General features: G+C 53.8%; 3 protein-coding genes and 1 pseudogene across 3 annotated transcripts; all 4 read right to left on the bottom strand.

Annotated features, from left to right (window-relative positions):
• Positions 1–2,828: 2,828 nt before the first annotated feature.
• On the bottom strand, positions 2,829–5,037 carry LOC129082592 (HLA class I histocompatibility antigen, B alpha chain-like). The gene is made up of 5 exons (XM_054588304.1): positions 4,957–5,037; positions 4,418–4,702; positions 3,925–4,200; positions 3,108–3,383; positions 2,829–3,010 (listed from the first exon to the last, which is right to left on the bottom strand). Exons 1-5 carry the CDS (start codon positions 5,018–5,020, stop codon positions 2,829–2,831), a joined length of 1,083 nt encoding a protein of 360 aa, XP_054444279.1. The 5' UTR covers positions 5,021–5,037.
• A 6,119-nt stretch (positions 5,038–11,156) lies between these two features.
• Positions 11,157–18,040, bottom strand: LOC129082449 (patr class I histocompatibility antigen, A-126 alpha chain-like; annotated as a pseudogene).
• Positions 18,041–25,792: 7,752 nt separating this feature from the next.
• On the bottom strand, positions 25,793–28,432 carry LOC129082591 (patr class I histocompatibility antigen, A-126 alpha chain-like). The gene is made up of 6 exons (XM_054588303.1): positions 28,360–28,432; positions 27,847–28,146; positions 27,293–27,568; positions 26,520–26,795; positions 26,318–26,422; positions 25,793–25,887 (listed from the first exon to the last, which is right to left on the bottom strand). Exons 1-6 carry the CDS (start codon positions 28,430–28,432, stop codon positions 25,793–25,795), a joined length of 1,125 nt encoding a protein of 374 aa, XP_054444278.1.
• A 6,799-nt stretch (positions 28,433–35,231) lies between these two features.
• Positions 35,232–50,138, bottom strand: NLRP9 (NLR family pyrin domain containing 9). Its single transcript, XM_054588186.1, is given in 9 exon segments — positions 35,232–35,364; positions 36,192–36,362; positions 36,828–36,998; positions 38,443–38,619; positions 39,881–40,051; positions 43,010–43,177; positions 43,916–44,094; positions 45,508–47,069; positions 49,843–50,138. Coding segments are annotated over 9 exon segments (3,012 nt in total). The 5' UTR covers positions 50,123–50,138.
• Between the last annotated feature and the right edge of the window lie 10,589 nt (positions 50,139–60,727).

Genomic DNA, 60,727 nt, shown 5'->3' with positions numbered 1-60,727 from the left:
TGTGACTCACTAAAAACACAGATAGTTATCTTTTAACAATATAATGAAGGTACATATATTAATTTTTAGACATAACACTGTTAGCACTTAATAGACTATTGTACAGTGTAAGCCTAGCTTTCATATGCACGGGAAACAAAAAAGTTTGTATGACTCACTTTAGTGCAATATTTGCTTAATGCAGTGGGCTGAACCCAAATACGAAATATCTCCAAGAATTATCTGTATTCCAGGTGTAAAAACAATGTGTCATTGCTCAAGAAACATTGGTTGAATGACTCATCATTGTGGACCCCTCCCTATTCTAGTGACAGTGTCTCTTTTGATGTGGCGTCAGCCCCCAGCGGTGCCGGGGCAGGACAGCACAGGGGCCCTCACGCGGCCACCGATGCGCCCGCACCCCCACGGGGCTGCGCCCGAGACCCACAGCGCCCCCGCCCCCTGAGACCCGCGTCAGCGGCAGAGCCCGCAGCGGAGCCCGCACCGGAGCGGAGGCCGGGGAGACGGTGTCCGAGCAGAGCAGGGTTCCTGCAGGAAGGGACATACTTAACTTGAGATACTATGGCACCCCTGCTCCCCGCTAATTGCAGAATCTAGTTCCTATGAGAAGGTGGGAAGAAGACGGACCGAACCATCCAGCCTTAGCGAGGCAAGAGCTGTGTCAGACTCAGCGTTCATCCCTCGATGCCGGACGTTCCTGTTCGCAGGGGCCACCCTGGGCCTTGTGGGCACAATGACAGGGAAAGTGGCTCCTGCCGCTGCCCCATGGGGCACCCCCAGTGGTGAGTGAGACGAACACTCACACCAAAAACTACTCAGCCATAGGAAAGACAAAACACCGCCTTTGGCAACAACATGGACGGACCTGGAGAATATCATGCAGGGCAAAGTCGGTCGGGAAAAGCTAAGAGCCGCACGATTTCCCTCACACGTGGGACATAAAACTGAGACTCGTGGACGCGGACGGCATGGGGCGGCTCGGACGCGGAAGGCGGTGAGAGTTGGGGGTGGAAGGGGCCGGGCACACGGTGACCGAAGGCGGCTTGACTCTGGGTGGCGGACGCACAGAGCAGCACCCAGATCCTGTGTGCTAGGCATGCACGCCTGACACCTCTATGGTCCTATCAACCGAGGCCACCTCAATACATTTAATAAGACACACCCCAATAATTTTATTTTTAAAAAGCAAGAATAGGTACAGGATCTGCAAAAACAAAGAAACAGCAAACACTCACAAAACAGGGGCTGCGGGCCAGGTCGGCCTGAGCCCAGGCGGACGCGCAGCCGGAAGCGGGTCCTGCTGCCCGCGGCCCAGAGAGCCAACGCCAGAGGCAGCTGCCGAGGCAAAAGAAAGCGGTTCCTGTTCAGCTGCCCGCCGTCTGGAAGGTGCGGGACTCACATCTCAAAGGCCCTCCTCACCCCTCGGTGGAGGCGGGGGTTTTTACAAGGAAGGAGAGGGAAATAGAACAAACAGATCAGGGAAACAGGTTGGGCCCTGGCGGGCATGGCTCCGTGCATCGCCCAGTAGCCTGCACACCACAGGGTGGCTGGTTCGGTTCCGGGTCAGAGCACTTCCCTGGGCTGTGGGCCAGGTCCCAGGAAGGGGGCCCGCAGGAGGGCACCCGTAGATGCTTTTCTTACACATCAGTGTTTCTCCCTCTCCCTTTCCCTTTCCCCTCCCGGCTATCTGAAAGTAAGTACCTAAAGTCTTGTAAAAGGGAAAGGGAGGGGGTGGGAAAGTTCTCCGTCATTTATCTCCTCTCTTGATTGTAGGAATCCGCTTCTTTCAACCCACTGACCGTTTAGGGCAAGAATTTGAGAAACGAATTCATGCCCAGATTGTGGTTTCTCACAGGGAATCAGGACACTTCCCCTCAGTGGAAGAGAAAGGCACAACCGTGACGGGGACGGGCTCACTGCCCTCGGCTGGGACAGGACAGGCCCCCGAGGACAGGATGCAGGACCCGTGGGGAGGGCGGTCTGGGGACCAGCTCCTCACTGACGCTGACAAGGACGCAGACACGCTCAGGTGCCGGGTGCAGAGAGAGCCGTCGGGGACCCTTAAAGGCCCGGGGGAGGCTGCAATACGTATTTCAGCACAAAGTGCCGTAGAAAGCAGCTCGGTCACGCTGGGAAAGAGAGCGGCAATGAACAATTCAGATCAGACTCAGAAGTGTCACAGTCCCCCACAGACACCGCACGCTCAGCATGTCCCACTCTGAGACACCCCAAAACCCAGCGGTGCCCCTTGGGCCCAGTGCCCCCACGACCTGCCCTCAGGGTCTCACCGTCAGCAGCTGTGAGAGACACATCAGAGCCCTGGGCACTGTCGCCGCCTGGGGAAGGACACAGCAGCAGAGTCACGGGGTGGGGAGCCCCCTCCTAGACTCCAGCCCACACGCTCCCCAGGGTCCCAGAATCCTCTCCCAACACCCAGACTTACAGGCAGCCTGGGGTTTCTTCTGCCTGCCTCTGCCTGTGGGAGGAAAACGCTCTGTGAGGAGTCGCGGGGGAGGCTGGGTCCCGTGACCCTAAAGGAGCCCCACACTCCTGAAGCCCAGGGAAGGTTCCAGAACTGTGACTCACACCCAGGGTAGGGTCAGGGAATACAGGGCAGTACACGTGCAGGGACCGGATCAAGCATCTGTCTGTACATCTGTCCTCAGCAGGGACCTTCCCCTCTGACCTGTGACAGCTGGGACTCAGTCCCCATCGCTAGAGTCATCAGGTGAGAAATTTGTCCCTCACTTTCGCATGGGCCTCACTGAAGGGTCAGTGTTGGCAAACAGGCCCCCGACGGGCAGCACCCGTGTGGGTACGATGCCCACTCATGAGGCGGAGCACACGGCCACCTGGGCCTGACCCCCAGGGGGACAGGGACCTCGGCCCCACCCCTGCCCACCTGAGCGCTTCCTCCTCCACGTCACAGCCACAGCGACCGCAGCAACAAGGAGACCCAGGGCAGCAGCAGCGATGCCCACGATGGGAACGGTGGTCCGAGGAGGGGGGTCTGCGAGGGGAAGGCGAGAGGCCACCCTCAGGCCCGAGTCCTGACCCCGCTCAGGGACGCCCTGAGGAGAGGCTCTGTGCCCTCGCCCCCCCCTCACCCCATCGCAGGGTCAGGGGCTCGGGCAGCCCCGCGTGCTCCACGCGGCACGTGTAGCTCTGCTCCTGTCCAGGGGGCACGGCCACGGCCGCCCACGTCTGGAAGGTCCCGTCCCCCGCAGGCCTGGTCTCCACAAGCTCCATGTCCTGGGTCAGATCCTCCCCGTCACGCTGCCAGGTCAGGGTGATGTCCGCGGGGTAGAAGCCCCGGGCCCAGCACCTCAGGGTCACCTCACGGTCAGAGATGGGGTGGCGGGTCACGTTTGTCTCTGGAGGGTCTGAGGGGAGGGTGAGAACATTCAGCAACTTTGCATGGTCAGGGGACACTCCAGCAGCGCTCATGTGTCGCCCTGAGAGTGGACAGGACAGTGGGGGTGGGGAAGGGAGATCACAACCCAGACATCAGCCTGGGCAGAACCATCTATTTCCTTGAAATTTCCAGAATCCAAGCAGGAACCTAGGGTAGGAGTATCCAGGTCTCTAAGGAGACACACAGACTCAGTCGGAGGCTGATGCCTCAGAGGAGCCGCAGTCAGGCCTCCAGAGACGGGCTCAGCCCGGGAACCAGGGAGCGCGCCCTGGGCACCAGGTGGCTACAGGGTGTGAGGGAGCCGCTTTGGGTTGTTCAGGAAGAGGTCCGGATTCTTATTGTCCTTTAGAGAAAGCTGGGCCCGCAGGGGAGTCACAGAAGAAGGAAACCTGGGGGCCCTTCCCTCTCCCAAGCAGGTGGCGGATTCCAACACTGACCACCTCCCTCCTCTCCCTGTAGGAGATGCCCCAGCGCACACACCCCGCCCCAGGGAGGCCCGCGCCCGGTACCTGCTCGGAGCAGCCTCTCCTTCCCCTTCTCCAAGTGTTTGTGGAGCCAATGCACGCACTCATCCTTCAGGAATTCCCTCCTGCTCTCCACATCAGGGACCCGCTCCAAGTCGCCCCAGGTGACCTGGGCTGCCCTGTCGGCCGCGGTCCAGGAGCGCAAGTCCTCGTTCAGGGCGACGTAGTCGGTGCCGTCGTAGGCGAACTGATTGAACCCGCGGAGGAAGCGCCCATCCGGTCCAACGATGCAGCCCCTCATTTCCTGGAAGGTGTGAGACCCTGACCCCGCCCCTGGGTAAGCCCCGCTCAGCTGGCCCCGCCCCGGCTCCCACCTGCCCAGGCCCGACCCGCGGTCATTTAACCTAAACTGAAAATCTAACCGGATCAAAATACCCACGGGCTCCTCCCGGGTTGGGGGTAGGGCTGGTTTTGCAGCCTCGCGGTGACGCTCCACCCCGGCCCGTCTGTGAGGATGCGGATCGCGCGCGCGGCTCACCGTCCTCGCTCTGGTTGTAGTAGCCGCGCAGGTTGTCCAGGTTCCCTGTGTACATCTGTGAGCGTTGCACGCAAACTCCTGTCCAATGATTCCAATAGCCTGGCATCTCCTGCTCCACCCACGGCTGCTTCATCCACGGCACCCGCGGCTCCAACCTCGCGTTCGGGGCGTCGCTGTCGAACCCCTCGACCTGAGTGTCGTCCACGTAGATGACGCTGATGTACCGGGACTTTCCTCGGCCCGGTCCGGAAATGGTGGTGCTCATAATTCTCAGGGTGTGGGGACCTGGGGCGGAGAGGACGCGCATCCTGGGTCTGCGGTCGGGCCGGTAGGGGCAGGGGCCCGGGGACAGAAAAGGGGGCGGTGGTGGTGGGAGTGGGGGTGCAGGGAGAGGGACGGGGCAGAGGCTGGAGGCGGGGTCTGGGGTCGGGGCCGGGGCTGTTGGAGACGCGCCTTCCCCGCGTCCAGCGCCCCCGCCGGGCCCCCCGCCCCCGCGCTCCTGCCCCGCTGACACCGCTCCCTCCCGACCGCGCACGCACCGGCCCAGGTCGCGGGCAGGGCCAGGGCCCCCGAGAGCAGCAGGAGCAGGGCTCGGAGTCCCATGATCCAGACCCCGAGCTTCCGGGGAGAACGCGTTCTGGGGCCGCGGAGGGGTTTAGACCAAGGACGCGGCGACGCTGATTGGCTGCTCCGGAGTCTGACACCCAATGGGGAGTGAGAACTGCGGCGGCGGCGGCGTCCCCGTTAGGAAGGCGGAAGGACTCACTCGGGGGAGGTGCGGGGAACCCCCGAGGCAGACGGCGGACCCGGTCGCCGGGAGCCCCCGCCCCAGATAACGCGCTGGGCTGAGAGCTTCCGGCCAGGCCTGGGGACCCGGGACTCTGCCCCGACTCCTCCGCTTGCGCGCCGAGCTCTGTCCCGCTGTCCCCCTGCGTCCCGGCCCCCGGGCTGCTTCGTTCGGCGGCTCCAACGCTTCGGTTGCAGAACATCTATCTGTACAGTGTTACAAAGTAGGAGAACCTGGAACGTGATTTTGTAGGTGCATGTTGGATCTAGCACTATGTACCATACAGGGAATAGAGGAGTTTAACATTTTTACACATTTAGACTAATATTAACAACCTATGTTAACGGAAGTGTTTTTATTAAAAATACTTATTTCTCAAATACACGAGGCGGTGAGAAGAGCGGATCTGCTTACAGTTTACATTTTGCAGGTCTCAGGTCTTGCCTGTATCATTAGGAGACCGCTGGGTTTTCATTTTTGCTTCTGCATTTAATCTTTTTTTTTTGCTGTGGGTTATGAAAATATATACAGCCTCACACAGATATGGAGGAGGAGACTTTTAAAAACCTTCTCATATAAGTGGAGATATTAATTTTTGATTGGACACTACAGCAAGGAATTGGTGGTTCCTGAAAATCTCTTTGCAAAGGGGAACCCGAAACAATGCCATAGAGTATTTCCTATTCGGCTACGTTGCTTCAGTGGCTCCTGCACTGATGCAGGATCATTTTAAAGTAATGCCATAGAGATCATCCAATGTTGATGCATTAATTACTCATCATCAAAACATCACATTTGTTAGCTTCCCCGCAGGCCCCACCGGAAACGTCTGTCAGCTCGGGGAAGATGTCTGCCTTCCGTGGTGAGACCCAAGTTTGCCAAAATCCTGGTTTTCCCCTGAGAGCTTCCGTTCTATCCAGACAAGTGCTGTCAGTTGTCAACTGCCAGTTGACTTTTCCTGAGGAAGAAGCTCACATCCATTTCTGAGAAAGTGTTTGCCAAGTCACCAACCCTCAGTCACCACAGTTCCGGTGTCACTCACTCTCTTAAGTGGACACGCTGCTCCATGAAACAGAGGCTGGCTCAGCCCACGCGGGCCATTTTCCTGGGCCATGCCACTGGGGAACGCAGCAGCAGTGTGTTGGTGCATTTTCCCGGTCATCATGGGCGATATTTTATTTTTTAATTTTCCGTTTTCATTAAAGCACAGTTAAGAAATTAATCCATTTGTATAAGGAATTCAAGACATCTCTTCTCTCTATAATATTTCTCATTTTTCAATTACAGTTTATGTACCATATCATATTAGTTTCAGGTGTCCAACTCTGTGATTAGACATTTCTATAACTTACAAAGTGACCACCCTGATAAATCTAGTGCCCATCTTACACCCTATGTAGTTACTACAATATGACTGACTATATTCCTTGTGATGTACTTTACATCCCAGTGACTCTTCTGTAACTACCACTTGTACTTCTTAATTCTGCACCTTGTTCACCCAGTCGCCCTAACCCCTCTCCCATCTGGCAACCGTCAGTCTGTTCCCTCTGTCTGGGAGTCTGTTTCTGTTCTGCTTGATGACTTTATTCTTTAGATTCCACGTATAAGTGCCATCAGCTGGCACTTGTCTCTCTCTGTCTGACTGACTTCACTCAGCGCAACACCTCCATCCATGCTGTTGCCAAGGGCAAGATTTCATTCTCTTTTTTGTGTGGCTCAGTCATATTTGGTTGTACATAGGCACCACTTCTTTATCTCGTCATCCACTGATGGACACTCAGGCTGCTCCCGTGTCTTGGCTTTTATAAATAATGTTGCAATGAACATATGGATCTGACTGTCTTGTCTTTTTTTGATTTAGCATTAGGATGTCTTCAGATAAACACCCACAAGTGGAACTGCTGGGTCCTTCTTTGTCTCTTGTTACGTAGCCTTTGTTTTAAAGTCTGTTTTGTCGGGGATAAGTATTGTTACCCCAGCTTTTTCTGTTCCTCTGTTTCCATCTTCATGAAATGCCTTTCCTCGCCCCTCTGCGTTGGTCTGCGTGTGTCTTTCCCTGTGACCTGGGTCTGAGTCTCCTGTAGGTGGCACATGCAAGGGCCTTGTTTCCGAAGCATTTAGCAACCGCATGTCTTTTGATTGGAGCAATTAATTCATTTTCATTTAAAGTGATGTTTTATAGACATGCACTTATTGCCCTTTTATTACTTTTGTTTCTTCTTATTCTTTTTTTCAATGAGTCACTTTTTATTTTATTTATTTATTTTTAGAGAGAGTGGAAGAAAGGGAGGAAGAGAGGGAGAGAAACACCCATGTGTGGTTGCCTCTCACATGCCCAAAACTGGGGACCTGGCCCACAACTTACAACCCATCCATGTACCCTGACTGGGAACGGAACCTGTGGCCCTTTGGTTCACAGGCCCTCACTCAATCCACTGAGCCACACCAGCCAGCGTTTTTCTTCTTCTTCTTCAAGGACACCCTTTAACCTTTCCTGTAATAGCGGTTTGGAGAGGATAGCTCTAGCTTTTTCTTGTATGGGCAGCTCTTTGTCTGAACTTTGATTCTCAATGATAGTGTTGGGGTGGAGTAATCTAGGTGTAGATCCTTGCTTTTCATTACTTTGAATATTACTTTCCGATCTCCTTTGTCCTGAAAAATTTACCTTGAGAAATCAGCTGACAGTCTTATGGGAGCTCCGTTGTAGGGAACTAACTGGTGTTATCTAGGTGCTTTTAAAAAGCTCTCCTTTTCTTTGGCATTTTAATTATGACGTTAGCTGCAGAGCAATGAAGAGAAGGATGACTCCCTGCCTTCCTGGAACCTGAGCAAGAAGGGGGCGGTGTGAAATATTTCAAATGCAGCCAGAACCACCCCGCCCGCCTCGCGCCCGCCCCCGGGAGACCCCTCCTTTAAACGTGAGGAAGCAAAGGCCTCGCTGAGGGGACCTGTGTCCGGTCGACCTGCCTCGCAAGACACATTCAAATCAGCTCATTGAGAGAAAAGTGATCAGAAACGGGGTCTGCAGAGAGAGCAGCGCGCGACAGTAAAGTAGTTTTGTTTTTCTTAATATTAGCCGTGTGTTCAAAGTAACAGCGGTGTGTCTGTGTGCATGTGATTTGTGTGCGCGCGTATACGTGTCCCCCTCCACCCGGGAGCGACCCCACGGCCGTCGCTCCCGGCGGCGCCTCTGGCGCCCCGCACCTACCCGCCGCGTCCGACACTCTAACCGCACAGGTCACTGACTCCCTGTCTCCTGCCGGGCAGCTCCCCGCGCGGCTCCGTGTGGGATGTGGGCCTCTGGCCCCGTGGACCCCGCAGCCCGCGCACCTCCTTCACAGCCCCCGCGCGCTCCGATCGCACGCCCCGGGGACGCCGGCGCGCAGGTCCCGCAGCCCCTTCACGGCCCCGCCCCCAGGCGCGGCCCAGGCGCCTCCCCGGGGCGGGGGGCGCAGAGTCCAGGGCGGCGGGCGGGGCGGCCACAGCGGCTGCGGCACCTTCTGTGGGCGCGGAGGCCGACTCGCAGGGGAGGGGCCTCCCGAACACCCGCCCGCACGGACGGTGGTCCGCAGCCCCGCGCGCGCGCGGTCCCAGTCGTGGACAGGGCCACAGCCTGAGTCGGAACCGCCAGCCACAGATTCTGTCGACACATAGACCTCAAATAGCTATTTCCAATGACGGAAAATACTTTATGTATTGCAGTATAATACGGACATCAAAGCTCTCTTTCTCCTCCCCTCTCCCCCGCGCCCCCCCCCCCCGCCCCGCTTCGCGCGCCGTCCGGGCAGTAGGACGCGGGGACACCTCGCAGGGGCCCGACCGCAGCTCGCCGGGCAGCGCCCCCAGCGGCGGGAGCGCGGAGAAGCGGACCCTGCGCGGGGCGCCGCCTCCCTCCGACCCTCGTTCCGGGCGCAGACGCGCCTCTAAGGGGACCCTGCGGATGGGCCGGTGCAGCCTCAGAAATTAACCTTCCCGAACGAAGACCCGTCGCTCCCCTTATTCCTGTTTTCTTTCTTATGTCTTTTTTTAATTTCAATTTTACTTTTTATATCGTCACCCGAGGATATGTTTCTAATGATTTTAGAGAGGAAGGCAGGTGGAGGGAGGGAGGGACACGGCGCTCAGGTGCCTCTCGCGCGCCCCCTGGCGGGGGTGGAACCTGCGACCTTTCGGTCCCCACGACCCGCTCCAAGCAACCGAGCCACCCGGCCAGGGCCGTAAATATCCTGGAAGATTATTTGAATGACCTCCGTAGGGAGGTGAGGGGAGGTGACAAAATTTATAGCCAGGAGCTTAACAGTATCCCCCCTTGGGAGAACAAACGCCCCGCTGCGGAGGCCGCCCTGTGCCCAGGGCCGCGGACGCGGGAGGCGCCCCCGGATGGAGGGGCAGCGTCGGGGCGGCCGCCGCGGAAGGACTTTGGTTTCCCTGCGGCCGCTCAGCCTTCCCTCCGGGCGGCCTCCGAGGACCCCCGGACGTGGCCCTCAGGTCCCTTCCAGTACAGGCCTGTCGTCGTCCCTTCGGGTCGCTGTAACAGAATCCCACCGAGCAGGGGCTGGGAGACAAAGCCGCGTGCGGCTCGCGGTGCTGGGGCCGTGAGTCGCAACACGCACTCACGTGGCCACCGATGCGTCCACCCCCACGGGGCTGTCCCCGAGACCCACTGCGGCCGCCCCTCCGTGGGTCCCCGCGTTCGCTCCGGGGCCCGCACGGGAGCCAAGGGCGGGGAGACGGGCCGAGCGGAGCAGGGTTCCCGCGGGAGCGGGTCTGAGCGGAGCCGGCAGGGGCCTGCTCTCTGCTAATTCCAGGGCCCGCGGCTCTGCGGGCTGGGAAGGGGGGAGGGACAGTCCACCCCGCGAGGCAGGAGCTGGGGGAGTCTGAGACTCGTCCTGTCGATTCCACAGATTCCTGGGCGCAGGAACCTCCCTGGGTCTTGTGGGGACAGTGACAGGCAGAATGGCTCCTGTTGCTGTCAGAGGGGGGACACCCAGAGGAGAAGGAGAAAAAAACCCAAACACAAAAACTCGGGCATACAGAAGACTGCCCTTGGCAACAAGGATGGGCCTTCAGAATATTATGCTAAGGACAACGATTGGGTCAGAAAAAGCTAAGAGCATATGATGGCACGCATGCGTGGGATGTGAAACTGAAGCCCTGGAGGAAGACAGCAGGGCGGGGGTAGCAGAAGACGGGGGTCGGGGGGCGGGGAGAAGCCTAATATGTGGTGACGGCCGCCGGCTTCACTTGGGGGGGCGCACAGTGCGACATGCAGATCTGGTGTCGTCGACACGCACGCCTGACACCTGTGTGATCCTATTGGCCAACGCCCCCGCAGCAAATTTAATAGGAACACACATCTATAATTTAAGAAACACACCCCCATAATTTTATTTTAAAAAGCAAGAATAAGTACAATATCTACAAACAGAAAGAAACAAAAACAATAGCCCAAAACTCAGGGGCCGCGGGCCAGACCCAGGTCCGAGCTCAGGCTGACGCGGCCCCATGAAGCCCTCAGTGCGCACAGCGCCGGGGCCACGACAAGGCCCGGGTGACGCTCCAGTCCCTGGGAGGACAGGCCCTGGTGGGACAAGGTTCCCCTGAGGAGACAAGCACAAAGAAGCTACAAAGATGGTCCAGCTGAGGAACGACCAGGATGGGCACAGCCTTACCCCGACTCTGCGAGGACAGGCAGGGCGGTCCCCAGGGGAGAGGCCGCGGGACCCTGTGGGGAGGGTGGCCTGGGGACTGGCTCCTCACTGACGCTGAGAAAACACAGGCTTGTTCTGATGCGGGGGCAGAGCCAGGAGTCAGGGATCCTTACAGCCCACGGAGTATTTTAGCACCAAAGGCCCTAGGAGGCAGCTGTGTCACGCTGGGAAGATGGTTGTCATGAACAAATTCAGCTCCGTCTCAGAAGTGTCACAGTCCCCCACAGCCACCGCAGGCTCAGCACGTCCCACTCTAAGGATCCCCAAAACCCAGCTGTGCCCCTCGGGCCCAGTGCCCCCACTTCCTGCCCTCAGGGTCTCACCGTCAGCAGCTGTGAGAGACACATCAGAGCCCTGGGCACTGTCACCGCCTGGGGAAGGACACAGCAGCAGAGTCACGGGGTGGGGAGCCCCCTCCTAGACTCCCACCCACACGCTCCCCAGGGTCCCAGGCGTCCCCTCCCGACACCCAGACTGACAGGCAGCCTGAGCGCGGCTCTCCCCGCCTCTGCCTGTGGGAAGCAAACGCTCTGTGAGGGGTCGGGGGGAGGCTGGGTCCCGTGACCCTAAAGGACCCCCATACTCCTGAAGGACAGGGAAGTTTCCAGAATTGTAACTGAGCACCCAGGGTAGGATTAGGAAACACAGGGACAGTACATGTGCGGGGACTGGATCAACCGCCCACCAGGACGTGCGGTCCTCACAGGAACCGTTGACGGGCTACGCTGCCCCACAGAGCCCCCCCACCCCCCGCCGGAATGGTGGGGAAATAAGTCGTTCCAGCCACTCTTGGTCTGCCAGGAAAGGGGGTGATTCCCTCTAGCGGAGAATGCCCCAGCCCTTCTCCTGAAGTGGCTTTTATTGAGAACGATATGCGCGCAGGGGTAGACAGCGTGCACACAAAGCCTATCGATCTCCACCAAAAGGTTATAGACAATACATTGAAGGAATGCAGAGGTTAGTCTTAAATCAAGGTCTGTCAGACAGGTTGGCACCAGATGGTGGTTAAGGCCCAGTTTTCGGGGCTCAGGAATGATCTCCTTGTGGTGAAGCAAGACATCTGCTTTTTCCTTATCAGGGCAGTGCAGAGCGGAGCAAGCTTCAGTGGATGCAATGCATTCCTTCGTGGGGCTACGGTTGCCAATACACAAAGTGGTCCCCAACATCTCCCCTTGTTTCTTTATTAAAGCAGATGCAGTGTAAGCCCGGTGAAGCCTGCTACCTGCTTTTTCACGTACACGATGTTTGGAAAACAATTTGCAAATATACCTCAAGGTACAGAAAACTACAGTGATCAGGAGGCATTTAATTACAGTTGGGGCAGTTACCCGAAGTTACTTATGGGCTGCTTCTTTGGGTAACCCTCTCCCACATTCCAGGCCTTGGGACGAAAGCGCAGTTCGAAGACCTTCTTTCCCAGATGGTGGGAACGCTACATAGGACTCGAAGGGCTCCGGCCTTGTGTGCTAACACAGTGTTTGCAGTGGAGTTGGACACCTGGCAGTGTTATCGGACCAGGCCCAGGACAGCTGAGTCTGCGGGTGAGACGCGGCTCCCTCCTCCCCGCTTGGGTGTGCTGTTCCTTCCACCTAAGTGACACAAGGCGTTTCCTGGCAACCATGATGGGGGCGCCGGCCAGTAACAACAGCGCAGTCTCAGAGCCCTTCCTAGGCTGCTCCTGTCTCCTGTCTCCCTGAGAGACATGGTTCTCAAAAACTCCTTTCTGGGTTGCGGAGGCGAGAAGGTCCGTCTTCTGTAGCTGCTTCAGGCTTGGACAGGGCGGTAGACCCTCCCTACTGAGAACCACGAAACGCTTGTCCAGGCCTGAGGCCCCAGGCGCAGGTAGTGACGGCTGCCTCCTAGAGGCGACCAATTTGCCAAGAAGATGAGTAGAGTGGAGGACTTGGGATCTTATCTAATAAGGGTTAAATCCAACAGAGACAGAGAAAGAAATGCCTTTGTGGAGAGGAGGCTGAGGCACCGACAGGCAGGTAGAGAGAGCGCTGGAAACAGGAGAAAGATGATTATACTAAGGTTGTTATTACGTTGCTTATCCGTAACAGGTTTTTGTTTCTTGAAGAGGAGTTTGAGGTCTCTGATGGGTTCAAATAGCAATAGCACCAGTATAATTCATAATGGTGCTGCGCGGTGGATTTGGGGCTTGGTTCCCGTCAGCTTTAGGGAAGAATAAGTTGTCACAGGGACAGTCGCTGTTCGGCCAGCTGCTGTTCAGGGTCTGGAGTCTTCTAGGCCTTTAGCAAGGCTTGGTCCCCTGTCTGGGCGGATGCAGGGGCTACCCAGCTGGATAGACCCACCTGCAATGAGTGAACTCGTGCAAAAGGGTTAATGTACACAACCACCTACAAGCCAGTCTGTGAGTCCGCGCAACTGTGTTTTGGGCCTTTGTGGGCACGACATTTAAGTGGCGATCGACAGATTCTTCTCGCCTGTAAATCGAGCCTTTTTGAGGATGTGACAAACCCAAATCGACTTCCAAATGAAAACCGACTTTGAAGACAGTGAGCTGCACGGGCCGAATGTCTACCCCCGAGGATTGTGATTTTCCTTGAGTCCCGATTTTTCTTCCTAAGATCAGCCCTACGGGCATGAAAGGGGCTGCGAGAAGTCCGGTTTTGATTTTGCCCGCGTGTTTGCATAAACACAACGAGAGCTGCACCTGACCCCGTATGACCTTTACGTCCGTTTTGCTGGAACTCACAGAGGGAACTTTTCGATGGGCTCTTCAGCCCGCCCCTCAGGGCCCAGAAGCTGAGCCACGCACCCGCTTCCCGCAAGTCCCCGGGGTTTCCGTTGTGCCTTACGGTTCCTCGTCGCCACCTTCCAGGAAAGCAGCCTTCCTTCCTTTGGTCCGTGGAAAGACCGCCAGGAACCTCAGAAGCAGTCAAGCTGCGAGGCTTTTCCCAGGCGGCTTCTACGAGCTTTCACAGCCAATCTTCGTTCCTCGATTCTTTCTAGTGACCAGAGAGCTCGGGCGCGCCTCCCTCAGGCAGGACGCTCCAGGCAAAGTCAAGGCTGACGGAAGTGCCGTCAGCCACCGGTCTTAACTGGTTTTCTGCATAGAGACCTTCTGTCCTCGCGCACTTCTTCAGGTGCCAAATGCCGGGGGCATCAGGTAGGGAGAAAAATGTAAAGCGTGAAGGGAAGTCCTTGTCCTTAGAAACACGAGGAAGAAGTGGGCTGGGGAGCAGGCAAGGCTCACAGGCCCAGGCCTCAGGCGCAGCTGAAAGAACGCCTGTGCGTTTCAAGGTGTCACTGTATTCCCTACAGCTTTGGAGAGGCAGGCGCCCTGCTGACTGGATTAGCGAGTTAATTACCCTGTTGTTCTCAGAACTTAGTAGCTCCTACGTCTAAGATTTTCCAGCGTTGCAAAGACTTACCTGCTTACTTTTCCTTCATTCACTTTCTACTTCTGATGTCCTTTCTTCCCACGCCACGCACCGAGGTGGCCTCTCTCTCTTTCCTTTCCTCCTTTTTCCCCTTCCCAGCCCGTTCACCGTCTTAATCCCTTCTTTCTCCGTCCTTCCCCCCACACAATCCTCCTTCCACTTGCACCGACCATCTACGCCTTGAACCTCCTGCAACACACATGCCCAACATTCCAGAATGAATATAATAAGTCTCATAAAACGTAAGCCTAATCAGGTTGCCAAACATGTTACCGAAGAAGCATATTATGAAATGAAGAGGAGGAAACTTATAAATGAAGCAAATGTGAGTGAGGAGAAGGCAGAGTTACGAGAGAAAAACCTGGACACACCAACACGTGCCACTCCCAGCTAAAATTTTGCTTCCTTCCCTGATCAAAGGTTTGGTTTCAGGGGATTGGATGGCTCATCGGCTGGAACACAAACGCCATTACTTTGTACAGCAGATAGACCCGGGAGTGGGAGATGTAAATGGAGCAGTCAGAAAAGGGGAAAAAAGACTTAGGAGCGAGGCAAATTTGAACTAAAAGGCACAGTCAGGCAAAGGGGTATTTGGATGCAAATTGAGCTGCTGGAGCCCCCTGAGGCGGAGAGAAGCAGGGCAGAAAATGAACGGGCGCCAGAAGGGGCCCTAAAACAAGTCTCTCTTTCCCTTCATCTTCGCACACCCGAGGCCTGACCAACAAGCGCTGGTGTCGCGGGACCCCACACCGGGGACGTTAGGCGCCGAAACTGCCGTCTGGTCCCATAGGCGTGCCTCCCGCGGCGATGGCTCCGGGCCTCAAGTCTTTGTCTGGGCGGGAGTTAAGGGAGGACTTGGTCCCGCAGAGTCCTCACAGGTCGCCTCAGAAGTGGAAATAATTCGTTCCGGACACTCTCGGTCTGCCAGGAAAGGGGGTGATTCCCTCTAGCGGAGAATGCCCTGAGCCCTTCTCTCGAAGTGGCGTTTATTGAGAACTATATGCCCACAGGGGTATAGAGCATGCATGCAAAACCTATCGATCTCCACCAAAAGGTTATAGACAATACATTGAAGAAATACAGAGGTTTGTCTTAAATCAAGGTCTGTCAGACAAGGTGGTGCCAGATGCTCATGAAGGCACAGTATTCGGGGCTCAGGAATACATCCTTGTAGTGAAGGAAAACACTTTGTTTTTTCCTTATCAGGGCAGTGCAGAGCGGAGCAAGCTTCAGCGAATACAATGCATCCCTTTGTGGGCTACAGCTCCCAATACGCACAGTGGTCCCAGCAGGTAACCCTCCCCTCTGACTCTGACGGCTGGGAATCACTCCCCATTGGCTACAATCAGCAGGTGAGAAATTTGTCCCTCATTATCCCACGGGCCTCACTGAAGGGTCAGTGTTGGCAAACAGGCCCCCGACGGGCAGCACCCGTGTGGGTACGATGCCCACTCACGAGGCGGAGCACACGGCCACCTGGGCCTGACCCCCAGGGGGACAGGGACCTCGGCCCCACCCCTGCCCACCTGAGCGCTTCCTCCTCCACGTCACAGCCACAGCGACCGCAGCAACAAGGAGACCCAGGGCAGCAGTGATGTCCACGAAGGGGACGGTGGTCCCAGGAGGGGGGTCTGCGAGGGGAGGTGAGAGGCCACCCTCAGGCCCGAGTCCTGACCCCGCGCAGGGACGCCCTGAGGAGAGGCTCTGTGCCCACGCCCCCCCTCACCCCATCGCAGGGTCAGGGGCTCGGGCAGCCCCGCGTGTTCCACGCGGCACGTGTAGCTCTGCTCCTGTCCAGGGGGCACGGCCACGGCCGCCCACGTCTGGAAGGTCCCGTCCCCCGCAGGCCTGGTGTCCACAGTCTCCGTGTCCTGGGGCAGGTCCTCCCCGTCACGCTGCCAGGTCAGGGTGATGTCCGCGGGGTAGAAGCCCTGGGCCCAGCACCTCAGGGTGACCTCACGGTCAGAGGTGGGGTGACGGGTCAAACGCATCTTGGGAGAGACTGAGGGGAGGGTGAGAACATTCAGGGACTTCGCATGGTCAGGGGACACTCCAGCAGCGCTCACGTGCCACCCTGAGATTGGAGGGGACAGGGGGGGTGGGGAAGGGGGTGCAGCACCCAGGCACCAGGCTGGACTGAGGCATCTGGGATAATCTCCTATTTTTTGGAAAGTTCCAGAATGAGGGTGAGAACCTAGGGTAGGAGTGTCCAGGTCTCTAAGGGGAGACACAGACTCAGGCGGAGGCTGAAGACTCAGAAAAGCCGCAGTCAGGCCTCCAGAGTCGGGCTCAGCCCGGGAACCAGGGAGCGCGTCCTGGGCACCAGGTGGCTGCAGGGTGTGAGGGAGCCGCTGTGGGTTGTTTCAGGGAGAGGCTGGGGCCCTCAATTTCCTTCAGAGAAAGCTGGGCCCGCGGGGAGTCACAGAAGAAGGAAACCTGGGGGCTCCTCCGTCTCCGGAGCAGGAGGCGGATTCCGACACTGACCACCTCCCTCCTCTCCCTGTAGGAGCCGCCCCAGCCCGCAGACCCCTCCCCGGGGAGGCCCGCGCCCCGGTACCGGCTCGGAGCAGCGTCTCCTTCCCTTTCTCCAGGATCAGGCGCAGCCAGCGCACGCACTTTTCCTCCAAGTAGGCCCTCCGTCGCTCCACATCAGGGACCTGCACTAAGTCGCGCCAGTTGATCCCCGCGTCCGCCGCGGTCCAGGAGCGCAGGTCCTCGTTCAGGGCGACGTAGTCGGTGCCGTCGTAGGCGAACTGACTGTATCCGCGGAGGAAGCGCCCGTCCGACCCCACGACGCAGCCGGTCATTTCCTGGAAGGTGTGAGACCCTGACCCCGCCCCACCGTGGTCAGCCCCGCCCACTTCGCCCCGGGCAGAGGACCGGTGTGCCCCCTGCTCCACGGGTCCGGGCCGACCCCTGTTGATTAAACCTAATGTGATAACGAAACCGGGTTCAATTTCCCATAAGCTCTTCCCGCTATGGGGTCCGGGCCGGTCCAGTAGCCTCGGGGGGACACTCGGACACGGAGACCCCCGGTATCGCCGGCCTGCCCGTGCGGATGCGGGTCGTGCCCGGACCCGGGCGCGCGTGGCTCACCGTCCTCGCCTTGGCTGTAGTGGGCGCGCAGCTTGTTCAGGTTCGCTCTGCTCATCTGCTCGTAAAACTCGATTTTCCGCATGTAGTCGTCCCAGAACTGCCGATGCTCCTTCTCCGCCCGTTCCCACTCCAACAACAGCTTCTCCAGCCCCTGGACCACCAGTTTCAGCCTCGGACCCGTCGCGCTGGTGTCGAAACGCATGATCTCCCTGTCGTCCACGTAGCCGACCCCGAAGTACCGGTACGTCCAGGGGCCCGGCCCGGACACGGCGGCGGTGAAAATTCTCAGCGTGTGGGAGCCTGGGGGCGGGGAGGACGCGCGTCCTGCGTCCGCGGTCGCGCCGCTAGAGGTAGGGGGCCCTGGGGACGAAAAAGAGGCGGTGGTGGAGACCTGGGGGCGGGGGGAATGGTGCGGCCGAAGCGGGGGTCTTGGGTCTGCCCTGGGGGGCGCTGCAGACGCGCAGTCCCCGGGTCGTGCGCCCCCGCCGGGTACCCGCCGCCCCCCCCCCCGCCCGCTCCTGCCCCGCAGGGCCGCTTCCCTCCCGACCGCGCACTCACCGGCCCGGGTCGTGGTGAGGGCCAGGGCCCCCGAGAGCAGCAGGAGGGTTCTGGGCCCCATGACCCACCCTAAACATCTTGGGGGTTTGGGTTCCGGTGGGCTGTGAGGCCTTTACCACCCCCCCCCCCCCCGAACCACAATGAAGCTTATTGGCATCTCTTGAGTTCAGACGCCCAATGGGAGTGAGAACTGGCGAAGCGTCATGAGTATCCAGGATGTGGGAGCAGATCTAGGCTGTGAGAGGGAAAGGGGAACTGACTCCCAAACAGGAGCATCTCCACGCCAGACTCCGTCTTCTAGGTCTCAGGCTGAGACCCTGAGAGCCAGGCCTGGGGACCCGGGACTCTGCCCCGAGCCCGCCTCCTGCGCGGAGAACTGCCTGCCCCGCCGTCTCCCTGAGTCCCGGCCCACGGGCTGTTTACACATTGTGGTTTCAGGTTGTCCATGCAGCCTTACAAACTAGGGAGGGCGGCCACAGTAATTTTGTTTGTGTGGGTTCTTGCTATCAATATTTACCATTCAATGAAGAAAACAGTTTGAAAAAGTTATTAATTCATTTAGAATAATTTGAATAACCCAGGACATGTTAACAGAAATAATGTTTTTATGAAAAAGAACTATTCCCCAAAGAAACAAGGGAGTGAGAAGAATGGATCTGCTTACACTTTACATCTTTGCAGGTCTCAGTTCCTGTCTGTTTCATTAGAAGTCCGCTGGATTCTCATATGTGCTTCTGCGTTTAATCTGTTATTTTGCTTGCAGTAGATGAAGAAATATACAGCCTCATGCAAATATGTAGGAACAGCATTTTTAACAATCTTTTCAGATAAGTGTGGCTATTCATCTTCGATCGCACACTAAAGCTACCCAGGTGGTAGTTCATGAAAAGCTCTTTGCAAAGGGGAACCTGAAATTATAACGTGGAGTATCTCCTATTCTGTTACATTTCTTGAGCGGCTCTTGTACTGATGTAGGATTGTTTAGAAGTAATGCCTTGTCTCCCTAAGTGATAGGGATCTCCCAGTGTTGATGCATTAATTACACATCATCAAAACATCACATTTGTTAAAGGCTCCGCAGGCCCCACCGGAAACGTCTGTCAGCTCGGGGAAGCTGTCTGTCTTCCGTGGTGAGACCCAAGTTTTCCAAAATCCTGGTTTTCCCCTGAGAGCTTCTGTTCTATCCAGACAACAAGGGCTGTCAGCTGTCCGCCGCCCGGCGGCCTTCCTTGAGGGAGAGGCGCACGTTCATTTCTGAGAAAGTGTTCGCCAGGCCACCCACCCTCAGTCCTCACAGTTCCTGCGTCACTCACTCTCTTATGTGGACACGCTGCTCCATAAATGAGAGGCTGGCTCGGCCCACGCGGGCCGTTTTCCTGGGCTCATGACCCGGGGGAACGGTAGAAGTGTGTTTATGTACTTCCCAGTGCATCATAGGAGATAATTTATTTTTTATTCTCCATGTTCATTAAGGACAGTTAAGAAATTGATCCATTTGTGTAATGAATCCAGATATTGTTATCTTCTTTTTTCCACTGTTTTTTGTTTTCTGATGACAGTTCGTGTACAATATTAGGTTTAGGTGGACAACTCCGCGGTTAGACATGTATATACCTTACAGCGTGATCACCCCACAACCCCAGTGCCCGTCTGACCCCGTATGCGGTCACCACAGCGTCACTGACTCCCATCCCTGTGCTGCACGGCGCACCCCCGTGTCGATAACGCCGCTACCGACCTGTGCGTCTCGATCCCCTCAGCGTTTTCGCCCAGCCCCGGAATCTCCCTCCCCTCGGGTGACCATCAGTCTGTCCCCTGTATGGACTAGTCTGTTTCTGTTCAGCTTGATGACGTCATCGTCACCCTCTACATGTCGTGCAATCACCTGGCATTTGCTTTTCTCTGTCCAGCTTATTTCACTCAGTGCAATACCCTCCATCCATGTTGTTGCCAAGGGCACGATTTCGTTCTTTTCTGTGACTGGGCCGTACTCCCTTGTACACGTGCAGCTCCTCCTCTGTGCGCATCCATCTATTAATGGACGCCTAGGTTGCTTCCGAATCTTGGCTTTGTGAATAATGCTTCAATGAACATATGGACATATATGTCTTTTTGTAGTGTTTGGGTTTCTTTAGCTAAATACCCAGACGTGGCATGGCTGGGCCCTTCTCTGAATCTTGTTCTATAGCATTTGTTTTAAGTCTGTTTTGTCTGGTGTAACTATCGCTACCCTGGCTCTTTGTGTTTGCTTGTTTCCACTTTCATGAAACATAAATGTGTTTCCAGTCTGTGTTTCCAGTCTGTTTTTCGATCTGAATTGACTCTCTCATGTACAGCATATATAAGGGTGTTTTATTTTTTAAGATTTTATTTATTTGATTTTAGAGAGATGGGAAGGGAGGGAGAGAGGGAGAGAAACATCCACATGTGGTTGCCTTTCGTGAGCCCCCTCCTGGGGACCTGTTCCGCAACCCAGGCCTGTGCCCTGACTGGGAATTGAACTGGTGACCATGTGATTTGCAGGCCGGCACACAATCCACTGAGCCATACTAGCCAAGGCTCAAACATTTTTATATTAATGCAGTTCCATTCAAAAGTTTTAGTCGGCACCCCAGCTTTATTTTCCTCTGTCTCCGCAGTTGGCGGTGGAGACCGCGTCATGAATGAGTAGGTCCCGCGACCCCAGGTGCACTGTCCACCCTGCTGGGTTTCACGAGCGCCTCACTGCCCACGCGGCCGCTGCGCGCTCCGCCCGCGGTGCCCACTTACTCTCCGGGGGGTCTCAGAGCCCCGGGACTGGGGCCCGCAGGCGGCCGCCGTCCCCGTCAGCGACCGAGGGGCCGTCGGCGAACCAGCCGTCGCTCCGAGTCAGGCCGGGAGGGGCCGCGTCGCCCTGCGGGGGTGGATTTGCTCCTCCCCGGGGACTGTGCCCGCAAGCCGGGCTCTGCCTGGACAACGTCCCCTGTGGGGGCACGTGGCTGTCCCTGAGCCGCCCCCTCCCCACGCTGGATGTGCGCTTCCTGTCAGCGCCTGCGGGCTCGGGCCGCTCCTGCCACGTCCTCGGGACCGTTTCTGCCCGCGACGCCCTGGTGTCTGAGACCCCGCGGCGACCGCAGGGTTAACGGCGGGAGGCTCGGCGGCTTCAGGTTCTTCAGGAAGAAGCCACGCCCCGCTCTCTGTTTCTGGGGACACAGTCCGGGGGCGGCAGGGTCTCCTCTCCTCCCCCTGCCCGTTGCTTCCCGGGGGCGGAGCGAAGCTTTACGGTGCAAATGGGCCTGTGCACTGCGCCCGGGCGTGAAAGGAGAGTCTGGGTTGGGCATTTAATTCTGATGATAATTTGAAGTTGCTCAGCTTGTGCTCAGCCGTCCTGGCCTGAGCCGGAGCCTGCACCCCGGGCATCTCTGAGGCACGTGGCGCTGCCCCAAGGGTCGCCTTTTTCTTGCCAGGTGTCTGCTGATGGTCGCCTGGTTCACATCGGCCGCGTCCTGCGATCTCCACGTGCTGCCGCGTCAACGGCAGGGGGCGCTGCTCTCCGTGCAACAGCGGCCGGCGGCGTGGGGTCCTCTCCGCCTGAGCTCCGGCAGCGCGGCACTGACTGCGCTCTGTCCTGGGGGCCCTGAAATGGGGCTCCTTCCCCTTCCTGGGAGCCCTGCGGCGGCAGCTGCTCTATCCCAGGCCACGGCAGCCCGTCCCCGTCGGTCGCGTCCTGTTGTTGGGAATCTGCTCTGGCACCTTGCGATTCCTGCCTGGTGTGTTCTCTTCCTCCCTCTGAGTGCTGTGGGGTCTGCGGCCCGGGCCGAGGACCTACCACTTGCCTTCTTAGCCCTGCGGGGACAGCGACACACACTTGTCCCCATGGGTCCTCTAGGTGAAGATTTTTAGGTTTAAGAGCATCATCAAAAGTAACCTTAAGCCTTGGCTGGTGTGGATCAGTGGACTGAGTGTTGACCTGTGAACCGAAGAGTCACCGGTTTGATTCTCAGGCAGGGTATATGCCTGGGCTGTGCACAAGAGACAACCACAAATTGATGTTTCTCTTCCTCTCATACCCCCTTCCCCTCTTTCTAATTATAAATAAATAAAATCTAGTTTAAAAAAAAAAGTAACCTCGACATTGTCAGTGACTAACTTCCCGGCGTACTTCCCCGCGCTGAATTCCTGTCTTTGTGCCTGTGGGCACCTGCCTGGGACAATGTCCTCAGAGGCAGCGCGGCACCGCTCTGCCATCGGCTCTGGGAACGAGCGGTTGTTCCAAGTCCCTGGGACACTGAGGACAACCTGCTCCCCTCCGTGGTTTGTGCAGGGAGCGCTTACGAGCTGGAACCTCAGTTTCATGCCTGGGGTTTTCCACTGGCAGGACGGCGTTTTGCCTTCTTTTCAAAGCAAGGCCTTTAAGTCTCTCTCCCAGCTCACACTTCATACTGTTCTAGTGGCCACGAGACATGATTTCTTTACACGATACGATTCAATCTGCCAGTTTAGCCAGCAGCACCCACAAATGGTTTCCACTGAGGCTGCTCCGTTCTTTAAGCCTGGAACGAGCCTGTCTCTCCAGCACCCGCAGAGGTGCGGCTCTCAGCCAGCAGTGAGCGGTGAGCAAAACAGCCCTCCACCGCGGTGCTTCTGCAGATGCCGTTTCAGTTGTTTTTCCAAGTCTCAGAGCTAAAGAAGGTTAAGAGTTCAACTCTGAATATGAGTCCAATCTGCCTTTGAATGAGAGCGCCTGACTCAGCTGGCGGTGGGGGCTGAAAGGGTTAAAAAGCTGCAACCGGTGCGGCACCGCGCAGCTCCCGCGTGGGGCCCAAGGGCAGGGCGCCCGCGGCGGCACAGGGCGCAGGTCGGGCCAAGAGAAAAAGGCAATGAATTAGACGCAGGCCGCCCGCGCCAGGCCCACTGCGCCAAATGCCCCGAACCCGTGTTTCGCGACCTAGCCTTCCCTTGAAGCCAGACTTCGGTTCCTGCTCCGGTGGTGTGATTTGGGACTTAGGAACTGAAAGTGCCAGCGGTGAGCCACCCGTCCCATAAGTGACAGCAGCACTGAGAAATAACAGGGAGCCAACGCAGGGGACAATGCTGTTCACTCAGCTTTTATGACTGTAAATTCACTCCAAGTCCCTACTAACCTAGTAACAATAATACTAGCCTAATGACAATAGTAATCACTCAAACAATCAGTAACGACGTCACACAGAACAGGGGGACAACGACCCCGAGTCCCAGAGTCAGTTTGCGGCCCCGGGGGACAGCACGGTGGGCGAGGGGCCGCCGTGGGTGCCCTACGAGGCGAATCTCTGGGGCAGGGGCCGCGCGGCAGGCCCCAGGCCACACCCAGGGCGCTGTCCGCGTTCCGAGCAGGGAGGGGCGGAGGCAGAGGCGGCGCCCAGGCCGGGCCGCAGGGCAGCCTCCGCTCCAGCTCAGCCCGCGGCAGCCTCCGCGCGGCGCCGGGGCGGGCGGGACAACCCGTCACAGTGCTGTCCCGGGGCCGGCGGCACGCTGCTTCTCACACTCGCTGCTGCTGTCGCGGCCACCTGGGAGCTGAAAGGACAGGCACGCGGCTGCCGGCACCGTGGCCCCAAGAGGCCGGGCTGTCACTGAGAGCGGAGCGGGGAAGGAGGGGGAGGGGCGGTTCAGCCAGACCAGGGGCGCCTCCCCGGCCTGGGAGCACGGATTTCGCCCGCCGGTGTTTTGCCACCGAGTGTCTCCTACAGGCCAGACTTCAGTCCCCGCTCGGGCCGTGTTGTCTGGGCCTTAAGAACTGAAAGCGCCCAGGCACCTGTGGACCACTAGTCCCTACAGGTGAGGCGGGCAACGGTGCGGAGAAACAACAGGGAGCCAACACAGGGGACAGTGCCGTTCGCTCCGCTTTTGTGGACATAGATTCACTGCAAATCCATACTAACCTACTGGGTGGGCCAAGAAGTTCGATGGGTTTTTTCCACAAGATGGCTCAAGTAGTGCGTAAAGGTCTTTAACTTCATTTGAAACAATTTCATTAGATTGTACTGTGACAGCGGTCCTATCAGTGCGCAATAAAAAAACTTACAACATTGGTGAATTCTTGTGCAGCCAACTTAGTACTGAAGATGGAAGAAAACAGGCAACATTTTCCGTGAATTGTGCTTTACGATTGATGTGGCCTCGCCCCCAGCGGTGCCGGGGCAGGACAGCACAGGGGCCTTCACGCGGCCACCGATGCGCCCACCCCCACGGGGCTGTCCCCGAGACCCACCGCGGCCGCCCCTCCGTGGGTCCCCGCGTTCGCTCCGGGGCCCGCACGGGAGCCAAGGGCGGGGAGACGGGCCGAGCGGAGCAGGGTTCCCGCGGGAGCGGGTCTGAGCGGAGCCGGCAGGGGCCTGCTCTCTGCTAATTCCAGGGCCCGGCGGCTCTGCGGGCTGGGAAGGGGGGAGGGACAGTCCACCCCGCGAGGCAGGAGCCGGGGGAGCCTGAGACTCCTCCTGTCGATGCCAGAGATTCCTGTGAGCGGGGGCCACCCCGGGCCTTGTGGGGACAGTGACAGGCAGAATGGCTCCTGTTGCTGTCAGGTGGGGGACACCCAGAGGAGAAGGAGGGGAAAACTCAGGCACCCACGCCACTCGGCCAGAAGGAAAGACGCAATAGTGGCATTTGTGACAGCGCGGGTGGGCCTTGGGAATATGATGCTGCGTGAAATAAGTCAGACAGAAACGAGAAGCACGTGATTTCACTCGCATGTGGGACATAAAACTGAGACTCGAGGACACGCACAAAGTGTGGGGTTCCCGGAGGGAAGGGGGTGGGGGAGGAGGGGTAGGGCACAGTGACAGAAGATGGTTTGATTTCGGGGCACACAGTGCGACATACGGATCCTGTGCCACAGACATGCACACCTGACATCTATGTGATCCTATTAATTAATGCCACTGCAACAAATTAAGTAACCTACCATACTAACTTATTTATTTATTTTTATTTTTTTATTTTATTTTATTTTTTTAATTAATTTATTTACTTTTTAAATACATATGTCTCTGCCTTCCCCCCACCTCTTTCCCTTGCCCCCCTACCATATTAATTTAATAAAAACTTTTATAGATTTTGTTTTAAAAAAGCAGCTACAATATCTAAAGAATGGAGAAATCACAAATGCCCAAAAGATGGGGGCTGCGGGCTAGTCCCAGGCCTGAGCCCAGGATGACGCGGCCCGTGAAGCCCTCACGGAGCTCCGCCCTGGAGCCACCGCAGGAACCGGGCGATGCTCTAGGCCGTGGTTTCTCAGGTCCTGAGGGGAGAAGGTTCTCCTGAAATGGCCAGAAGAGAAGCGCAAGACAGAAAGCCCAGCCGAGTAACGACCAGGATGGGGACGGCCTCGCCCCAGCTCTGCGGGGACAGGACAGTCCCCAAGGGAGAGGACGCAGGTCCCTGTGGGGAGGGTGGCCAAGTGTCCTTCTCCTCACTGACACTGGTGGAAACACTCGAGATCCATTGCCGCGTCCACACGCAGCCGGCGGGGGTTCCCGAGAGCCCAGGGACGGCCGCAGGGGCTGTTTCGGCACCAAGTCCGGACAAGGCAGCTGTGTCACGCAGGGGAAAAACGTTGTCGTGAGTGCATTTGGGTCACCCTCATAAGTATCACATGCTCCCACAGCCACCGCAGGCTCAGCACGTCCCACTCGGAGGATCCCCAAACCCGGCGGTGCCCCTTGGGCCCAGTGCCCCCGCGTCCTGCCCTCAGGGTCTCACCGTCAGCAGCTGTGAGAGACACCTCAGAGCCCTGGGCACGGTCTCCGCCTGGGGAAGGACACAGCAGAGGAGTCACGGGGTGGGGAGCCCCCTCCTAGACTCCCACCCACACGCTCCCCAGGGTCCCAGGCGTCCCCTCCCGACACCCAGACTGACAGGCAGCCTGAGCGCGGCTCTCCCCGCCTCTGCCTGTGGGAAGCAAACGCTCTGTGAGGGGTCGGGGCGAGGCTGGGTCCCGTGACCCTAAAGGAGCCCCACACTCCTGAAGCCCAGAGAAGGTTCCAGAACTGTGACTCAACACCCAGGGTAGGATCAGGAAACACAGGGAAAGCACATGTGCGGTGACGACTGAACCAACTGCCTTTCTGGCTATCTGTCCTCAGCAGGGACCTTCCCCTCTGACCGGTGACAGCTGGGAATCCGTCCCCATCGCTAGAGTCATCAGGTCAGAAATTTGTCCCTCACTTTCCCACGGGCCTCACTGAAGGGTCAGTGTTGGCAAACAGGCCCCCGATGGGCAGCACCCGTGTGGGTACAATGCCCACTCACGAGGCGGAGCACACGGCCACCTGGGCCTGACCCCCAGGGGGACAGGGACCTCGGCCCCACCCCTGCCCACCTGAGCGCTTCCTCCTCCATGTCACAGCTTTTGCGACCACAGCTCCAAGGTAAACCAGGACAGCAGCGATGCCCACGATGGGGACGGTGGTCCAAGGAGGGGGGTCTGCAAGGGGAAGGCGAGAGGCCACCCTCAGGCCCGAGTCCTGACCCCGCTCAGGGACGCCCTGAGGAGAGGCTCTGTGCCCACGCCCCCCCCTCACCCCATCGCAGGGTCAGGGGCTCAGGCAGCCCCGCGTGCCCCACGCGGCACGTGTAGCTCTGCTCCTGTCCAGGGGGCACGGCCACGGCCGCCCACGTCTGGAAGGTCCCGTCCCCCGCAGGCCTGGTCTCCACAGTCTCCGTGTCCTGGGGCAGGTCCTCCCCGTCACGCTGCCAGGTCAGGGTGATGTCCGCGGGGTAGAAGCCCCGGGCCCAGCACCTCAGGGTCACCTCACGGTCAGAGACGGGGTGGCGGGTGACGTGTGTCTTTGGAGGGTCTGAGGGGAGGGGTGAGAACATTCAGGGACTTTGCATGGTCAGGGGACACTCAGCAGTGGACCATGCAGACGCCAGCCTGGACAGAACCATCTGGGATAATCTATTTCTTGGAAAATTCCAGGATCGAGGGAGAATCTAGAGGAGGAATATTCAGGTCTCTAAGGGGAGACACAGACTTAGGTGGGGACCGAATGATTCAGAAAAGCCCCAGTCAGGCCTCCAGAGACGGGCTCAGCCCTCGAACCAGGGAGTGTGTCCCGGGCACCAGGTGGCTGCAGGGTGTGAGGGAACCGCTGTGGCTGTTTCAGGGAGAGGCTGGGTCCCTTACTGTCCTTAGAGACAGCTGGGCCCGCGGGGGAGGCACAGAAAAGGAAACCTGGGGGCCCTTCCCTCTCCCGAGCAGGAGGCGGATTCCGACACTGACCACCTCCCTCCTCTCCCTGTAGGAGCCGCCCCAGCCCGCAGACCCCTCCCCGGGGAGGCCCGCGCCCGGCACCTGCTCGGAGCAGCGTCTCCCTCCCCTTCTTCAGGAGCAGGCGGAGGCGCTGCACACACGTGTCAGCCAGGAAGACCCTCCTGACGTCCGCATCAGGGACCCCAACCAACTGGCTCCAGGTGACCTGGGCCGCCGTGTCGGCCGCGGTCCAGGAGCGCAGGTCCTCGCTCAGGGCGATGTAGTCGGTGCCGTCGTAGGCGAACTGACTGAACCCGCGGAGGAAGCGCCCGTCCGACCCCACGACGCAGCCGGTCATTTCCTGGAAGGTGTGACACCCTGACCCCGCCCCGGCGTCGTTCCTCGTTACTGCGCCCCAGTGGGTTCTCCCCTGCGGCGACCTTTGCGCTCCGGACCCGCGGTGACTAGAGGGAACAGGAACTGCGACCGGGCTTAGGCTTCATGCACGAGTGTCACGCTCAGTGCACTAAGGACTTAGGTCCTCGCTAGCGCCGCCCTTGTTGGGGGCCGGGCGGGTCCAGCAGCCTCTCCGGGGACCTCGTCCCGTCCGTGGGTGTGGGGGGGGGTCGTTCCCGGACCCGGCGCGCGCGGCTCACCGTCGTCGCCCTGGTTGTAGTGGGCGCGCAGGCTGTTCAGGGTCGCTCTGCTCCTTTGCTCCTGTCGCTTGATGCCCCGCAGGAAGTCGTCCCAGGCCTGCGGATGGTCCTGTCCCACCGGGTCCTGCTCCATCACCAGCTTCTCGTACCCCGCCCCCGGCAGCGTCAGCTTCGGGTTGCGGGCGTCGCTGTCGTACCGCGCGACCTCCGTGCCGTCCACGTAGCCGACCGCGATGTACCGGTACGTCCAGCGGCCCGGCCCGGACACGGCGGCGGTGAGATACCGGAGGGTGTGGGGGCCTGGGGAGGGGAGGACGCGCGTCCTGGGTCCGCGGTGGGGGCGGCGGGGGCCGGGGCCCGGGGGAGGGAAAGTGGGGCGGGGCCGAGGCTGGAATCGGGGTGTGGGGTCTGGGCGGGGGGTGCAGGGGACCCGCCGTCCCGGGGTCCAGCACCCTTCCCCCGTCCCCTCGCTCCTGCCCCGTGGGGGCCGTTCCCTCCCGACCCCGCACTCACCGGCCCAGGCCGCGGTCAGCGCCAGGGCCCCCGAGAGCAGCAGGAGCAGCAGGAGCAGCGGTCGAGGCCCCATGCCCGAGACCCTGAGGGTCTGGGCAGAATGCGAAGCGTTTCTCCGCCAGAACCCTGGAACCTCACCCGTGACGCTTGCCTAAAGCTGGTTCACCCAATGGGAATGAGACATGACGTGTCGTCATGAGTATCCGGGCGGGAGGAGCAGAAACAGGTAGTGAGAGGAAGAGGACTCGTCAACACTGAGAGGCCCCTCCGCAGTTCCGGTTCAGAATGAGACCCTGGAGCCAGACCCGGGACTCTGCCTCGCACCCCGTTCCTGCGCGGGGGTCTGCCTGTCCCGTGTCTCCCTGATCCCGGCCCAGGTGCTGTTTTATTCAGCGACTCTCAACTATTTTGGATTTCGAACATCTATACAGTTTCACAAAATAGGGAGGACGGTGCAGCCTCCCTGGTCATCACTAAATAATTTCCAGGTGAGCCCCGCTTGGGGGCAGCGTGCACCCGCCCCCCGCCCCCGGCTGCAGTTGAATCCTGATTGCTGTTGGCAATGGGAGGGATTTCACCCGGCTGATTGGCCAGACAACTGGCTGTGACCCTGGTGGAGTCGTGGTGCCCGCTGAGCCCGCCCCTGGAGTGTGTTGCTCTGGAGGTGCGGGGCCGTGCTTTGGTGTGGTCTGAGGCTGTCCACCGGGTGTGCTGGCTCTGGGGCCTCTCTGGAGGTGCAGGCCAACTGCAGCGCCCCCCTTGACCTGCCCAGGGCTACCTATCCCGGCCGGGAAAGCTTCTGCAGTTGGGCGCTACTTGTGCTGGGCTAGGAGGTGCCTGGGAGAGGCCAAGCGGCACACCAAGGCCAGTGCCGCTAGTGCTGGGCCCGGGGACGCTTGGCTGCAGAAATGGGTGTGCCCAGGCCAGATGCCGCATGTTCGAGACAGTTCAGGAAAGTCCGCAGCTTGAGCCAAGACTGGCTACATGGAAAAGTTACGGAAAGGGCCTGGCTGGGCTGCAAGTGGCACAGGGGCCTCAGAAAATCCCTAGGACGGGGTGAACAGGGTGCTCCAGGGTGATAGAAACTCAGCTATGGCTCCTGCCTGCCAGCTCTGAGGGGTGAGGGCTCAGAAAAGGAACAGTGGCCTCTGCCAGCACTTCTGTCTGGGAGAAAGCTGCCCCCTTCCACCCCCTCTGCTCTTGTCCTGATGCCAGACAGTTCAGTTCCTCTCATATGTCCCTGGTGCCTTTTGAGTTGCTGTCCCAGTGCTGGAGCTCAGGAGTGAGTCCAAGGGAGTCCATGCAGGGGCTTTGAAGAGGAACTTCCTGGGACTCCTGAGTCTCCGTCTCAGCCACAGTCCCTGCTGGTTTTTACAGGAAGAAGTTGTGGAGACCTGTGTTCCTGGCACTGGAACCCTGGGATGGAGGTCGAGTGTGAGACTGGGACCCCTCTCTCCTCAGGGGAACCTACACAGCTGAAATCTCTCTCCTGATTTTTGTCCCACACGTGGGTGTGGGACCAGTGCATTCTGGGTCTCCACCCCTCCTACCAGTCTCGCTGTGGTTTCTTAATCCTCTAGTTGCAGGACTTCTGTTCAGCTAGATTTCTGGTGGTTCTGAGTGGTGGGTGTCTATAGTGTAGTTGTGGTTTTGGGGTGAGATACTGTGTTTACCTACACAGCCATCTTGACTGGGAGCCAAGATAGTTTTTAAATGTTGATTTAAGGCTGATATAAACAAAGCTTTTTAAATCAATTACATGTGTGTCAATAATACACAAGTTTTGTGACACATGTATATTCACTGTAATAATTATAAAATATTAAAGTTGTGAATGAGAAGTTATCACTAAATAAAAGCTTTCACCTGTGCACATCAAGCCGAATCTAATGCTAACAGGAGTTTTCAGCAAAGTCAGTAAAGGCAACTGATTTGTGTCCGACCCACCCCCCCATCAATAAACATATCCTCAGGTGAAGATTAAAAAGACAAGTGTTTGCAGTAGCACAGTTTGCTTTGTTATGGCTGCAGCAGCCTCCTACACCTCCTGTTCACTGGCTCTCTTGATGGTGTCATTTTCTTCTTGTGTTGATTTAATCCCATGTTGTTTTGTTCAGTAACATGCCCTGCAGGCTCGTAGCCCAGAAGCCCAGGCTGCGCCCGGCAGCCCAGGGGAGCGGCAGCGGGTCCCCCCAGGTGTGAGCGCCTCTGTGCTGTTCGCACAGCGACAGAACCCACACCCCGCGTTTCCCAGGGGGGTCACCGTGGTCAGGCAGCACATGAGTGACTGTAAATGCATCAAGTAAACTCGCTGGACACTGTCGACTTACACGACGTTGTGTGTCAACTCTATTTTACTTTAAAAATGAATTTCACTGTGGATTTTATGTACAACACTGGCATTCAGCGAAGGGTTACGAAACAGTGTAAGTATATTCAGGAGATCCAGGAAGCTCAGAATGTCCCAAAGAAGCTGGACCCAAGGAAGCACACACCACAGCACATCACAACTAGATTACATAAGATTAAAGATAGAAGAGAATCCTAAAAGCAGCAAGAGAAAAGGAGACAGTTACCTATAAAGGAATTCCCATAAGACTATCAACTGATTCTCAAAAGAAACCTTGCAGGCAAGAAGGGGCTAGAAAGACATATTCAAAGTCATGGTGCCCTTCTCTTAAATGCCACAGTGCTTGCTGCGATGCCCTGGGTCTTTTAAGCCTAGAGAATTTCCCTTTGACCCTAACCCACCTCAGAATCCCTGGGTGTCCCTAATGTGTACATGACCCCTCAGGAGGTCACGACAAAGTCCTCCGCAGAATCCCCAGGGGACAACCAACCAGATGTCCTCCTTCCTTTTTTTGTGAATTTGCCCTGGAAGACATCTTCCTGGTGTACAGACAGGATTCAGGGGAAAGTAGCACATTGGACAGACAGAGTGATACCATCAAAACTCTTTAACATTGAGAAAATGGTGAAAGAATGGTTAGAAAATTGGGTAAAATAATAAAGAGAAAATTCACAAAATAAATGGAAGGGTGATCCTGAATCACAGAAATGTTAACTATGGCAAGTGTCTCAATTCATTTTTTATCAGATTGGTTGAGTCTTTTTCTTTTTTCATTTTTGTACTACTTTTTACAAATTTTACTTTATTTTAGAGAGAAAGGCAGGGAGGGAGGAAGACAGGGAGAGAAACATCCACGTGTGAGGGATACATTGATTGGTTGTCTCTCACACGCCCCCTACTGGGGAACCTGGCTCTGCAACCCAGGCATGTGCCCTGACTGGGGATTGAACAGGTGACCCTTTGGTTCACAGGCTGGCCCTCAATCCACTGAGCCACTCCAGCCAGAGCAATACTATTTTTAGAATAAGCTTTCCAGTATCACCAATGGCAGCAATAATATCAACAGGATGGGATTATTATTACCATTTGTCAACTATTTAGATCAACTAGGGGCATGAGTAGAAGCAGAGGGTATAGGAGAAATCTTTGTATCTTTCTCTTAATTTTACCATCAACCTAAAACTGCTCTGAAAAGTAAATTCTATTAAAAATGTTTAAATTACACTCAACAAAATAAAAATCATATAGGGTCAATAAGGCATAAATATTCTAGGTAGAGGCAAAGGAGAAACAGATGATGTTTAATTATGACAGTGGGGTACTTATGTATGTTTGAAAAAGAAAATATTAAATTAGATGCATTTGAAAAAGAATACTGAACTTTTAAAATTATTTATTGGTGGGTTTTGAGGGAGGGGGAGAGAGAGAGAGAGAGATTGATTTGTTGTTCTACTTATTTCTGCATTCATTGGTTGACTCTTGTATGTGCCCTGACCAGGGATCCAACCCAAAACCGCGGAGCATCAGGATGGCACTCTTGCCAACTGAGCTACCTGACCAGGGAATACTGGATTTTTAAAACGCTATTACATCCTTGGCTGGTGTGGCTCAGTGGATTGAGTGCCAGCCTGACAACCAAAGGGTCGCTGGTTCAATTCCCGGTCAGGGCACAGGCCTGGGTTGCAGGCCAGGTCCCAGTAGAAGGCGCACGAGAGACAACCACACATTCATGTTTCTCTTCCTCCCTTTCTCCCTCCTTTCCCCTCTCTCTCTCAAAATAATTAAGTAAAACCTTTAAAAACATAAAATAAAACGCTATTACAGTGTCATACCCCAAAGGATGAGTGGAGATTTGGGAATGTAATGGTTATTACACTAGAAACTGATGAAATCTAAATACGGGAGGGTTAAGTCTTCCTTACGTCAGAGTGAAAGGCCCCTGATATCTGCCCTTAAATTTAAAAGTCAAGCATCTGTAATTGAGCAAAGCTTCCTCTGCTCCGTACTCAACGATGCCTAAGAGTTCCACACATCAGAGCTCGTGGAGGCGGGACAAGGGGAAGGCAGGGACAGTGCCCACGGATGCGGTGGTGGGGGCTGCAGCCCCTCACTGGGGCGCAGAGCAGGGGGAAAGGGCAGGAGCACATCGCTGCCCCAGAATCCGCCCCCGCTGCGCACCCCGTCACGGCCGGACTTGGAGCAGCAGTAGAAATGTGTCCAGCAGGGGTGCCCCACCTGTGGGCGTCTCTGGGCCACACTGGAAGAAGAAGAGTTGTCTTGGGCCACACGTTAAATACATGGTGACACATAATCACAGAAAAAAAGTCTTATAATGTTTTAAAAATAGATTTACAATTTTGCGAATGCGTTGGGCCGCCTTCACAGCCATCCTGGGCGGCAGGCAGCCTGGGGCCTCGCGTTGGACGCCCCCGGGCCTCTGACGGCAGCGCCGGGGCGCAGGAACACAGGAGCAGCGCCGCCCGCTCACCCGCCTGGCTCCCCCAACCTGCACCCCCCCCCGCACCCCCTCTCTGGCCAGGGTGCTGAGGCACCACCCACCCGCCCGGTCACCCAGGTATCCAGCCGCCTGATCACAAAGGCAGCCTCCCCCGCCGCGGCCCTCGGAGCAGGTCAGAGAAAACAAACCTGCCCGTTGGTGGACCGGTGGGTAAGACGGCTGCGGCCCGTACACACGATGCAACGCTGCGCGGCGGTGAAGGAGAAGGAACTCTTACCTCCCGCGTCAGCCTGGATGGACCTGCACAGTGTTGGCTCAGGGAAATCAGCCAGTCAGAGAAAGACGAGGGCCATGCGGTTTCCCTCGTGCGGAACCTAATGAACAAAATAAACTAACAAACAAAATAGAAACAGACGCGTGTAGGTACAGAGGACAGACTGACAGCTGTCAGGGGAGGGGGGATTGGGGCCTGGGGGAAGGAGGTGAAGGGGTTAAAGAAAAAACCCTCACAGACGCAGACACCCGTGTGGCGCTGCCCAGAGGAAAAGGGGCGGCGGGGGCAGGGGTGAGGGTAAAGCGGGGTCAATGGTGGCGGAGAGACTCTTGATGTGGGGTGGTCAGCACACAGCACAACATACAGATGATGTGTTATAGAATTGCACCCCAGAAACCTATATAGTTTTGTTCACCAATGTCATCCCAATAATCAATAGATTTTTTTAAAAAAATGATATGTACTCCTATGTTCAGTACCACGTTATTTACAATAACCAAGGCATGGAAGCCCCCTAAGGGTCCGTCAGAGGAGGAATAAAAAATACGTGGTGTGTGTGTGTGTGTGTGTGTGTGTGTGCCGGATGGGGCGGAAGTCAGTTTACAGTGGTGAGGCCGGGAAATATACAGTTTAATCTTATATTTGTTCATTATTATATTTTCCATATGAACAACTGTAAACCTATTTTTGCCCTACTCTGTATATATGTACATGTATTCATACACACACACACACACACACACAGTGAAATATTTGGACATAAAAAAGATAAAATATCGTCTTGGACAGCATGAACGGCTCTTGAGAGCATTGCGCGAAGCCAAAGAAGTCGGATATGGAAAAGGACAAAAAACCATATTATCCACTCACGTTTGGACTATACAATTAAAAAAAAAAAAGGAACAACAGAACTAACAAAACAAACTCACAGATACAGAGAACATGAGAGGAAAGGCGTGGGGGGGGGGCCAGCTTGGCAAAGGAGGTCCAACATACGGAAACCGGGGGAACCGAGGCTTTGGGTGCCGAGCACACAGTAGAGTATGCAGATATCAAGTTATAATGTTGTACACCTGAAAGGCACTTAATGTTATTAACCAATGTCGCCTCAATACATTTAATTTTTAAAAATCTACCTTGCCCTGGCTGGGTGGTTCTGTTGGTAAGAGCATTGTCCCGGACACCAAAAGGTTGCAGGTTCAGTCCCCAGTCAGAGCACATACTTTAGGTTGTGGTTCGATCTCCAGTCAAGGCACATATGAGAGGCACCCAACTGATGTTTTTCTCTCTCTCAAAAAAAACAAAACAAAACCAATAAACACCCTCAGGTGAGGGTTTTTTAAAAATCTAACTTTACACAGTCAAATGAAAAATGGAACGTTTGGGGGCTGTTGGATGTAGTGATAACAATAACATCTGAAATCTCTGGATACATCCCAGCGTCACCCCCAAGTCAGGAGGGAGAGAGCGTGGCAGCTCCCTCTGGCCCAGGCCCCTGCAACCCAAGACATGAACGAAGACAGCAAAGGTGTGCTTTCCAAAGTGCGTATCCCTTTAATGAATTTGCTCTAAACATCACAAGGTAGGGTGGGCGTCTGGGGGGCGGGGCAGAGGCCCCGCAGACAGCGTGTCCGCAGACACGTTAACTAGGACCCTGTGGAGGAGCCGCTGTGCATGCACGGCCCCCACCGCCGGGACAGGCCGTTTCCGGAACTGCATGTGCTGGGAGAGAAGGGGCCGTTGTGACCAAGGAGAAGCCTCTGGGGGGGCCTCCTGGAGGGTGTCCCTCGTCAGATGAGCACGCCTTCCATCCTGCCCTCTTCAGTCTCCCAAGGTTGGTGTAAAATGCTCAGGTGGGGTTTTTTCTCCTCCACAGCTCTCAGCAGCAGCTGAGTTTCCCCGTCAAACGCGTACTTGTCGAGCCTGGGAAGACAGAAACGTTTGGCACCTCCCCACCCGGACGCCCTTCCTCCCCGGAAATGACGGGGAGTGTGGTGTGAAGGCGGGGGGGAGCGTCACAGCGACGACCCTTCTCGTTCACCCAAGAGCGGGCACGTGGAAGGGTTTCTAACATTCGCTCTCAGATGCCCGCTCTCTATGCTCTAAGTGCAAATATAACGTTTGGGACCATCCTAACCACGACACCTGCCTCAGGAACGGACCTCTGCCCGCCTGTTTCTAGAACTCCTCCCAAATCTGAGCTGGGAATGTATCTTTTTGGGCAATGTAAGTAGAAGATGCTATTTCTACAACAGTAAGGAAGTGTTCTTGCAAGGGACAATCGTGCCCTCAGGGGATCTTTGACAGTGTCTGGAGACATTGTCTTTAATTTCAGGGAATGAATGCGATCGCCGGTCTTTTTAAGATGCATGAGTTTTTGTTGCAATGTGACCGACACAGAACGCTGCAAAGTTTAAGGTGCACAACGCGCTGGTTCGCTCCTTCTGTGTATTGCAATATGATGGCCTTCATTCACGTCACAAAATTATCGTTTCTTTCTCGTGGCGAGAATGATGAAGGTTGAGTCTCTTAGCAGCCTTGAAGATTCCGTGTTTGATCATCAGGGCTGGAGGGAGGGGCTACGGGCAGGTTACGTGCAGAGAGAGACCGGGGCGCAGCTTGTGATACTGCACGGCAGCGAGGAACCCTGCAGGCCGACTATCGATGGCACCGAGGCCCAGCCAACCCCCCCCCCCCCCCCCCCCCAGTAAGCGCACGTTGCCCCGAGATCGCTCACCACCAACACTCACCCGAGCAGCTGCAAGGCACAGTCCGGGTGGCTCAGCGCTTCACACAGCACCTCCACCCCGTCGTGGTCCAGGCTGTTCCCGTCCAGGTTCAGGGCCTTCAGGGTCTTGCAGGCAAGGAGTGCCGAGGCCAGGTCCTCGCAACAGGCAGCGGTGAGGTCGCACATGTCCAGCCTGCAACAGGGAAGCACCCAGAGGGACCGCGGCAGCTTTGGTGGCCTGGAAGGCACGCCATCGTGAGACGCCAGTTTCAGGCCCCTGAGCAGGGTATCTGAGAGTTCTCTGCTGCAGGCATTGTGTCCCCTGGGGGACATGTGGCAATGTCTGGAGATACTCCACGCAGCTGGGGACGCTACTGGCAACTCGTGGGTAGAACGAGGCCACGGATGTGGCTAAACATCCTATAACGCACAGGACCGTCCCCACCTCCCTATCACGGCAAAGAACTATCCAGCCCCAAGTGTCAAGCATGCCAAGATGGAAGGACCGTGGTTTCACACGACAGCATTGTACTTAAATGATTCCAGACACACTTGCCGTGGACCCTGCGTCCCCGCTGCCCCACCCCTCCTCCCGCTTGTGTGTGCCGGGCCCGGAAGCAGGGGAGCCTCCCCGTGCTGGCGCTCGGGAACCACTCACCCAAGACTCTCCAGTTTACAGTTGGGATGCCTCAAAGCGGCACACAGCTTTCTGACGCCAGCATCTTCTATTCTATTGTCCTTCAGTTTCAGGGTTTTCAGGTTTGTGTGGCTAATAAGGAGGTTGGAGAGGGCCTCACAGCAGGCAGGAGTGAGGTAACAACTTGCCAAGCTGGGGAAACACACACACACACACACACACACACACACACACACACACACACAGATACAGCCATGAGATCCCACCGTTGCTGCCTCTGCTTATTTTTCATTTATTGATATGAAGGATGCGACGCCCAAGTTCTTCCGAGAGGGTGATGGTGGTGGCGATCGTGGCAGCGGTGAGGCTCCGACCTTCTCGGGTCCTCCTCCGCAGCCCCACACGGGGCCCCTGCTACTCTCCTGCCCTTGTGGTCTGTCTGCCCCGATTGTTCTCGCTGGGTGGGATGCTCGTGACGCAAACTCCAGCGGGGCCACCCCTCCCACGCCCGTCATAGCTCTGCACCGGTGTCGCCTTCCGCTGAGGACTTCCCTGAATGTTTTATACAATATCATGTCCCAGGCTCTTTGCTGCATTTAAGCTCATGGTTCCCCACAGAATGTATCGCCCACTAACACGTGTGTCTGTGCACACAGGCACACGTAGCACATGTGTGTATGCGTATATATGCTGTCTTATGCATACATGTGCATGGATATAGACATACATATAGGCACACACGTTATATACGCATATATGTATATGTCTGATGTGTGTGTGTGAGTGCTGTGTGTATGCAGGTCTGTGATTCTTAAGCAGGGATGATTTTTGTCCACCCCCTCCCAGGGGACATCGGCAATGCCAGGAGACGTTTTTGGCTGCCACACTAGGAGACAGGGCTCTACCAACACCTAGCGGATGGAAGCCAGGGATGCTGTTCAACACCCTACAAAGCACAGGACACCTCCTGCCCCCAACTGGGCCAAATATCAATAGTGCTGAGATGGAGAAACCACATCATATGTGCACTTACAACCTCACACTCATGAATGTGTGCATGTGTGTCTGCATGTACGTGAAACGTCATGAAGTCAACTTACATGGAAACAGGGATGTTGGAGCATTTCATTTGCCACTTCCCTCGCCCACCCAAGAGAGGCTCCAGCACGCTCAGGAGGAGCGGATGATCCTCAGGCCGCACTTGGGGTGAGGTGAGGTGCCCTCGCAAGCTCACCCGACTAGTCAAGGGCACGGAGGGCTCCATTTCCGGTCTTCCTGAGACCAGAGACCCAGCTACCGAGTGGCATGTCCCAGAAGTCCTGACTCGTCCTTTAATTAGGACAGACACACATCAGAGCACCACTGGGCACTCCTAGGTGTACGAGGTGCGGTCAACGCTTAACCTCGCTTTTCCCAGCAGACCTCATGCCTTTCCCCTTCCGGTTCCCTTTTCAGGGTGTCAGTGTCAGGAAGGAAGGGAGGAAGGAAGGGAGGAAAGGAAGGGAGGGAGGGAGGAAAGGAGGGAGGAAAGGAGGAAAGGAGGGAGGGGGAGGGGGGAAAGGAGGGGGAGGGGGGGGGGGAGGGAGGGGGAGGAAAGGAAGGAATAGAAAAGTAAGCCAGAGTAAATCATAGCCACACCTACCACAACTGCTGTAAGATGCAGCTTGGGTACCTCAGTATGCTACAGAAATACACCACGCCCTCGTCTTCCAGGGTATTGGAGCCCAGATCCAGAAGGGTCAGGGATTTGTTGAACAAAAGGGCTTGGGAGATGTAGTCGCACGAGACAGAGGTGAGGCAACAGAACTTCAATCTGCAAAGAGAGACACACACTCAGTTTGTCAGCCTGCTTGGACTCCATGTGGTTATAGCTTCCCGAAGCCACATGCAAAAACTTGATCGTTCCTCCTACTCCGTGGTTACTGGAGAGAGATGAGAGGATTAAAATGCGCAGCCGCTGCACAAATACAGATGCAGGAATGTGAAGACGGCATCCCAAACTGGGGGACAGAATCTAGGATTCAGCTCCAGGGCAGGGCACCACTGCAGCTGGGGGACCTCAGACAAAGTCACCCCTCGTCTGCGACGCAGCGTGCTGACTCACCTAGTGGGGTGTGCTGGACCACACCCTATTTAACATGATTTTTCTTTCAAAAGTATTATTTAAAACTTAATTGTGTGATGACGAGCTCCTGTGTATGCGCTGTTGGAAATGTGGAATATAACAGAGAGCGTAAGAGAGGTCACTTCCTGGTAGTTCAGAACTCAGTACGACATCCTGAATGTATTTGGTTTAGTTGGCATCATGTTTAACATTTTTCAAAAATGTTAAGTAGAAGTTACCCTGGCGGGGTGGTTCCGTTGGTCGGAGTGGCCTCCGATACGCCAAGGTTGCGGGTTCGATCCCCGGTCAGGGTGCATACAAGAAGCAACCAGCGAATGCATCAATAAGTGGGACAACAAAAATCACTGTGTCTTTCTAAAATCGATCAATGTACAAAATCTTTTAAACATAAGAAAAACGGTTTGGTTTTCATGTTTACTGTTCCTGACATTTAATTTACGGTTCAGCTGCTTTTACAGCCTGAAAAGTCACCTCAGTAATACTACTCTGGCCCTCCTCTATTTTCAGTGCCATTTTGTGTCTGCGTGGTGCTCTGCACGTGCCTGCACACGCGCGCACACCTGAGCACACGCAGGCCGAAGTTTTGCTTCCGCCATGACTCATCCGCTCCCACGGACGTGGCTGTCCCTGCCCCCCCTTTAAGGCACCGCAGCGCACGGACCCAGGGACAACACGGGGCCCCTGGAACCCTGTACCCGAAAGAAGTCCCGCGAATCCCTTTTTCGGGCCGAGTGACACTCCCGCCTCCCCAGCGCCCAGGACGCCTGCGGACACAGCACCCTCCGCCTTGACGACGACGATTTGCGGGGCTGCAAATTCAACGCCAGGCACCTGAGAGCCTCGCATCTCTTCATTCAGCCTCATGGCGCCTCCAGGGCGCCGCGTCCCAGCCCCTCCGCCAGCGTTTGCCCGCTGAGCGCCCGCGAGCGCCCCCGCGAGGCCGACTCACAGCAGCGTCTCCAGGCCGCAGGCCCGGTGGCCGAGGGCGTCGCACAGCGCCCGGGCGCCGTTGTCCGTCAGCGGGTTCTCCACCAAGGAGAGCAGCTTCAGCTTCTGGTTGCAGACCAGGACAGAGGCGATATCTGCGCAGCCCTCCTTGGTGATGTCGCACTTCCCCAACCTGCGTGGGGGGTCCGTGTCAGGGTGCGGGCAGGGCTTACGGGCAAACAGGCACAGACTCGCAGACACGAGGACAGACTGGGGGTGGCCAGCTGGGAGGGGCCTGGGGGACGGGGTAAAAGGTGAAAGGCCGAGCCAGAGGACGGACATGCACAACCTATACACACGGGCGGGCGATAACGTGGTGACGGCCCAGGGGAAGGGGGCGGGGGCTGGGGGGAGGTGGGCGAAGGGGGGACATCTATAATGATGTCAACAGAAATAAAGTTAAGGAAAAAAAACCTCTTGAAACTGAAAAAACAAAAAACAAAAAAACGTAACGCATTGGTGTTTACAAAACGCTCATAGGAATGTGAAGCCCAGCACAGGGGGTAGAGTCGCTAAAGTCGGGATAACTGCAGAAGGTGCCGGGTGGGTATAGAATTATCAGGGGGATCACTTCAGGAGTTATATAAATGTCTAATCACTGTGCTGTACAACTGACACTAATGTACTATTACTGTATGCCAAGTGTCATTGAAAAAAATAATTTTTGAATTGGCCCGAGCCTTGGCCGGTGTGGCTCCGTTGGTTGGAGCATCGTCCTGAACGGAAAAGTCACGCGGGCTGCATCCCCATCAGGGCACATGCGTGCGTTGCAGGTTCTATCCCTGGCTGGGGCGTGTTTGGAGGCAACCGATCAATGTTCCTCGCTCACATGGATGGTTCTCTCCCCTTCTCTCTCCCACCCTCCCTCCCTCCCTCTGTCTCTAAATATCAATGATCATGTCCTCAGGAGAGGATTACAAGAAAAAAAAAATTGGTCGTGGACCACACGCTGGTTTTGGGTCTCCTACCGCCCAATCCAATGTCCACATTCCACACTTTTTAAAAGAGCAAATACAATCCCATAACTCTCCTTATTAACCTTTGATTGCTTTCCACTGAAGTTAGGACACAGTCTGAGCCAGCGGTTCTCAGTAGGGGTGACTGTTGACTTCCAGGGGACATTTCTCGGCGTCTGGAAAGGGTTGCGGTTGTCGCATCTGGGGTGAGGGACGTTAACTGCCATCTCGTGGGTGGAGGCCGGGCACGCTGCTCAACATCCACTGTTGTGGGCAGCCCCCACCACAAAGGATTCCCTGGGACTCAATCTGATTACCTGATTATTTGTCAATAGTTCTGAGGTTGAGCAACCCCCGGTCTCAGCCCTAATGCGGCTTCAGAAAAGCATCTCATGGGCCAGAGCTGGTTTCTCATCACGCGCTTTGTTGTGGGAACCGTCCCATCCATTGCAGAAAGTTGAACAGCATCCCTGGCCTCCCACCACTAGATGGGAGTAGCACCCTCCCCATGTAGTTGCGACCTTCAACAACATCTCCAGTCCTGGCCAGATGGTTCAGTTGCTTGGAGCGATGTCCTGTACACCAAAGGGTTACAGGTTCTATCCCCGGTCAGGGCACATACCTAGGTTGCAAGTTTGATGCCTGGTCAGGGCGTGTAGGGGAGGCAATAGGTCAATGTTTTCCTCCAATATTGATGTTTCTCTTTCTCTTTTTCTCCCTTCCTCTCTCTCTAAAATCAATAAACATATCTTTAGGTGAGGATTTAAAAAAAATGTTTTGAGACACCGACATTTCCACGGGGACAAAATTAGCCTTTTTTGAGAACTACTGGGCTAGAGAAACTGGGTACTGAGGCTCTTTCACCCTCATTACCAAATGGAAGGCAAGAGAACAGTCAGTCTGCCCGGAGAGGCAAAGCTTCTAGCTACAATATCTACACAACTCAATCCTATATCCGATGCCCAATACTTAGGTGGACAGATAATACATAAAAAACCCTATGCATGTTAGTGTCAATAATTTAAAAAATTTTTAAACCGCATGCAAATGGCATAACATGAAATGGGGCAAACTACTCAGGATTTCTGTCGCTTCCCATTGAGTAGAGAGCGCTAGAGTTAAAAAAAATTGTTATAATACGGAAACACCTCAAACGATGACTAGGACCCACAGTAAGCCTAAATGTTCAAACAACTCTTATGCATGGAACCTGCCTTCTCCTCCTGGTGAAGCTTGACAGCACCATTAACCGATTGCACGTGAATCCATTGTACCTGCCATCGTTACCGCAAAGAAGGGATGGGGCACTGAGAGGAGAGAGCATGCGTTCCTGGTGGGCTTCAGGAGCTGGTTTTGTTTACTGCTACCTCTACTACTTCCCTTTGTTCTTTCTGCTGGAAAAAAAAAATGGGCGGAGCCTTTCTAGAAGTCACCCAATGAGGGCGGAGGCATCCCAGATCCTTTTTTATGTACTTTTTTAATCCTCACCTCAGGATGTGTACTGATTTCAGAGAAAGAGGGAGAGAAACATCGATGTGAGAGAACAACATCAATCGCTTGCCTCCCGTACACACCCTGAGGGGGGACCGAACTCGCAACCTAAGTATGTGCCCTGACTGGGGACCGAACCCGCAACCTTTCAGTGTACAGCATGACACTCCAGGCCAACTGAGGAACCCGGCCAGGCCCAGGTCGTTTTTAAGAGGAAGAAATGGTTTTAGGCCAAGCAATCACTTCCTCTCTGTACTCAGTATCGTCGTCATCAGCCAAACTGGACGATCACGCTCGTGGCCATTATATGCTTTCTCGTCTTACGTTTCTACTAATATCTTCAAGGGGAGATGTTTGGGGTTCTGGTTCTGGCACGGTTGGTTGAGGGCGGAAGCAGGAAGAGTCACATGAGCTGTTAAGTCAGCAAGTAACGCAGAAGACAAGGGTGGGACGGGCCTTCTGAAAGGCCACCTTGCCCGCGAGGCTCCATCCCCCCGGGCCTGGAAGTCTACAGGCCCTGAGACGGGAGCGATGAAGAACACGCCAGGCAAAGGCCGACGCAGGAATGGAAGTGCGCACGGGGGAACTGCCAAGTCCACACGGAAAGAAATACGTCCTTCACCCCAGACAACACAGAGACTCACATCAGCTGTTGTATGTTGCACATGGGGTGTTTCAGCGTCTCGCACAGCTTCCTGACTTCCGCACGGGACAGGTTGGTGCCATGCAGGTTCAGGTATGTCAGGTGCGGGTTGTGAAGAATGGCCTTGAAGAAGTCTACATCATTTCCAATGTTGGAAGCATACATATACCTACAACAGATGAGGTATTAGAACCCACGCGATGAAGTCGAAGCACCAAGCAAGGTACCTCTTACCCGATTCGGCCCCCTGCCCTCTGCTACGGCTTATGACACTGCTCTAGAGAAATCTGGTCACTCCCACCTGTAAACTTTTTTCTCTAGGAAACTTTGGGCAGCAGACAAGCACTGAGGCTCCACCGCGTGGGTGTTTCCTGTTTGCTCCTGGTTCCCCCTCACCCACGTCACCACCCACACGGGAGGGGAGGGGACAGGCCTGCAGTGAGTTCTCAGCACCACGAGGACAGAGACACCATGTCTGTGCCTCTCTGTGCGTCCCTAGGTCTAGAACAGCACCTCGCAGCCACCGCTGAACTAATGCTCCAGGCAACTGTGTTCCAAAGGAATGGGGCCATTTCACGTTAAAAACTAAGATTTTTTTTTTTACAAGGAGATCATTTTTAAAAAATAAATGAAAATTACACAATAAAAAAGAGACAATACATGGAGAGTTTTTGCTTTTTTCCCCCTGGATAGCTCTGCAGGGTTGGGCAACTTCATTTCATGAAAGACATAGAGGGTGTTATGATGGTTAAGAAATTAATATTTATTGTCGTGCCTGGAACATGGTCAGTGCGGCTTGGATTTGATTTCTTTGAATCCTATTATATCACATTTAAGTGTATCCACATACACTTCTTGTGTATTTATCCACCTACATGTTTTTTATAGTTTTGTACATCCAACTCACACCAACTTCTGCAGTTTGCAAGCGGGCTGAGCGAGGGCTTTCCAGAGGATCGTGTGGGAGGCGTCGTTGAAAATGCAGTTTTCCATGTCCAGGATCTGAAAGTCCCTGCTGGTGGTGAACACTGAGCAGATGTCCCGCCAGTAGGACAGTTTCTGGCTGTTATTGTGAGGGGACAGACACTGTGATCCTCTAGTGGCCACATTCAACTCAAGACACTCCCAGAACAGGGAGAGCTCTGTCCCCACGGCCCCTCCACGCTGATGGACACCCAGGCCTGAAACTGAGTCAACACGGCACGGTGGTTGAGAGAGTGACCCCTGAGGACACAGCGATGGGGTCAAACCCTTGTTAGCTACGTGGCCTGAGCCAGCTCGTCCCTCTTACTCTGCCTCCATGTCCTCCTCTTTTAGGGGACAATACTTGATGGTTATGAACAAAGGCTGGTTTGGGGGGATCCATCAATGAACGGGCAATTGTATCCCAAAACACGACCATACAGGTGTAGAATAAGCAAGCCCTGGGTTGCCGCGTGCGGCACGATGACTATTGTTAATACTATGTGGCCGTGGCCGGATAGCTCAGTGGGTTAGAGCGTCATCCTGATGCGTCAAAGTGGCAGGTCCAGCGTCAGGTCAGGACACATAAACGTCAAGCAATGAGTGCAAAATAAGTGGGACAACAAAATCGATCTCTCTCTCAAATCAATAAATGAAATTTAAAATAATAATAATAATGTATTGTGTATTTAAAGTTGCTAAGAAAGTAAGTCTTAAATGCCCTTATCACAAGACCAAAAAAAAAAATCTAACTACCCTACTTCGCCCACATTTTGTGCACACTATGCACGAGACTGACACCCACTGCTCTCCCCATGGAATGCGATCATATGTCTGTGTATGATGCGCACCCTTATTTTTCCCTAAAGGATTTGGGCCAAAAAGGTGCACCTTATACATGGCAAGACACAGTATGTATGGTGATGGCTGTAAACTAGATTTGTGATCATTTCCCAATACATACAAACATTGCATCATTATATTATACACCTGAGGCCAATATAATGTTACAGGTCCCTTGTACCTCAGTTAAGATTTTAAGTTTTCTTGCTCTGGCTGGTGTGGCTCAGTGGATTGAGCGCTGGCCTATGAACCAAAGGGCTGCTGGTTCGATTCCCAGTCAGGGCACACGCCTGGGTTACAGGTTTGGGCCCCGGTCAGGGAGCGTACAAGAGGCAACCGATCAATGTTTCTTTCCATCTCTCCTTCCCGCCCTTCCCCCTCTTCCAGATTAAAAAAAATTAGTAAGCTTGTCCTCAGGTAAGGACTAAAACAAACAAACAAACAAACACCAAAACCAAAAAAACCCCTTCCTTTCAACCTCACTTTGTCCCTGTGAAGTAGCTGAAACATTCATCCATGCTTATACGGATAGAAAACCTTCATAAATCACTCACTGTCCATGGTCAAATAGCCAGCAAATTTGATTACAGAAGCTATGTTTTATAAGTAAATATAAGGACCCATGCAGCTCCTGGGGGTGGGGGGGGCAGGCCGCAGCCATGGCAGGGGAGGGGAGGGCACACACAGATGGACTTACTGTAAGCTGGGTCCGGGGTCGTCGGAAAACACATATTCTACCGTCAGGTGAAGCTGCTGCAAACTGTGCGCATGTTTGAGGCAGAAAGCCGATACTATCAGATCGTCCATGTTGCTGATGTACATGTTAACGTCTTCGAAGAAATTCATCACCTGTGCTGTAAATCTGTTGTCCTGGGTCTCAAATAAACTGTTGAACAGCTCCGGAAATCTCACCACGACCTGACTGTCCTCGCCCTGACTCAAACGCTGAAGGCTCTCGGCTATTTCCAGCTGGATCTCCCTGGACAGAGGGAAAGCGAAGGTGGTCTCCAACATGGAGGTCATTGTGGCCCCCGACAGCCCAAACAGGAAGAGCCCCGCCTGCTGCAGGTAGGTCGGGGCCAGCGTCACCATCGCCTCGGTGAGCTGGGCCACACCTCGGATGGCCGGGTGAGGCAGGTCCTCGGGCCACCTCAGCAGATACCACAGAGCGGCACAAAACGCCTGGACGCACACGTGGGGGAAGGCGAACCGGTCCCCGTTCCTTCGCAGCAGCCCCATGTCGGCCCACATCGAGGCGTCGGGTTCCGAGACCCCGTTCCTCTGGAGGTGCCCGAGCTGAAACGCGAGCGTGTCTGTCCAGATGCCTTCTGCGGCCAAGGCGCACAGGCCCTTGAGCCGGGCCCTGCCCTGCCGCGGCGTGTAGTTCTGAAGCCCTGATCTGAGCGCGCTGATGAAGAAGGAGGAGTACAGAGCAGTGCTGCTCACGGAGGCTATGGCGAGGTGCTCCCCTCTCTCCAGCTGCCCCTTCAGGCACGAGCACACCAGCCAGCACCCGAGGGGGTACTGGCATAGCAGGAACAGCCGGGGCTGGTCTCTCACGAAGCTGAAGGCCCTGGCGACCTGCTGCTTCTCCCTGAAGAAGTGGGAGAAATACTGCTTCCTTGCGTGTGCAGAGAGCCCTTGCAGCACTATGTACTGCGGATACTGCAACAAGTAGAAATATTTTCTCATCCCCGTCATGCCCAGCGCGAGCAGCAGAGAAGACTCGGGGAGCACCCTCCTCCGCAGCAGACTGCCCAGGACAACCGGCGTTGGCTGCCGCTGCCTCCAGTCACTGCACAGGTTGTCAAGGTCCACGTGAAATTTCAGCTCCTCGAAGCCATCCATCAGGAAGAGGATTCTCTGCGGCTGGGAGAAGATGTCCTCGATGGGCTCTGAGGACACGGGCCAGTCCCCAGAGAGGAGCTGCACCAGGCTCGTCTCTGCGATACTGTTCATCTCAGAGACGCTGAGGAAGAAGACAAACGTGAACCTGCCCTTCCATAAGTTGCCCTCTGCCCATTCTAACATCATTCTCCTCAGAAGCGTTGTCTTTCCCATGCCTCCCTTGCCATGCAGGACCACGGTGCCCGAGGGCTCCCCGGCCTCGCCGGCCGTGTACGCATCGCTCAGTAGTTCGTATTCCCTTTTTACGGAGCTTTTGTAGAACTCATCGGGCACTGGGAGGCAGGTTTCCTTTTCCCACACGCGACGGAATTTTTCCTTCATGTGACTTCTATATGGGTTGAACTTATCTGAGTTAACAGGGACAGAATACAAGACAATTTTTAAAAAAAAATCCACCCACAATAGCTAAGAGAAGGAAGGACAGGATGTGGAATGTGTGTCCCATGTATACGTGGAATACTACACAGCCGTTAAAAAAGATGAAATGTAAGTGAAACCCTATGGTGTTTGTCTTTCTCTGTCAGACTTCACTTAGCATCATACCCTCTAGATCCATCTATATCTCTGCAAATGGCAAGATTCTATTATTATAGCTGAGTAATATTCCATTGTAGATGTGCACCACTTCTTTATTCATTCCTCTATCTTTGGACACTTGCGTAACTTCCATATCTTGGCTATTGTAAAATGCTGCAATGGATATAGGGGCGCATATATCTTTTTGAACTAGTGGTTTTGTTTTCTTTGGATTCACATCCAGAAGTAGAATTGTTGGGTTATATACAAAACAAACACACAAATGAAACAGAAACATACTCATAGAAACAGAGACCAAAGGGATGGTGACCATAAAGGAGGGGGTGGGGTGAAAGGGGGGAGGGTAATATTGTCAATGATAGTGTGGTAAGTTGATATGGTGACAGACGATTCCTGGAATTAGCGGGGAGATCACATTGCAAGGTATAGAAACATTAAATCACCGTATCGTGCACCTGAAACTAATTAACCAATATATGATTGTATACTGACTATACTTAAATTAAAAATATTCCATTGTAATCCTAAAGATAATAGTCATGAAATTTCTAATGCTATACTTCCAGGAATTTTTTAAAAAATGAAATATTGCCATTTGCAACAACATAGATGAATCCTGAGAGTATCACGCTAAATGAAGTAAGTCAGACAGAGAAGGATAAGGACCGTATGATTTCACTCATGGGTGGAATATAAAACAGAAAGCATTATATGAGCAAACTCAGACCCAGAGATCAGTGCCGGGGGGAACGGGGTGAGGGGCAGGTGAAGATGGTAAAGGAGGACAAATATATGGCGACAGAAGGAGACTAGTCTCCTGGGAGACTAGGCTTTGGGTGGTGACCATTATACAATAGACACATGATGCAGCATAGAACTGTACACCTGAAACTGATATAATGCTATTAACCAATACCACTGCAATAAATTAAAAAATTTTTAAATGCCCTCATTCGTCATTACTTGGAATAACCCCTACAGGTTCACCTAAACACACACGCAAGGGTTCGTGTATGTCTGTGGATGACTCAGCTGCTTAACTCAGGCCAGAACCTTTGTTAGGACCAGAATCTACCTAAAACCCTGTCCATGGAAGAGCCTGACCAAAGCTGGAAGCCCACCTCCGACTTACAGGCTACACAGAGTGTGGACACTGGGAAATTACATTCCAGACTGGAAGAGGGGGTTGTCTCTCCCACGTGAAGGGTCCGTAAGAGCTACCATGTACGGAGGGTTTGCCAGGAGTCAGTATGAGGATGCTGTTATCGCTCCCCAAGAAACCATTAACATTCACTCCACTCCCACTTTACAAAAAAAAAATGTCGGGGGAGTGTATGCTCCTTGGCTAATTTGGACTTGTGAATAAATATTAGGGTCCGGTGCCTATCTCCTATCTGCCTGACCTGAAGCCATAAGGCCTAGATGATTTCTACGGTGCCGTGCTGAGTGTAGCTAATTTCAGAAACACACCCTTGAGCCATCATTCTTTCCACTGGCCCTTCCATGTCCAAGGGAACATGTTAGAGGAGGTAAACAAAAATCACAGATATTGGCCCTGGCTGCTGTGGCTCAGTGGATTGAGTGCTGGCCTGCCAACCAAGAGGTCACAGGTTCGATTCCCAGTGGCACATGTCTGGGCTGTGGGCCAGGTCCCCGATGGGGGCCTCTGAGAGGCAACCACATGCTGATGTTCCTCTCCCTCTCTTTCTCCCTCCCTTACCCTCTCTCTAAAGATAAATAAATAAAGTCTTAAAAGAAAAACCCTACAAATGCTGACAAGGACCACACCGTGCACTGCAGAAATGAACACCTCAGTAGGCGAGGCACATCTGTGTGCAGAGGGCAGGGATACTTTCGTTAAAGGCTATATGACTGGAAAACAGCCTTGGAGCAGAGAGATGGTTTTTCTCTCTCTGGGGCAGAGAAAGTTTCATTTATAAAAACAGGAGAACTCAACCCTGGCCAGGTGGCTCAGTGGCTTAGAGCACCGTCTCTATACGCCAAGGTTGTTGGTTCAATCCCTGGTCAGGGATCATACAAGAATCACCCAATGCATGAATAAGTAAGTGGAACAACAAATCAATATTTCTCTCTCTCTCTCAAAAATAAATAAAAAAGTTTTTTAAAAATACATGAGACCTTTAGAGATCTCCCCCTGTGTATCTCTCTGTAGGTGTGTCTCTGTCTGTCTCCCTCTCACTTGCTCAAATCAATAAGCATATTCTTGGGTGAGGATTAGAAACAAAAGAAGAAGAAGGGCAGACAACTACCATCTCAGCAGACACTAAGTCCCAGGTCACCCCCCATAATAGCACTGACTCATCTCAGGACAGAGAAACGGGGACACCACTGAGATCAACTGTTTGTCCCAGACCCTACCCACCCACCATCCATCACTGGCTGACCTATGCGTGGAATTGGCTTGTAATTTTTCTACCACCTCCAAGTGACCCTTAACCCAAAACACACCCTCCATGGATAGAGGCGTCACCACGACTTCAATGACAATATCCCCTTCATTACTGAAAGCTCCCAGTAGACCCACCTTCCCCTGGGGATTGCACCCCTTCATCACACACTTACTTCTGATTTCATCCTGAGCCTTGGCTGAGAGGTCACTCCGATTGACCTGTAGGAGCAGGCTCAGCATGACCTCCCATGCCTGCTTTCCTGGGTAATGCTTGTCCAGCAACGCTGCTACATCCTCTCGCGAAGCCTTCTTCAGCTCAGACCACCGGATGGGCTTGAGTTTGAGTTTCACAGGCTCTTGCTTGAGGAGCTCCTTAAACTTCCAGAACTCTTCCTTTCTGAGCTCCTTTAGGTACCACAGCATGCCAAAGTCAGAAAAGAAAGATCCAGCCATCTTGTCCCAGGATTGTGGGCTTTGGCTTCTCCAAAAGAAAAAAAAAATCTTCAAGTTCTTTTTTTGGTGATTCCTGGGGAAGAATGACATGATTATGGAGGTAAATCTCAGCAGTCAAAAGTGGCATCCGCGCATTGTTGACAAGAGTCAACATATGCAACTAGCCCAAGTACCCACAGATAGACAAGTGGATGAAGAAGATGTGGTGCATATGTACAGTGGAATATTACTCAGCCATGAAAAGTAAAATCTTGCCATTTGCAACACCATGGATGGACCTAGAGGGTATTATGCTCAGTGAAATAAGTCACAGAGAAAGACAAATACCATATGATTTCACTTATGTACAGAATCTAAAGAACAAAATAAATACAATAGAAAGACTCACAGATACAGAGAACAGACAATGGCTGCCAGAGGGGAGGGGAGTTGAGGGTTGGGTGGAAAAGGTGAAGGGATTGAGAAGCACAAATTGGCAGTTACGGAATAGTCACAGGGATGTAAAGTACAGCATAGGGAGTATAGTAAAAAAATTTTATAACTCTGTGCAGTACCAGGTGGGTGCTAGGCTTCATGGGGTGAACATTTTGTAAATTATATAAATGTTGAATCACTATACTGTACATCTGAAACTAGCATAATATTCAATGTCAACTGTAACTGAAAAGTAAATTATAAAAAGCACTCTTTAACAGAAATAAAATTTTCTTACAAACACATTAAAAACTTAATAAGTTCCTGGCCACTTAGCTCCATTGGTTAGAGCATCATCCTGATATGCTAAGGCTGTGGGTTTGATCCCCAGTTAGGGCACATGCAAAAATCATCCAATGAAGACATCAATAAGTGGAATAACAAATTGATGTTTCTCTTTCTCCCTTCCTCTCTTTAAAATCAATATTTTTTTAAAAAGGCAGTAAGAATCAGGCAAAATTGATTTTAATAGTATATTAATAATTTTTAAAAAGTGATAAAATATATATTTTAATTTAGCTATGCATTCTAAGCAATGTAGCTTGATGTCATCCATTGTTAGCAAATGGCTTGCTTTGGTTGACTTTTTTTAAATGGTTTTTTCATTCTATTTATTTATTTTTAGAGAGAGGAGAAAGAGAGAGAGAGAAACATTGACATGCAAGAGATACATTGATTGGTTGCCTCTTGCATGCCTCAGCTGGGGACCTGGCTATTATTCCCAAGAGCCAAAAGGTGGAAGCAACCCAACTGTTCATCAGAGGATGAAGGGATAAACAACATGTGGTCTAAACGTGCAATGGAATATTACTCGGCCGTCAAAAAGGAATGGAATGCTGACACATGCCGCCACTCAGAGAAGCTTTGAAAACACTGCAAAGTAAAATAAGCCAGACACAAAGGGATCCATTGTGTATGGTTCCATTTATATGAGATGCCCAGAAGAGTCAAACTCACAGAGGCAAAGCAGAATAGAGGAGAGGTGGGGGAGAGAGAATGGGAGTTGTTTAGTGGGGAGTTTCAGCTGGAGGGGGATGAAAAACTTCTGGAGACGATGGTGGTGATGGTTGCATAACGATGTGAATGCATTTAACGCAACTAAACTCTACTCTTAAAAATAATTAACGTAAGGAGACAGGTGGTCAAGTATATGGAGACAGGAGACTAGATTTTGGGTGCTCAGCACACAATGGGATGTACAGCGGATGTATTATAGAATTACACACCTGAAATGTATAGAATGGTATTAACCAACGTTACCTCAATACATTTAATCTTTAAAAAATGGTGAACATAATAGGCTTTGTTTTATGGATATGTTACCACATTTTTCAAAATTTTTATTTAATGATTTGAGAGAGAGAGAGAGAGAGAGAGAGGAAAGGGAAGAGAGGAAAAAGAAACATCCATTTGTTGTTCCCTTACTCATGCATCCATTGGTTGGTTCCTGTAGGTGCCCTGACCAGGGATCAGACCGGCAACTTTGGCATTTTGGGATGACGCTCTAACCAACTGAGCTACCTACCTGGCCAGGGCTGATATTTCACCACAATTCAACACCACCACCAAAAAAAAACAAAAAAAAAACAAACAAACAAACAAACAAAAAAAAAACCCCAACAAAAAAACACCCCACAAAGAAACAAAAACACTCCTTTGTCGTAAGGCTTTTCTCTAAACATTCCGTTCTCATTCCTTTTCTAGTTGAAACCTCCTGAACACGGGAATTGTGTCCCCTGAAGCCGTTCAAGCGCTGGCTGGTCAACGTCCCCACCCTCACACTCCGGGGCCCGGATGGGGGTGCGCACCGCACCGAAGCGCCCTAATACCTCACAGGCTCTCATCGGCCGCCCTCTTGCGCTGGAGCCTCACGGCCGGGCCCAGGCGGCCTGGTCTCGCAACTCCCACCACCTGACTCACTCCCACTCTCTGGGGCCTTCTGCGGTCACAGCAGACCAACCCTGGCGACAAAATTATCTGTATATGATGTAGCATAAAATGAGGACCCACTTGGACTTCCGGATGGTAAAAAATTAGTAGCTGGAAGCCAATCATCCATCCAAACCACCCCGGCGACGCGCCTCACACTTACCTCCCCCCGCCCTGCCCGGTGCCCCTCCCTCCCGTCACCCCCTAACCTGAAACCTGCTCCTCATTTGTCGCCCCAGGTTCCGTGACTCTCACAGTCAGAGCTGACAGACCAACCAAGTCCAAGACTTGGACTTTGGAGGATTTGGGGTATTAGTTCTCCGGCACCCAAAGTCCTCTAATCCAGTCTCCGATTCAATTGTATTTGGTCTTATTTTTTATTGGTTGATTTTAGAGAGAGAGGGTAGGAGAGAGAGAGAAACGTCGATTCGTTGCTCCACTCGTTCACGCACTCACTGGTTGACGGCTGCGTGTCCGCCGACGGGCGTGGAAGTGCAAGCGCGGCCAGCGCGGAGGACGCTCCAGCCACCTGGCCAGGGGCTGACGCAGTTTCAGAAGAGAGGGCGCCGCAGTCCCCTTCTCTCCCCGCGTTTAGCGTTGAAAACGCGGAGGTTTCGAGAGAAGCGCGGCGCGCCCCACCGCTCCGCGAATGGAAGCGCTTTCCACCGTAAAACACCCTTGGCACAGCCAAGGGGGCAGGACTTGGTCCTTGGGGCACCCCTACCTCACTCCTAACGCACCCCAGACCTGCAGTAAGTGGTGAGAAGGGGAAAAGAAGGAGGAGGAAAGATCCCAGGGAAGACATCCTCACCCGATCCAGCCGCTGGGCCCCGAGGACGGTGCGCATCGAAGAGATCCAGCCGCTGGTCCCCGAGGACGGTGCGCATCGAAGAGCGTCTCCGGGCGCCGAGACTAAAAGGCTCGTCCTGCCCGCCGATTGGCTGTAGCGTCCCTCTCCTCCCATTGGCTGGCCGGACTCTGGATGGATGAGATTCGGGGATGCCAAAGCGTTGAGGCTTGTTTCCTCCACCTCAGGTGTGAGTGATCTTCCCTCCGGCTTCTCCCCACGACACCACCAATAGACCCTCCCGCTGGGGTATAATCTCTGGGCTCCCGTCCGCAGCGCCGTCCCGCGTCCGAGGGCGGGCAGTTGGAGGCGCCGCTCTCGCCCACCCTCTACGCTTCCCCAGAGAAGCTATCTTGCTCATCTCCTCAGCTTTCAGAGAAGCATCTAGAACGGAGCCTTTGTGCATGAGGATGTCAGTGGCGATGGACAGCGAGCTCTGGGCAGAAAGGACAGACGTTCGACTGTGCAAAAAAAAAAAAAGTCTTTTATTTGTAATGGTGATAGGAACACTGAACATGAGATCTACACTCTTCCCAAAATTTTGTTTTGTTTTGTTGCTTTTTAGAGAAAAAAAGAGGAAGGGAGAGGGAGAAACACTGATTGGTTTTTCCACTCATTCATGCACTCATTGGTTGCTTCCTGCGTGCACCGTGACCGGGGATCGAACCCGCGACCCTGGTGCACTGGAACAACACTGCAACCGACTGAGCTCCCTGGCCAGCACAACACCCTTACCAAGCTTTTAAGTGTGCAACGTCGCGTCGTTCGCTAGAAACACACAATGTTGTTCAGGAAATGCCCAGAACTTACTCACCTCTCAGAACTGGAACTTTACACCCGTTGAATAATAACTCCCCCTCCTCCCCCTCCTCCAGCTCTTGGAAACCGCCATTCCACGCTCTGCTTGTAGGACTGTGTTTTAGATGCTTCACTAAGGTGTAATCTGGCGGTATCTGTCTTTCTGGGACTGGCTGCTTCACTCAGCATAAAGCCCCCCTGCTCCATCCGTGCCAGCGGCAGGCGAGCCCTCCTTTTAAGGCTGGAGAACATTCCATCGGTGCCTACGAACACCCCATTACTCTCGTCACAGACTCCAGTGTGAGCCCTGTCCCATCGACACATAATCACCACACCACGCCCAACTGCCATAATTGTCTCCACCTCCTCTGACATTAATTGGGTGCTAATGACTGAAGAGCCCTCGGTCCATCCATAGTCTTATTCTTCCCCCCCGGCAAAGGGGCTCGAGGCCATCGGGGCCACCGGGTGAAGGCTACACTTGAGAACATTCCTACTTGATCAGCCCAGCCGTTAACCTCCAGGCAGCATGGATCCTAGGGGGCGCTTCAAGAGGCCAGTGGCCGGTGCGGCCTCGTTTCACCTGGTGAGAATGGGCTGAGAGGCTCTGTGGACCTTTTCTCTCCCCGGCCTGGGTTATTGGTTAACCCAGACGCGTCCACCGAAATTCATCCAGCCTTTCTTACCCGTCCACAGCCAGGCCGCAGAGCGCACGCATTAGAGAAATGTGTCTGTTTACAAAATATTTTTCTTGTGGGTATTAGAGAGAGAAGAAACGAGAAAGAGAGAGAACCATCGCTTTGTTGTTCTACTTCTCGATCCACTCATTGGTTGATTCTTGTGTGTGTCCTGGCAGGGGTGCGGAAACAAACCTGCAACCTTAGATATTGGGACAGCACGCCACCGAACTGAGCTCCCCAGCCAGGGCTAGAGAAATGTCTTAATTTCCTTTTTGCTTTTTTTCCATTCTTTGGTAGCTGCCCCATGATCTGACATTGAAGGTTAAAAGCCATGAAGCCATGGAATGTGCCACACTCTCTATTATATTTATTATATTTTTTAATCCTCACTCGAGGATATGATTTATTTTAACTGGTTTTAGAGAGAGAGGAAGGCAGAGGGAGAAGCATCGATCCGTTGCCCCCAGCCTAGGCATGTGCCCTGATGGGGACTCGAACCCTCAGCCTTTAGGGGTATGGGCAGACACTCCAATCAACTGAGCCAACCGGCAGGGCTATTATTTAATATAAAAAATCCAGGCTGAGTCAAGATGTTCTAGTGGGTGAAGGCACATAAATAGCTACTAAACTGATCAGTCCTCGAGTCAGGTGAGTCCTGGACCCCCAGCTCGGGTTCAGAAAGTAGGTCAGAGGACGCCAGGCGCTTCCGAACAGGACGAGGGCGCCACCTGGTGGTCACCTGTGAGCTGACCAGAAACAGGTTTTAGAATTAATTACCCCGTTTACCTAACGTTGTTGGGAGTGTCTGTGGTTGTCACTCACAAGCAAATCTCATCCAGGCATTGTATGTTTGGATAATACAGGCCAAATAAGTAGGAAAGTATTTAACAGAAACCAAACCCCAAACTTCATGTACACGTGAACTCTCAGCACGTTTATCTGAACCTACGTGGCACAAGTGTAGTCCTGGTCCCCATTAGTGTGTGTGTGTGTGTGTGTGTGTGTGTGTGTGTCCTGTCTTCAGAAGCGCCGCGTCCAAGGCACTGCCCCAGGCAGAGCAAGGAAGGGGCTATTTCCTCATTTTGGCAGGTTAGCGTTGCTCTTTCTCCATCCGACGGAACTGGAACTCCCCGCAGACTTCCTTCCCCAATTCCCCAACTAGATGCAAATTGAGGGCCCGAGTTACCACGGATCCGGCCGCACCATTGTCAACTGGCTCCTTAGCAACCGCTTGGGAAAGAAGCAATGCAAACCAAGGCCACGGTTTTGGAAATGGGGAACCTTGGCTTTTTCTCGCCTGTGAGGGTTAATGATCCTTTCCCAAAGCAACCACCTGACCACGAATTAGAATCACAGCTTTTCTGTCTTCCCCACCAGCCTGAGAAACAACCACAGAGTCTGTCCGGTGTCACAAATTCACGGTCACCGGATGGGAGGGAGGTTGGGGGCTGGGTGACAAAGCTGAGGGAGTGAGAAGTAGGAACTGGCTGTTGCAGAACAGTCACGAGGGTGTAAAGTTAGAGCCCCGGAAACTAATAATTAGTGACTAATAAGTCACTAATATCAAAATAACGGTCTATGGTGCCAGGTGGGAACGGGAAATGTCAGGGGACACTTTCTAGGTTAGATAAATGTCTCCTCACGGCTATGTATCTGAAATTAATATAACATTGTCTGTCTCTTTGGCTGGTGTGGACTGAGCACCAGCCTGCGAAGCAACAGGCCCCGGGTTTGATTACCTCTCACGGCACAGGCCTGGGTTGCAGGCCAGGTCCCCAGTAGGGGGCGCGTGAGAGGCAATCACTCATTGATGTCTCTCTCCCTCACTTCCTCCCTCCCTTCCCCTCTCTCTAAAAATAAATAGATAAAATCTTTCAAAAATATGTATACCATTGTACGTCAACTGTAAAATAAAATTCTTTTTTTTTTAAAAAAAGAACTGCTTTGTGAAATGTGTAGACTACAAAAAAAGGGAATTTCTGATCATGCAATTAATTTTTTACTTGATATCAAATTTTGTGTAAAAATATAACACGATATAAAATTCTTGTTCTACAATGACATTCTTAAAGTGATATTACATAACAAAAGAGGTTTGCTTTTGTTTTTTAGAGAGAGAGGGAAGGGGTGTTGGGGGTGAAAGGGAGAGAAACACCCATGTGAGAAGGAAACATCGGTCAGTTGTCTCTTCCTGTGAACAGGAATCCGACTGGCAACCCTTTGTTTTGCGGGATGATAGCAAACCATCTGAGCCACACCAGTCAGGGCACGAAAGAGGGTCGAAGGGCCAGCTGGAGGCTCCAAACACCGTGTAACCCCACTTACATGTGGAATCTAATGAACAAAACAGACGGAGACGTGGACACAGGGAGCAGACTGAGCTGTCGGAGCAGCGGGGTCGGGACTGGCTGGAAGGAGGGGACGGGACCGGCCGAAGGGCAGAGGGGCGTGGCCACAGGCAGGGACAAGAGTGTGGGGACGGCGGAGGGAAGGGGGGCGAGGGCAGGGGGAGGTGCGCAAAGGGGGGGCAATGGGGGCCGCGGTAGTGATGTCAACCATAAAAATATTTAAAATATAATTTTTTTTATAAAAGGTCACATGACACCTGGTGCTTCTCAGGTGCTGCTACTACCATCAACATTCCAGTGATTCCACGCACTTTTAGGCAAATTAGTCACCAACATTCAAAAGGATCACATTTTACCAGAGAGAGAGAAAATGCTGTCATTTTTTGATATTTATTTCCCAACAGAGAAACACACATAATATTCAGGATGTAATCAAATGATTATCTGGCAATATTTTGTTCACATCAGTTTAAAAATAACTTTCATGCACAACTATGCCCTTTGTTCCTGGTAATCTCTTTGTGGGGTGAGAAAACCTTATTAACTCAAGGAAAACCTGGTTGGATGAGGTGGGACAGGAAGTGACTGAGCTGGGAGGGTCTGCCTGGTACAGGGGCTCCTGGTCGCCCTCGCTCCACAGTGGAGCCGCCAGGGGAGGCGGCCGGAGGCCAGAAGAGGACCAAGTCCACCGTTTTTACGTTCCAGTTTCTACAAAAGGTTCCTCAGATGCTGTGTGAGGCCAGCTCAGTGTCATGGCGTGGGCACCTGGGGACGTGGGACCTTTGATGGGAACATTGGGCACAACTTAGATGCTCAACACCAGGTGACAGAAATAACACGGTCGTCATTATCCCGAGCCAGACCCGAGACTGGCGGACCCTGCGAGGTGCGACGGAGCGTCAGCCACTGACCTATTCCGCCCCTCAGGCTCTGCGGGGGGTCTCAGCCACACCCAGGTGGGGCGGTTGGAGGATTCCTGGGTCCCACCCAGCACGGTGCCCTGGGTGTATCAGGTGACCCGCAGACGTCATCGCAACCTAGTTCTTCTCTAGAAACATATTTTAAAATGTATTGATATGAGAGAGAGAGAAACATTGATTTGTTGTCCCGCTCACTTTTGCATCCATTGGTTGCTTCTTGAATGAGCCCTGACCAGGGATTGAACCTGCCACCTTGGGGTATCAGGATGATGCTCTAACCAACTGAGGTACCCAGCCAGGGCTAACCTCTTGTTCTAGTAGCCACAGGAACAAAGTAAAATCAAACAAACCTCATTCATTGTAACTGGCAAAAGGCGGTCATTTCAACACATGATCTTTGAGGGAAGTTCTGCAGGAGGTAGCTTCTGCTCACTTCTCTCATGATGTCTTCAAATTCGAGGGCACATCCTATGTTCCACACAGTTCAGTGTGGACAAGCCCCACCCCAGCGGCTCAGTCGCCACCCAAGACAAGTCCCAGATGAGACATCCATGTAGCCCAGGCCCGGGGGCTGAGTTGGTTGGATTGTTGTCCAATGCTACTACAGGGTGAGGGTTTGAAGCCTGGTCAGGGCATGTGGGACAGGCAACCAGTGCCTCTCATTCTCTCTCTCTCCTCCCCCACCCCGCCCTTCCTCTGTCTCTAAAACCAAAAAAAAATCCTGTCTTTGAGTGAGAATTAAAAAAAATAAAGACAAGTAGAGTAGAGACCTTCTCAACACCTACCTTACAGCCCCAGGAGGAATCGTGCCTTCATTCCAATGGCATTTTCAACATCAGACGTTCAGGGCCACGAGTCACTGTTAATTGTTTGCATCTTCATTACCTGGGAGCGGTGACTGCAGGTCCCTATTCATACAAAGAGGGCGGAGTCCCAGGACCGAGGAGTCCACGTCACCCACTACGGTCTAGCAGCTGCCCCTCCCCCACACAGCGGCCATGGCCCAGCACTTTAGAGACGCAGCCGTTGCCCGTCTGCCTGACCCGCCTGGACGACCCCTGAACCTGAGGTGGGGTCTCACCTGCGGCCTCCAGTGTGACAGCTCCCTGCCGAGGGGCTCGGGGACGCGGGGCTGGGCGCCCCACCTGCTCCGAGGTTTCTCAGGGGAGCGACCTCAGGCCCAACAGCCAGCGTGGCAGGCTGGTGTCAGAGGTCAGGGCAGGCTGGTGTCAGAGGTCAGGGCAGGCTGGTGTCAGAGGTCAGGGCGCTGCGGCCCCCACCGAGAGCCGTCCTGTGGGTGAACCCGAGGACACGGAGGGTCCCAGGGAAAGATTAGCTGGTACGCAAGTTTAGCTTCTCATAGCTAATAAGGGAGGGGTCTGTAAGACAGGTACTGTTTCCATTAGGAAGCTCCAAGGAGGATAATAACAATATAAAAATCATCTTATGTATATTTTATCAGTAGCAGCATGACTCTGTGAGCCCACAGGCCCTGCTGCTGTCTTGCGACAGCTCTCTGCCTTCATGGTCAGCAGCTCCGTGTCCTTGAAAAGTCCTTGATCTCCGCTGCAGATGGAGGCGAGTGTCAGAGACAGGGGCAGATGTCCCTGCACTTCAGGTGCATTTTTTATTTTTTTAGGTACATTTTATTGATTATGCTATTAAAATTGTCCCATCTTTTTCTCCCCCTCCTCCCTGCAACCGCCCTCCCTCCCGCATTCACGCCCCCCCCCCGCCTTAGTTCACGTCCATGGGTCATACATGTAAGTCCTTTGGCTTCTCCATTTCCTATACTGTTCTTAACCTCCCCCTGCCTATTTTGCACCTACCAATTACACTTCTTATACCTTGTGCCTTTTCCCCCATTCCCCTCCCCACTGGTAACCCTCCATGGGATCTCCATTTCTGCAATCCCGTTCCAGTTCTAGTTGTTTGCTTAGTTGGTTTTTACTTTTGTTTTTTAGGTTCAGTTGTTGATAACTGTGAGTTGCTTGCCATTTTACTGTTCATAGTTTTGATTTTGATTTTTCTTGGATAAATCCCTTTAACATTTCATATAATAAGGGCTTGGTGGTGATGAACTCCTTTCACTTGACCTTATCTGGGAAGCACTTTATCTGCCCTTCCAGTCTAAATGTTAGCTTTGCTGGGTAGAGTAAGCTTAGATGTAGGTCCTTGTCTTTCATGACTTTGAACACTTCTTGGCAGTCCCTTCTTGTCTGCAAGGTTTCTTTTGAGAAATCAGCTGATAGTCCTATGGGAACTCCTTTGTAGATAACTGTGTCCTTTTCTTTTGCTACTTTTAAGATTCCCTCCTTATCTTTAAACTTGGGTAGCTTAATTATGATGCCTTTGTGTATTTCTCCTTGGGTCCAGCTTCTTAGGACTCTCTGAGCTTTCTGGCCTTGCATGTCTATTTCCTTTACCAGATGGGGGAAATTTTCCTTCATTACTTCTTCAAATAAGTTTTCAATTTCTTGCTCTTCCTCTTCTCCTTCTGGCACCCCTACGATTCACATGAAATGTTTAAAGTTGTCCCAGAGATTCCTAAGCCTCTCCTCATTTTTTTAAACTCTTGTTTCTTCATTCTGCTCTGATTGAACGTTTAT

This window comes from Pteronotus mesoamericanus, unplaced genomic scaffold (genome assembly GCF_021234165.1).
Source record: "Pteronotus mesoamericanus isolate MK-2021 breed Mesoamerican mustached bat unplaced genomic scaffold, CSHL_Meso_final scaffold_128, whole genome shotgun sequence".
Lineage (NCBI taxonomy): Eukaryota > Metazoa > Chordata > Mammalia > Chiroptera > Mormoopidae > Pteronotus > Pteronotus mesoamericanus.
This window is presented reverse-complemented; position numbering and strand designations above follow the sequence as displayed.

What these genes read in the sequence shown, in the direction of transcription:
- LOC129082591 (XM_054588303.1), bottom strand. Translation starts at nt 28,432, where the DNA reads ATGGGGCCTCGACCGCTGCTCCTGCTGCTCCTGCTGCTCTCGGGGGCC. An exon ending in GCCCCTGACCCTGCGATGGG is followed by an intron (nt 26,423 to 26,519) that starts GTGAGGGGGGGG and finishes TTCCCCTTGCAG; the next exon opens with ACCCCCCTCCTTGGACCACC. An exon ending in ATGGAGGAGGAAGCGCTCAG is followed by an intron (nt 25,888 to 26,317) that starts GTGGGCAGGGGT and finishes TGCTTCCCACAG; the next exon opens with GCAGAGGCGGGGAGAGCCGC.
- LOC129082592 (XM_054588304.1), bottom strand. Translation starts at nt 5,020, where the DNA reads ATGGGACTCCGAGCCCTGCTCCTGCTGCTCTCGGGGGCCCTGGCCCTG. An exon ending in CCTGCCCGCGACCTGGGCCG is followed by an intron (nt 4,703 to 4,956) that starts GTGCGTGCGCGG and finishes TCTCCGCCCCAG; the next exon opens with GTCCCCACACCCTGAGAATT. An exon ending in GCCCCTGACCCTGCGATGGG is followed by an intron (nt 3,011 to 3,107) that starts GTGAGGGGGGGG and finishes TTCCCCTCGCAG; the next exon opens with ACCCCCCTCCTCGGACCACC.